This window comes from Papaver somniferum, unplaced genomic scaffold (assembly GCF_003573695.1).
Source record: "Papaver somniferum cultivar HN1 unplaced genomic scaffold, ASM357369v1 unplaced-scaffold_10, whole genome shotgun sequence".
Classification (NCBI taxonomy): Eukaryota; Viridiplantae; Streptophyta; class Magnoliopsida; order Ranunculales; family Papaveraceae; genus Papaver; species Papaver somniferum.
The window spans coordinates 19,121,818-19,193,906 of record NW_020618825.1 but is presented as its reverse complement, the minus strand read 5'-3'; the positions used below and the strand labels follow the sequence as shown (position 1 = coordinate 19,193,906).

Here is a 72,089-nt window from a genome sequence, read left to right as displayed (position 1 = left end):
GAAAAAAAAATTCTACGAGACGCTGTCTCGCACTCTGCTAGGGTCGCTGCCCCCTAGATCCCCGGACCCCCTACCGACATAGTTTTTTGATTGAATACTATGTCGGCTTGAATTTCAAAAATAGGGGATAAGCTCGGTGCCGGCATGGACGTGGTATGAACACCATGCCGGTATGGATGCTTCCGACATAGTATTCATATCACGTCCATGCCGGCACCGAGCTTTTTCAACTGCAAAAATGGTGGATTCAAAGAAAAAAAATAATCAAATTCTCAACCTCTTAGCAGCAATTCTCTCTTCACAATCATCCTCCATTTTCACCAAAAAAAAACAATCCTGTTAAAGGGGCGGCAGTGAATAGGACAAAAAGGGTCATTACATGGTAATTCAAAGTGCCCCTTATAAAAAAAACAACTGAAAATGACTAATTAACCCTTACATAGTTTAGTGTTGATAATCAAATTTCACTTATATTAACTCTAAACCAAATCAAAATCAGATTTTTAGAGTTTAGAAAAACAAATTTAGAGGAGAAGAAAAGAAAAACTTTTGTGATATTTGTGAAACCCTAGATTTTGATTCATTCAACCAAAATGAGTGATTCCAGTGACAAATTTGAGATGGGTGAATCTCTAAGTTAGTTCCCATTAGTTTTTTGTCGCTCAAAATTATCTAAAGTACGTAAAAATATCGAAACTTTTAAAATTTCAGAAGAACTTACGGTTGGAATTTAGCACCCTACTACCACAACTTCTTCCACCACCACATTATCGTCAACACTCCACCCGTCTCACCAATACCCACAACCTTATACCCACCGTCGATCCACCACTACCACCCACCATCAGAACCACCATTAGTGCTTAATTTACCTATCTTATTACCCCTTTTCTCACCCTACTACCACTACTTCTTCCATCGCCACTCCACTAGTCTCACTAATGCTTCTTGATATGGTTAGTATATCAAATAAGTTTATTATGTGTCAACAAAAATATATTCATTTGATTAATTAAAGAAACGTTTATTATGAAATATCAATTGAAAATTTATTATTAAATTTTAATTAAACATGATCATTTATAGCGGTAGATTTATGTTCTGCAAGTATAAATTTGATCATTCTTTATCTAGCCTAACTTGTCCAAACTGTGTTTTATATTCTGGAAATGTAATCAATTTTATTTTAATACTAAAAATCGTGATCTATTCGACCGAGTACTATTAATAGCTGGGATCCAATTTGGGTGATCCAACGGTCATGATCATATTATCTTATATGATTTAGGCCTTCTCAAAATATTTGTGTTTGTACCTACCAGTTGTGCCAAAAAACAACCAATTACATCTATCACAATAAAATGTTGTCCATTTTGTAAAGACACAAAACTATTATTATCTACTATTCACTAACATCCACCACCGTACGTAAAAACCAGACACGCCCATTATTTTCTCCACCACCAGTAATGTTACCACCTCCACCTCTCACAAATACTGTAGTACAGTGGTAAAGTCATTGAGTGATATACCAGTTACCTGAGTTGTGAAACTCGCCAGCATCAAATTATTTACCGATCTATATATATATAGTTTTTAATAATCTTATTTATTAATAAAAATATGTATTTATTAGATTCATTAAATGAACATTTATCATGAAAAATTAATTAATCATTCATCACGAGCAGTTAATAGGACACCTATTCACAAAGTATTTATAATGGTTAGTTGAAAAAAACCAGGGCAGTAGATTTATCCCTCCTAGACAAATCTCAGCCGCTCTTTATCGAACCTAACTTAGCCAAGCTTTGTTTTGTATTCTAGAGATACCTGGTTTACGTAAAGTTTATGCGATCATATAATTTTGGCTTCTCTTAAATGTATCCCATATTTTTATTAACTATAGACCAAAAAGTTTAAGTTCAAACGAAAAATCAAAGTTACCAAACAAGTCATAATATTTTTAACTAATAATCCTACTTCTTCCCCAAAAATTAAAATATGAATCCTAATTATTTATTTTTTTGATCCAAACTAAATTATATTTCAATTTAGTTCTAATCGTTCTCTCATTATTCTTACAAATCACCCTATTATAAACCTTAATTTTTTACTTTTCCTCGGAAAAAAACTAAACCCAACTTTTCACCTATTCTACAAAATGATGTTATTTTTCCAAATCATGATTATCAATTGAGGTAATATATTCTAACTATTCCTTTAAAACTTCTCCACAACAAAATTATTATTCATAAAATAAATTTTCTAAAACTCTATAAGCATTATTATTCTATAAAAATATTCTAAGATGATTTTTTTTTCTCGGTCATGATTACATAAAATTGGGTATTCTAAGATCATCAATTATATATGCCACAGATACTACATAAATCTAATTATGAAAATTACATGATTAACAATATTTTATTATTTTGATTTAGAGATTTGATAATTTATTTTGGGCTTTATAAAAAAACTATGTATAATTTTATAGATTATGTTAATAATCATAAGAAACCGTTTGGAAATAATGATTTATTTTATGTGGGTTATATAGTTAATAAAATTATGAGCTATATTTAAGAGAAGCCATAATTTTTTAATAGACGTTCAGGGTGTAACGACTAGTTAGGTTTAGAAACTCTTTTGTTGCACACTCCTCGCAACGAACTTAGTATATATTAATAGATGTTTCTTGAACAAATTGGCAAAGGTCTTTTATTTTTTAATTTTGCTGGGTCAATCAAATTTTTATTACTGAAGATGGAATTACACCCTCAACCTAGCTATGAAAGAGGCATCACAAACCAGAATTAGAAGCAAGCAACAAAACAAAACATAAGTAAATGCGCAATGAAACTTGTCATGCAGGAACGAACCCAGACATTTTCTCAAATGGGGGTGAATTCATATAGTAAATTTTTGTGCATAATAACGAGTAAGCGGACGAAGGCCGTTCGATTTTTTTTTGATAATTTTATTTACTTTTTAGTTTTGACTAAGTGAAAATGAAGTCACAAAATATTTTTATTACATTAAACATAGAAATTTAGATGAATTTTTATTTTTAAGTCACTGTTAGAATACGGGCATCCAACTCAAAACCAATTGGCAATGAGTGGAGAGGCCCATAGAGTTATAAATCGCAGGATCTTAGATTGCCCATACTATGTGGGACTAATAATCTCAACACGCCCCCTCACGTGTAGCCTCGTTGGGTCTAACACGTGGACAATAAATCGGGTGACGCGGAGTAAAGGCGCGGTCAAACGACTCGTCGCAAATTGCCTGCTCTGATACCATGTTAGAATACGGGCATCCAACTCAAAACCAATTGGCAATAAGTGGAGAGGCCCATAGGATTATAAACCGCAGGATCTTAGATTGCCCAAACAATGTGGGACTAAAAATCTCAACACGCCCCCTCACGTGTAGCTTCTTTGGGTCTTATAATCTCAACACGCCCCCTCACGTGTAGCCTCGTTGGGTCTAACACGTGGACAATAAATCGGGTGATGCGGAGCAAACGCGCGGTCAATGACTCGTCGCAAATAGCCTGCTCTGATACCATGTTAGAATACAGGCATCCAACTCAAAACCAATTGGCAATGAGTGGAGAGGCCCATAGAGTTATAAACCGCAGGATCTTAGATTGCCCATACTATGTGGGACTAATAATCTCAACACGCCCCCTCACGTGTAGCCTCGTTGGGTCTAACACGTGGACAATAAATCGGGTGACGCCGAGTAAAGGCGCGGTCAAACGACTCGTCGCAAATTGCCTGCTCTGATACCATGTTAGAATACGGGCATCCAACTCAAAACCAATTGGCAATAAGTGGAGAGGCCCATAGGATTATAAACCGCATGATCTTAGATTGCCCAAACAATGTGGGACTAAAAATCTCAACAGTCACACATTTGATATAATTTTATTAATTTGATATTAATTTTACAGTATTAATCCCATTAAAAATGAAAATTCAACTCTATTTAGCATATTTGTCTCCGCAAGATCGGTAAATTACAAAAACGGTAAGTTTATAGCAAAGGAATTTCAAAATCAAGTGGGGGCTGGGGAGCCCATTTGTTCCCATTTCCCTCCGTCCCTGTTGTCAGGCGTCCTTTACCAAGATTACAAACTTGAAAGCAGTTGATAGAATTTCCGTCTTGCTAGAGCTAACCTGTGGAACTTTATTCTCTTCATGAAAACCTTGCATAGAATATGAGATAGTAGCTAGCCTGCTGGAAGATGCATATGAATGGTTCTCCCTTCGGTATTGTTAGTTGCTAAATGAAAAGGATGTCAATCAAGTAACGGATAAAGCACCCTACGATGTCCACGTAAATTTCAACATAGAAGAGAACCCCTAGTGCACCTACTCCTATGACGAAGTCGAGCAGGACTGAAGGGTCTGTCCAGCCAGTGATAAGCATAAACGCTTGGAAGTAAGCACAAGCAGTGAAAGTAACTGAATTGATTAAAGCAGTTATAGCAAACACGGTTCTTAAAGGCAATACGAAAAAGAAGTCCTCTTCGTTAAAGGCAGCAGCATGGATGGAGAGAAATAAGCCCAGAGATATAAGAGAAAAGAACAAGGAAAACCCTACATAATAAATAAATGGTCTAAAATCTTGGTTCTTGAGTAAGACTGGGCGACCCGACGTTGAGTTATTTCCCCCAGGTACGGCGAAGGCGGATGCAAACATCACAGTTGCTATTAGAGCTGATATTAACATATAATTATTTGATCCTTCTTTTAACCATTTCTCACATTGTAATCTAAGATCTTTATGAGTTTCAGTGTATACTTGGTGAGCATATTGGTTATTGCAATTCTTCATTATAAGCATATGCGGTGGAAGCATACGTTTTACCCGCTGCATACAACCCAACAATAATGATTATGCATATAGTTGTGTGTGAATATCTATATATGAATCATTAGCATTATATCTTAACATATCTGAAACCAAACACATTCCCACTGCATCCATTGTGCTGCTCCGCGAACGTGCCATGGTTTATGTTTTCCAAGCTTAGCAGCAGCATGCAGTGGGGTGTTACCATCTCTATCAATCCCAGTGACCAAAATTTCCAAGTTCCTCTTTGAAATAGTTGACAATGTCTTCAAGAAATCTATTATGGGCTCATGTCTGTATTCCGCCGCTAAGTGCAACAAATTCCTTCCAGCATCTTCATCACAAAATTCAATTGATTTGGGATATACTTCAATTATTTCTTTGAGCATCTCTACAATACCCAACTTAGTTGCCAAGATAATTGGCCTTTCTCTAACTCTGTAAGTGTTAACCCTTGTTGTTATTGCTGACAACGGATGTCGGTTTTCGAGGTTATTGTACTTGTCATCCCACCCATGGGGAATATCGGCGCCATAACCCGTCGTCCATTGACCACAGTCTTTTTCAAGTAACTTCCTGAGGAGTTGTATTGCATAATTGTGCTTCTGCTTTGCACTGTAAATGAGTTTGAGGACTGGAAAACCTGCATTAGTTCAGGATGTAGTTGATAGTCAATTAGACATTGCTGGAATATGAGTAACACATTATTGTGCTCTCAATTGGTATTGCTGTGAGTTTTTAGCTAATAAAACTTGAAGTAAAGATTCTTTGTTTCATGTAGACTCATGAGAATACGAAGTTTCTAGATATCGTGTTCAAGGATGCAAATATCGACATTCTCGTAAATGAGCATGTTCATGTTATATGAATTTCTAGCTACCTCTACATAGCCGTCTGAAGTAATGCTTGAATTTCTCATTAAATGAAGAATCTGGTTGTACTGTTGTTGTATGAGTAGTTGCATTACGTGTCTCATAATTGTCGATTGGGATATCTGAATTAAAAAGTAAATGAATCAAACAAAGAAGTGGTGAGATGTGAGGCATATATTGGAACCTCTTTATATTTAATGGTAAAAGTCGTCTAAAAGATGTAAGTTGGACTTACATGCGTATGTAATAGCTGCCGCGATCTCGGTGAAAACAAATGGTGTGGCCCCAAAGTAATTGTGAAAGTAGGTTGTTCCACTCTTGAAAGAAGAAGGTGACTGCGCTAAAATATGCATAGCCGTGGCGCCATCACCATTTGTATATGAAGCAGGGTCAGGGTAAATCTCCATGATCTCCATTGCGACATCTGATATTTTGACAAATAAGTAAGTCGTAAAAACATAAATAACCTGGTCATACGAATACATAAAATATGCATCTAATCATTTACTATACAGGCTACTAGCTAGGTAGTAAGAAGTCCTGCTTCATTAATGATGGGTCTGGCAAACGAAACTGCCACTAGTCATGGGTACTACTGATGCTCACCAGGTCAAGCTACAAATCAACACATTGCAGTGCACAAACTTCTTAAATCAGCTCGGAAAAAAATGAACTGTCAATTGTACTATGCGAAACTCGGTATCAACCACAACTTGTAAGTGTTGAAAAAGGGAAAGATAATATAAATAAGCAAGGGCAGCATGAATAACAGTGTGAAAACGGCACAACCTATACGAGTTTATAGTTTTTGTTACCATAAGATTTCACAAGAACAACAGCATGAAGAATTGTTGAGCCATCAGTCCTCATTGTTAACGGGCCAACCATTGATGTGGATATGCTTCTGATTCCACAATTATTAGCAGTTGTATCTAGAAATAACAACATATCTTTGTGCCCATACATTGCTGCCCAGTATATAGGTGTCTCACCATTTAAGTTGGGAACTGATATCAACACTTGATCTCCTCCATTATCTAATTCTTTCTCTAAGATTAACATAGCCATCTCCACGATTCCGGTGCTGGCTGCCTCATGTAATACTGTGTTCCCCTTGTTATTAGTCACCGATAACAACACTTTTGCTGCGGGCATTATTCTCAACAGCTGTTTCAAAACGTCAGTTCGGCGGCATTGTGCACACATGTGAAGAATGGTATCCCCTGTAACATCACTAACTAGAGCGTTGCTGGTGATCTTCCATATTGATAATATTAACGTTCTTTGTTGTCCTTTTCGATATCCATATTATTGCATGATGATTCCACTTGCTGCAAGTTATAAAAGTTTATGATGTCATTCCATTCCCCTCTTAGTGCTGCCCTCATCACATCGAAGTACCCATTAGAGGCTGCAGCATTATCCATCACTAATCACTTGGATGCTCGTTTTGATATGTTTCTCTATTTTTTGTATGCTATTCTGCTGGTGACAAACGCTACCTAAAAGGTCTCTTCAATTGTTGATCAATTTCTTATTACGCATAATTCCGACAATTTCCCGAGAAAAAGAGGCAGATGTGGGGTATTTTATTATTATTTGCGTGCCATATGGGCAAATGCTACCTAAAAGGCATAGGTAGGGTAGTATCAAAAACATCTGATAACCTAGTATAATTAAAACACAAGGAATGAAGGAAACATGCACTCACATGCCAACATAATCCGAATGCTGCTTTTCCTTTATTTTAAAGTATGAAAAGCTTATTCCAAAGCAATTCTGTGCACCAAAGTATTCATTCCTAAACATAGGGTTTACAATTTCTTGCATTCTAGTAGACGGACATTAAAATCGCTTATATGGTGGAAGATATTGAAAGGGTGTTTGAATGCATTCTGACAATTATTTTTTGAATTAATTAATCTGAAAAGTCATCGGTTAATTTGGGAACATAATTTCAGAATGATTTCTAAAATTTTATTTTTTATGAATTGAAAGTATGACAGTTGGGGTTGACTTCTGCTTTCGACTACCGTCAAAAGAGTATGTATGGTAAAGCTTATATTTGAACGAAAAGTAAATGAATATCAAGATTAAAGGGAAAGAAATAAAACGGTAGAAAATTAACCCATTGAGCGTAATAAATAGAATTGGCACATTGTTGTTGTGCAAGATATGGTTCTATGCACCCATGCTTTTTCTATTTACCACCCATTTTAATTCACACCTCTAACCATCTTATTTACCACTTATAGTCCTGTTGACTTTTTATTTACACCCACTATCTAAAACCACCCAACTATACACCTAGATAAATCAAAGTTCTAATTTTTGTTCCAATTCTTCGTTCTTCATCTCCACCTGCCAGCCAGCACCTCCTCTACTCCGTTTCCACCAACCTGCCACCACTTTCAATAATTTCCCTTTTCTTCTTTTTTTTTTTTTTCCTGTATTTCTTGATAAATTTCTTGATCTTGTTGCACAACACATAAAACGATCCCCTTGGATTGTTCTTCATCACCAATAATTTCTTCAATTGAATCAAGTTTCCATGGAAGAAGAAGACATGATAGGGATCGTAATAGTTATAGTCAAATTTAATTTGACTTTTGTAGGTGGTAAATAGAAAAAGTAGAATTGAAAACTAGAACTATTTTAGAAATTGTGAGGCAGGTGGTAAATAGGAAAAGTGTGGTGGTAAATAGGTGAAACCCTTTTCAGTTAACACAGTATGAATGCTAGCGCTTAAATTGAAAGAAGGTGGATGCAACTAGCAAGAAAAAGAAAACAATTATGGTGCCGGTGTCACTGTAGTACAGTGGTAAAATCTTTGGGTGATGATATCAGTGACCCGAGTTCAAAACTCGGCAGCATCAAAATTCTTTACCGATCAAAAAAAAAAACAATGGTCCAAAAGTAGCCATTAATCGAGTAATAAGTGGAATAGGTGCATGTCCACAACTCGCGCATGGAGCGAATTTTGCGATGTTTTCTGAACTAATACGGTTATAATATGAGCCTAGTACGAGAGTGTACTTAATGCTGTGCTTGCCAGACGCAGTATTTGTCTATTGTGTGGACGAGAGTGTACTACATAATGTATTCTGCCGGACCACGTATACAGGGAAACAAAGGAACACAAGAGACTGCTTCATGCGTTATTAGCTATTAGAGCCTCTCCAATGGAATGTGTGTTAAGAACAAAGTTCTAATCCACGTAGGATCCATAACAATATTTATAAAAAATTATCTCCAACCCATTGATGTGAAGATGATGTGGCAAAAAAAAAGTTAGACATCCTCTAGGTGAACCTCTAGTTTTAGACATTCACTTAGAGGATGTCTTCCCATACTAGTCACATTTTTGTTAATAAAAGTCAATGAAAAATAAAAATGGAAAGGATTCTAACCAATTATATGCCTACAAATAAGTAAACACATAATTGAGCATTTTATGGATTGGAGATAAAAATTTATTTTTCTTAATATTTAGGATTTTATACTCAAAGGATGTCTTAGAAGTGATGCACCTATGAAATATTCACATTCACCATTGAAGAAGCTCTTAGAAGCTACTTTGCGCACCTAGATCTTTATTATTCTTAAAAACGTGGTGATTCTCCTTAAAGGTACGTAAGGTTTTCTCATACCATAACACCCAAGTTACAACGGAAGGAATATGATTCCAGATTTCACTAATTCTTAAGACAGTCGACCAGCATTTTGCGAAAGTGTATATGGATTTAGGGAAGCACCAACCCCTATCATAAGTAGTGAGCAAAGACCACACTTTGAAAGCTACTTTACAGTGCAGAAGTAGATGGTCAGCAGATTTATTTGCAACACCACAGAATACAACAATCATCCAACAAGACTCTCTTTCTTCACAACACATCAATTGTATTTAACCTACCATGAGTTAACCATAAGAAAAACGCTACCTTTGGAGGAATACTTGAGTTCAAATAAAAGAGGGAGGGAACTTAGCAACACCTTCTTCTTTAATGAGTTTCGGATATAAAGACTTGACAGAAAATCCACCCGCGCTTCTAATTGATCATCTTCTAGTATCTAGATAGTTGTCTAGCTAGCTAGGCGGGGAGGGGAAGTGTCGATTCTGAAACCTCTATCTCTTAAAATAAACGAAAAATGGGTCATTTGTCCAAATATTTTCAAAACATGGTTCAAATGGACAAGTAAAAATTAATATGGGTGAAATGGACAAAAAAATAGCAAGGATGAAAATGGATTCATCCTGGCTTAAACTTAAAAAATAGCAAGGATGAAACTGGATGCATCCTATGTAAATTAAAAATAAGAAAAAGTACTTGAAAATGGATAGGATGAAACTGTCTACATCCTGGCTATTTTTATATTTTTGTCCATTTAAACAGTATCAAAATCGAAGTGTCCTTTTCATCCAGGAATTATTGGTTTTGGTCTTTTTAACCAATTTTGTGTAAAATAAATCATTTATAGATACCGGTTAAATGATACAGTAATTCCTTTTTTAATTGGTTATAAATTTATGATACGCAAAAACAATTTTCATTATAAAAACCCAATATATAATTTTCTAGCTAGCTAACCTTGTCACTTTGTTATGGGCTTACCATTGCAAATCAACATTTCAAATCGTTTAAAACTCATATTTTGTCGTAATTTTTCTTTGTGTTTCAAGTTACAATATAACATGGCCGTTATGTGGAAAGCTTACTGTATTTTCCAAGTAAAAATGTTGAAATGCCAATACCTTAATCACCGATTAGATTCTAAATTAATTGTTTAAATATATCTTTAAAGTAAATAGACTTTTGAGTGACAAATAAGTTCCATTCTTCACATACCTTTTTGTCGAGAAGTTCCACCGGTTCCTTGAGTAGTTCTTCTATTTGTATGATGAATCGCCATGAAGTCCTTGAGCTCAACTACACTTTATATCCTAGTCCGAGATCTTAGCTATAATAGACTAGAAATCAAGACTTATAGTTTTGATCACTAATATTGACAAACATGCTTGAGATAGCAACGCATGCGAGTTCGACCGAGCAATGCTCTAACACCTGCAAGCTGGGTGTGCCTCGTTTTGTTTCTGATTATGTGTTTAACCACAATTATAGTTAACCGAAGTTAGCCATATGAACACTTTTGTCTTAACCATATTCATCTAACACTTCTAGATCAAACATGATGATTATCAAGAACATTAAGCCACGGTTTGCAAATATTGCATTTCTTAATTCATAAATGTTTTAGTTCATGAGTATGAGAATCATACTTGACCGATTTTAGAACTTAACCACTGTGTTCATGAGTATGAGAATCATCCAATCTGATATTTGGCATCTCAAACCTCACCTGGACGAGAATTGGGTCTGTATATGGTAATCCTGCAACCTAACTTCTATAATATAGGTTGCAGAATCATCCAATCTGATATATTTCAAATCTCAAACCTCACCTACTTACCTGGACGGGAACATTGATTTGGTTTGTATATGGTAATCCTGCAACCTAACTACCATAGTATAGATTGCAGAATCACCCAATTGGATATATATTTGAAATCTCAAACCTCACCTGGACGAGAACATTGGGTTTGTTATGGTAATCTTGCAACCTGATTACCATAATATAGGTTGCAGAATCAACACAAGATCCATCCAATCTGATATTTGACATCTCAACTTCACTTGGAAGAGAACATTGGGTATGTATATGGTAATCTTGCAAACTGAGTATGCCTTGTTTTGTTTCCGATTATGTGTTTGACCATAAATTTGACTAACTTGACAACAAATTTGACCAACTTGTCCACAATTTGACCAACTTGTCCACAATTTTGACCAACTTTACCTCGATACGGACGCCTTTGACTTAGATATTTTGAGAGAAAACCAAATATCTCCTCTATTATTGTACTCTTCTCTCTTGTCCGAAAAAGTAAGGCTTCAATTTGGGTCTGAAATTTCGTTCCCTCTCAAATCCCCACTCTGATACATCTTTTAGATTCCAATTCGCTCTCAAATTTAAAAGACCTTTTCTTATTGCCTCTCAAATTTGATAAACCTTTTCTTATTCCCTCTCAACTTTCAATTCCCCCCTTCTCAAATTTTCAGAATGATTTCAAATCTAATCCTTCTCTATAAACACAGGGAGATGAAGATCTTAATTTCTTTCCCTTCATTCTTACCATACTCCTTTGCAATTCTCACTTTCTTCTTTCATACCTCTTACCCCGCATACATCTCTGTACCTCATTCATTCTCCAGAGGTAATCTATGTAGCTTTTACTTTCGAATATTTATTTCAAATTAGGGTTTCTTTTTTGTTGGTTGGTATCTTCTTTATAGATTTTTTTGTATGTTGTTATTTACTGCTTTGCAATTGTTGGTATTTGGTTGTTATCTCTTTCCATAGATTACAACCAAACTCAGGGATTCTACATGGTTATGAAGTTTTTCTTCATAGGTTGTTGATAGACACATTTTTGTGTCCGATTTGTCTCGATTCTATATATTGTCAGGGCTCATTTTTGTACTTATTATGGTGTTTTATTTATTTGTAGGTATTTTTGGCCAATAAACATTTTTGGAAAAATTGGCTCGAAAAGTTGTCGGAAAGCACTCGGAAGACATTTGCTATTCGGACTCTCACTTTGGATAAGGGGTAACCTAATTACTAAGGGGAATCTCATTTCCAGGCAGTTACTAATCACACCCCTACTCTGGATAAGGGGCAACCATCTTCAACATTTCAAAAACCGGGTTTTTGGCGGGAAATAAGGTCCAGTGAAGAACAGTTTTGGAAATCGTGATTTGGAGGAGTTTGAGGTCGATTAAACCTCTGATTTTCATAGGATAGACTCCCTATGGGTCTAGGAATCTGATATGGGTGTTTGAATCGATTAGACTGGGCTCAATCGACGGATTTTTCTCACAACAGAAAATATGGAAAGTCACGTGTGTGACCTGTTTTAGGGAGTTTTAGAGAGATTAAAGCACTGTAAACCTTCCCAAAGATTTGTATCTATCTAAGGAAGAGTTTAGAATAAAAAGGAAAGCTCAGAAACGCGTAAAAATTCTAAAACAAGAAATTGCCGCAACTTGGCCGTGAAGAGAATGAAAGAGATTTTGAAAGATTTGGGAGAGATTTAATCGGTATTTTTGTTATAAATAGATGTCTTGGGTCATATAGAAGAGGTGTCGAGAGTTTGGGAACCTAAGGAGAGCCAGAGAAGAAAAAAATCAGAGCTTTACCAAACTCTGTTTCTGCTGCTGCTGTTGCTGAAGAGGAAGAACGCAAAAGAACATTGACACACGGGAAACAGTCGCAGAACAGTGTCGTTGTTTAACAGCTGAAGAACATTAAGCTGTGCAGGGCAGTCGTATTCTAGGGTCTTAAAATAAGCGACAAAGCAACAGTTTTTCTGTAACAGTTCCATTGTAACAGCTGTTTTGCAACACCAATACACTGTTGTAAACAGTCTGTGTTATTAGTTTTCACTCTTTTAATCATCTTTTGAGCAAAAAATACATATTTTGAGATCATGATTAATATGAGGAGCTAAACCCCATTGCTGAGGCGATAGAGGAAGCTATTTTTCCAACAAAAAGTGGTATATTCTATTTTATCTTTTTATTTGCAATAATTATATGATTATTTGCCTTGAACTATTATTGAATATGATTTTTATTTGAGTGATTGTGATCTATTTTGATGGAGTATGCTTAGTTTTAAGACTTTTGATGCTTCATACTTGGTATTTACAATTATTACTTTTGAAAATCTACTTGTTGCAATATTTTAGAATCAAATTAAACAAGAAAATTGCATAAATATAAGTATTGGTTTAATCACTTTGAACTTGGAAAATAGTGGAATCTTAGCCTCAGTGTTTCTTTTAGTATTGATATCATATTTGATTGAGTTTGCTATAATTTTTAGTGAGTTTTCTATTTTATTATTAGAATTTAAGTCTAATTAATATCCTTCGCAAGTCTGAGAATCGAACCACTTTTACCACTATCTACAAATCACATCAATTTTTTGCGCCGCCGACGCGGACTTGTTTTTACGGTTTTAGATTTATTTATTTTTATTTATTTATTTATTTATTATTATTTTTGTCCTTTTTTATGTTTTTGGGTATTTATCGTGTGTCTACAGGTTCTGGATCATAAAGAAAATTGAGCCAAGGAGTTTGGTGATTTCATAAAGACTTGGAGCTAAAGATTAAAGCAAAAAGAACAAAAAAGAAGACAATTTTATTTTAAACAAAACTGTATTAGGGTTTATTATTTGTAATTTTTCTTTATTTTTTTGGACTTTTGGACCTTGGGACATTATTTTTTTCATTACTCTACGGAAGGGTACTTTAAATATAAATTGTTTGCAGAGAAGGAGGAAAATTACGATATTGTCTCTGCACCTTGGGTTCGTACACTAGACATCGGAGTCAGTGGCCCGAGTCGACTACAACTGATTCATCCCCCGTCTGGAACGGGAGGTAAGATTCTAAACACTCGTGAATCCCCTGTCAGCGAGTTACTGGACTCCTTCGTATGCATATATGTTGAGGACTGAATACGGACATTTATTTTTCTAGTAAAGGGCAAGGCCTGGCCATACAAGATAAGGGTTCGGATTTCATCATCGTTCTCTTCTTGCCCGCTTTAGGAACACGTAACCTTCGCGAACCTAAGCCTAAAATTTTGACTAGAACGAGACCGATAGGGTAACGATCTTAACAGAAAAGTCATTCGAAAAATATTGGTTACTCTTTTAAGCATACTTCGAAGTTCTTGACGGTTTCTGTAAGTTGAATGCGTGACTGCGTCGCCTTGTAATACCGGTGAGGCCTTGGGTATCAAAGCTCCACCGAGATTCCCTCGCCTCTATTCAACTTACGTTAACTCAGATTGATTCGAGAGGGGTTTGCTTAAATTGTAACGAATTCCCGTTTGAAGGATTAGAAGCTGGTCTAGAAACAATCTAAGTGGAGCCATCATGCTTTTTGTTTGCTAGAAATCAATAGGTTTGATTTGAATGAGTCAGCCTTGATCTGTGTTTGCTTACCCTTCCAATTTAGAAAATTTTGTTGTATGCCTGAACGTAAAAGAGACGCACTAGGTAGATTTGTTAAAGAGAAACCTAGTAGTTCGAAGCGTCTCGATTACCTTAATCTAGAAAGTCTGTCTTTTGAAGATTCTGTTTTTGAACGTTCTTTGACTGAGGAGAGAATACCTGTTGCTCTGATAGCGCCAGAAATGACAACTTTGAAAGCTTTGTTGAATCCAACTCGGACTACCCGTCCTTCGTGTATTAAGTTAGCTGAAACGGAGGCACCCTATGAACTGAAACCTGGGACCTTACAGATGCTCCCAATCTTTTTAGGGAAAGAAAATGAAAACCCTTATTACCATGTTAGGGATTTTGAGGAAATTTGTAGTACTCTAAGAATTAAAGGCTTAGATGATGATGCTTTGAAACTTAGGTTATTCCCATTTTCCCTGAAAGATAAGGCCAAGTCGTGGCTGTATAGTTTGGACTCCGAGTCAATTGAAACATATGAAAAACTTACATCTGCCTTTTTCAATAAGTTTTTCCCTGGGCACAAAACATCGTCTATTAGGACGCAAATATGCACATTTTCACAAAAAGAGGGAGAATCTTTATATAGGTATTTGGAAAGGTTCAATGATTTATTATCCCAGTGTCCTCATCATGGTTTTGAAAAGGTTAGGCTAGGTCAGATCCTTTATGTGGGTTTAGATTATTCTACAACGATCATGATTGAGTCTCTATGAAATCGCCGAAAAAACCCAGCAATGGGAAAATAGTAGGGCACCCAGAAAACTATTCTTTTAAGTAGAAGAAACGTTAATAGGTTAGAAGAAGGCTATCAATCAGATGCCAAAACTGCTGCTATAGCAAAAAGGATAGAAGTCTTAGAAGTGGGCCAGACTAGTGGTAGAGTGGAGCCTTTTTGGGAAGACCAGAATATTGAAGAGCAGGCCAATGCTCTTTATAATAACACTAGATTTGATAACCGTCAAAAGATTGACCCATATTCAGAAACCTATAATCCTAGTTGGATAAACCATCCGAACTTTTCGTGGTCTAAGGGCCAAAGTCAAGGTCAGTTTAGTAATTTTAATGCTCCCCCAGGTTTTGGCTATACTAAGAATCCTTCAGGACTAGATCAGTTTCAGAATCAGTCAGATAAGAAAATCCTAAGTTCAGAGGAATCTCTCGCCTTGTTAACTCAGCAAACTGCAAAATTCCAGTTATCCGTAGAACAGAGTCTACAAGCTAGTAACAGGATAGGACAAGAAAATAGTCAGGCAAGTTAAAAACCCAGGTTGGTCTGATAAGTGATTCTTTGAGAGAAAAAGGTAAGTTTCCTAGTCAAACACAACCCAACCCTAGAGGAGTTCATGAATTAGTTGCAAAACCATCGGATCAATTGAATGTTGTTAGAACCCTTAGAAGTAGTAGGGTTGTAGACAATAAGGTAACCATGCCATATAGTGAACATACTGTAGTTCACCTCTCAGGATCTCACCTCTCAGAACCAGTAGCTGAAGAGACTGATAAAGTTTCTGATGATGTGACTTCGGTTCCTGAAAGGTATTATTTTAGGCATAGATCCCTATTTCCTCAGCTATTAGTACCAACAAAGAAGGAATCGAACTTTAATGACATAGTGGAGGTTTTTAAGCAAGTTACCATAAACCTTCCGTTATTAGATGCAATTAGGAAAATTCATGCTTATGCCAAGTTCCTTAAGGATATGTGTACGCGAAAGCGAAAACTTAACGTCCATAAGAAAGCCTTTTTAGCTAGTCATGTAAGTTCAATCATTCAGAACACCACAACTCCAAAGTACAAGGACCCGCGTTCTCCTACCATTGCTTGCACAATAAGTAACTTCCGGGTAGAAACAGCTTTACTTGACTTAGGAGCCAGTGTGAACTTACTGCCATTCCATGTATACTTACAGCTAGGAATTGGTGAAATGAAACCTACTCATATGACACTGCAGTTAGATGATAGGTCTGTTAAAATCCCTCGAGGTGTTATCGAGGATGTTCTTATTGAGTTCGACAAGTTTATTTATCCAGTGGATTTCGTGGTCCTAGATACCCAACCTGTCCCTGACCCAGAGAACCAGATACCTGTGATTTTAGGTCGCCCATTTTTAGGTACGTCTAATGCGATCATTAACTGTCGAAATGGTGTGATGAGTTTATCTTTTGGTAATATGACTATGGAGATGAACATTTTTAATGTCAGTAAGCAACCTCATGAGCTAGATGACACATGTGTTGAGGAGGTGAACATGATAGAATCCTTAGTTCAGGAGTCATTACCAAACATCTTGTCTGAAGACCCATTAGAAAGTTGTCTGATTTTGACGATGATAGCACTATTGAACAGGTGAATGTTCTATTAGATTATACCCCTGTGTTAGACACTGATAGATGGAAAGCTAGGTTCGAACCGTTACCAGTTTCTGAGACTACCCTAATTCCATCTTTATAAGAGCCCCCAAAGTTGGACTTTAAACCACTACCCGATACTCTAAAGTATGTGTTTTTAGGCCCATCTGAGACTTTACCTGTGATTGTAGCTTCCAATTTGGATAGTGATCAGGAAAGTAGGCTAATAATGTACTTCAAGACGCTAAGGAAGCTATAGGGTGGACTATAACGGACATTAAGGGTATAAGTCCTACTGTGTGTATGCATCAGATTCATTTGGAGGAAGACTCCAAACCTTCTAGGGAGATGCAACGTCGACTGAACCCTAACATGAAAGAGGTAGTTCGAAAAGAGGTGCTGAAGTTGTTAGATACGGGTATTATTTACCCAATTTCAGACAGTAAGTGGGTCAGTCCTGTTCAGGTTGTCCCCAAGAAATCAGGTATCACTGTAGTCCAGAATGATAATAATGAATTAATCCCAACCCGAGTGACCGCGAGATGGCGTGTGTGTATTGACTATAGGAAATTGAACAAGGTCACAAGGAAGGATCACTTTCCCCTTCCTTTTATCGACCAAATGCTAGAGCGATTAGCTGGACATAGTCACTATTGCTTCTTAGATGGCTTCTCCGGTTATAATCAGATCGTTATTGCCCCAGAAGACCAAGAGAAAACCACTTTTACATGTCCCTTTGGTACCTTTGCGTATAGACGCATGCCTTTCGGGCTATGTAATGCCCCTGCAATTTTTCAGCGTTGTATGATGAGCATATTTTCTGATATGGTAGAACGGTTCTTAGAGGTCTTTATGGATGATTGTTCAGTGTTTGGTTCATCTTTCGATGAGTGCTTGCATCATTTGACATTAGTGTTGACTATGTGTAAGGAAAAAAATTTAGTGCTTAATTGGGAAAAATGCCATTTCATGGTTAAATCAGGAATTGTATTAGGGCACATCGTCTCTTCAAAGGGTATAGAGGTAGACAAAGCCAAAGTTGACCTTATTAAGACTTTACAGGTCCCAAAAACCGTAAAATATATTAGGTCATTCCTAGGGCATGCAGGTTTTACCGTCGATTCATTAAGGATTTTAGCTTGATTTCTAGACCTCTTTGCAATTTGCTTGCAAAAGATGTTAAGTTTGTCTTTGATGATGCTTGTTTAGGCTTTTGAGAAGCTTAAAACTTTATTCACTACTGCCCCGATAGTCCAGGCACCTAACTGGAACCCACCCTTTGAGATTATGTGTGATTCTTCACTTTATGCTATAGGCATCGTTTTAGGACAACGAGAAAACAAATTACTTCATGTGATTTATTATGCTAGCAAAACTCTGAATGATGCCCAACTGAACTACACAACTATCGAGAAGGAACTTTTAGCCATCGTGTTTGCCTTGGATAAGTTTAGGTCTTACCTATTAGGTTCTAAGATCATAATCTATACAGATCATGCTGCTTTGAAATACCTTTTATCTAAGAAGGATACCAAACCTAGATTGATTAGATGGATCCTATTGTTACAGGAATTTTCCCCAGACATTAGAGACAAAAAGGGTGCAGAAAATGTAGTAGTGGACCACTTGTCTAGGCTAGTTGTTAGTTCCCCTAGTGATTCCCTTCCTATAAGGGATAGCTTTCCTGATGAACAATTGTTCTCTATTTTCCAATCACCTTGGTATGCAAATATAGTGAATTATCTTGTTACTGGTCGAACCCCTCAACATTGGGGTAAGAAAGATCTTTCTAGGTTTTTACCGAGGTTAAGTATTTCTTTTGGGACGATCCTTATCTGTTTAAGTATTGTCCGGACCAGATTATTAGGAGATGTGTATCTGAGAGCGACCAGTCTAGTATTATCTCCTTTTGTCATGAACATGCATGTGGGGGTCATTTTAGTACTAAGAAGACTGCTGCTAAGATTTTGCAGTGTAGATTTTACTGGCCTTTGTTGTTTAAAGATTCCCATAGTCATTGTGTTTATTGTGAGCGTTGCCAGAAGTTAGGAACCATTTCCCATAGAAATATGATGCCTTTGAATCCTATTTTAGTGATTGAGGTCCTTGATGTGTGGGGCATTGATTTTATGGGTCCATTTCCTATTTCGTTTGGTTATCTTTACATACTTGTCGCTGTAGACTATGTGTCTAAGTGGGTTGAGGCGGTTCCGTGTAAAACGAATGACCACAGGGTCGTAGTCCATTTTTTGAAAGAGAATATACTTACACGTTTTAATACGCCGCGAGCTATAATTAGTGATGGAGGTTCACATTTTTGTAATAGACCGTTTGCTCTTTTAATGAAACAATACGGTATTACCCATAAAGTAGCAACCCCATATCACCCTCAGACTAGTGGTCAGGTAGAGGTTTCCAATAGGGAAATTAAACATATTCTAGAGAAAACAGTTAATCCAAATAGGAAAGACTGGTCGTCGAGGCTTACTGATGCGTTATGGGCTTACCGTACTGCGTTTAAGAAATCCATTGGAATGTCACCTTATCGTTTAGTGTTTTGCAAGGCATGTCACCTGCCTGTTGAGTTATAGCATCGAGCCTATTGGGCTATTAAGAAATTAAAATTTTCACTTGACAAGGCAGGATCTCAAAGAAAGCTCCAGCTCAAGGAGTGTAAGAACAAAATGAAACTTGTGCATGATAGGAATATTTTACGAAAGTCATTTTCTCCAGGTCAAAAAGTTTTTCTGTATGACACTCATTTGCATCTATTCCCCGGGAAGTTGCGCTCTCGGTGGACCGGTCCTTTTGTGGTCCTTGCTGTTTTTCCTCATGGCGCTGTTGAGATTGAGACACCAGATGGTAGTAGTTCTTCGAAGGTTAACGGTCAGCGATTGAATCCCTTTTTTAGAGTCTTTTCCTACAGGTGATGTTGAGGAGGTCCCTCTGAAGGACCCTGTTTACCTTGATTAACCATCGAGGCGATTTTGTATGTTGTATAATATTTTTGTAGGTTTTTGGTTACACTTCACCCAGGTACTATCTTTACGACTTCTCTCTTTACTATTTCCTCATGTTACTTATATTTTTGGTACTGTTGTTTGATTAGAAACATTGAGGACAATGTTAGATTTAAGTTTGGGGGTGGGGTAGAACTTTTTGTTACCTTTTCGTTGCAATAAATAAACTCCAGAGCCTAGAAATTTATCCCTATTAAGGATGTCACTAACCAATCTAAGTGGATGAAAGCATTTTGGTTGTAGGAGTTGAGGAACCAATCTGACTAGATGACAACATCTAAAGAGTCTATTCATAAAAGCACAGAGCTCAGGTGTTAGAAATAACATGATAGTTTCACCATATCTCGTTGAGTCCTTTTCACTTCTGTTTTTATTTTGTTTTGTTTTTAAACTATGTTTCTCTAAGTGATTAGGTGGGGCTCACGATTCAAGTTGTTACCAATGCTAGGGTGAATTAGAGTGAGTTAGGATTTTATTTGTATTTTATTTTTGCTCGAGGACTAGCAAATAATAGGTTTGGGGGTATTTGATAGACACATTTTAGTGTCCGATTTGTATCGATTCTATATATTTTTAGGGCTCATTTTTGTACTTATTATGGTGTTTTATTTATTTGTATGTATTTTTGGCCAATAAATATTTTTGGAAAAAATTGGCTCGAAAAGTTGTCGGAAAGCACCCGGAGGACATTTGTTATTCGGACTCTCACTTTAGATAAGGGGAAACCTAATAACTAAGGGACATCCCATTTCCAGGCAGTTGCTAATCACACCCCTACTCTGGATAAGGGGCAACCATCTTTAACTTTTCAAAAACCAGGTTTTTGGCGGGAAAATAGGTGCAGTGAAGAACAGTTTTGGCAATCGTGATTTGGAGGAGTTTGAGGTCGATTAAACCTTTGATTTTCATAGGATAGACTCCTTATGGGTCTAGGAATCTGATATGGGTGTTTAAATCGATTAGACTGGGCTCAATCGACGGATTTTTCAGAAAATATGGAAAGTCACGTGTGTGACCTGTTTTAGGGAATTTTAGAGAGATTAAAGCACTGTAAACCTTCCCAAAGATTTGTATATATCTAAGGAAGAGTTTAGAATAAAAATCAAAGATCAGAAACGCGTAGAAATTATAAAACAAGAAATTTCCGCAACTTGGCCGTGAAGAGAAGGAAAGAGATTTTGGAAGATTTTGGAGAGATTTAATCGATATTTTTGATATAAATAGATGTCTTGGGTCATATAGAAGAGGTGTCGAGAGTTTGGGAACCTAAGGAGATCCAGAGAAGAAGAAATCAGAGCTTTACCAAACTCTGTTTCTGCTGCTGCTTCTGCTGAAGAGGAAGAACGCGTAGAACATTGACGCACAGGAAACAGTCGCAGAACAGTGTCGTTGTTTAACAGCTGAAGAACATTAAGTTGTGCAGGGCAGTCGTATTCTAGGGTCTTAAAATAAGCGACAAAGCAACATTTTTTCTGTAACAGTTCCAATGTAACAGCTGTTTTGCAACACCAATACACTGTTGCAAACAGTCTGTGTTATTACTTTTCGCTCTTTTAATCATCTTTTGAGCAACAAACACATATTTTGAGATCATGATTAATATGAGGAGCTAAACCCCATTGCTGAGGCGATAGAGGAAGCTATTTTTCCAACAAAAAGTGGTATATTCTATTTTATCTTTTTATTTGCAATAATTATATGATTATTTGCCTTGAACTATTCTTGAATATGATTTTTATTTGAGTGATTGTGATCTATTTTGATGGAGTATGCTTAGTTTTAAGACTTTTGATGCTTCATACTTGGTATTTACAATTATTACTTTTGAAAATCTACTTGTTGCAATATTTTAAAATCAAATTAAACAAGAAAATTGCATAAATATAAGTATTGGTTTAATAACTTTGAACTTGGAAAATAGTGGAATCTTAGCCTCATTGTTTCTTTTAGTATTGATATCATCTTTGAATGAGTTTGCTATAATTTTTAGTGAGTTTTCTATTTTATTATTAGAATTTAAGTCTAATTAATATCCTTCGCAAGTCTGAGAATCGAACCACTTTTACCACTATCTACAAATCACATCAATTTTTGGTGCCGCCGACGCGGACTTGTTTTTACGGTTTTTGATTTTTTTTTATTATTATTTTTGACCTTTTTTATGTTTTTGGGTATTTATCGTGTGTCTACAGGTTCTGGATCATAAAGAAAATTGAGCCAAGGAGTTTGGTGATTTCATAAAGACTTGGAGCTAAAGATTAAAGCAAAAAGAACAAAAAAGAAGACAATTTTATTTTAAACAAAACTGTATTAGAGTTTATTATTTTTGTAATTTTTCTTTATTTTTTTGGACTTTTGGACTTTTGTACTTTGGGACATTATTTTTTTTATTACCCTACGGAAGGGTACTTTAAATATAAACTGTTTGCGGAGAAGGAGGACAATTACGATATTGTCTCTGCACCTTGGGTTCGTACACTAAACATCGGAGTCAGTGGCCCGAGTCGACTACAACCGATTCATCCCCCGTCTGGAACGGGAGGTAAGATTCTAAACACTCGCGAATCCCCTGTCAGCGAGTTACTGGACTCCTTCGTATGCATATATGTTGAGGACTGAATACGGACATTTATTTTTCTAGTAAAGGGCAAGGCCTGGCCATACAAGATAAGGGTTCGGATTTCATCACCGTTCTATTCTTGCCCGCTTTAGGAACACGTAACCTACGCGAACCTAAGCCTAAAATTTTGACTAGAACGAGACCGATAGGGTAACGAGCTTAACAGGAAAGTCATTCGAAAAATATTGGTTACTCTTTTAAGCATAATTCGAAGTTCTTGACGGTTTTTGTAAGTTGAATGTGTGAATGCGCCGCCTTGTAATACCGGTGAGGCCTTGGTATCAAAGCTCCACCGAGCTTCCCTCGCCTCTATTCAACTTACGTTAACTCGGATTGATTCCAGAGGGGTTTGCTTAAATTGTAACGAATTCCCGTTCGAAGTATTAAAAGATGGTCTAGAAACAATCTAAGTGGAACCATCATGCTTTTTGTTTGCTAGAAATCAATAGGTTTGATTTGGTTGAGTCGGCCTTGATCTGTTTTTGCTTACCCTTCCAATTTAGAAAATTCTATTATATGCCTGAACGTAAAAGAGACGCACTAGGTAGATTTGTTAAAGAGAAACCTAGTAGTTCGAAGCGTCTCGATTACCTTAATCTAGAAAGTCCGTCTTTTGAAGAGTCTGTTTTTGAACGATCTTTGACTGAGGAGAGAATCCCTGTTGCTCTGATAACGCCATAAATGACAACTTTGAAAGCTTTGTTGAATCCAACTCGGACTACCCGTCCTTCGTGTATTAAGTTAGCTGAAACGGAGGCACCCTATGAACTGAAACCTGAGACCTTACAGATACTCCCAATCTTTTTAGTGAAAGAAAATGAAAACCCTTATTACCATGTTAGGGATTTTGAGGAAATTTGTAGTACTCTAAGAATTAGAGGCTTAGATGATGATGCTTTGAAACTTAGGTTATTCCCATTTTCCCTGAAAGATAAGTCCAAGTCGTGGCTGTATAGTTTAGACTCCGAGTCAATTGAGACATATGAACAACTTACATCTGCCTTTTTCAATAAGTTTTTCCCTAGGCACAAAACATCGTCTATTAGGACGCATATATGCACATTTTCACAACAAGAGGGAGAATCTTTATATAGGTATTTGGAAAGGTTCAATGATTTATTATCCCAGTGTCCTCATCATGGTTTAGAAAAGGTTAGGCTAGGTCAGATCCTTTATGAGGGTTTAGATTATTCCACAACGACCATGGTTGAGTCTCTATGCATTGGTGGATTTGAAAACCAAACTGTTGATGCGGCGATGGAATTTTTTAATGAAATCGCCGAAAAAAAAAGCAATGGAAAAATAGTAGGGCACCCCAGAAAACAATTCTTTTAAGTAGAGGAAACGTTAATAGGTTAGAAGGAGGCTATGAATCAGATGCCAAAATTGGTGCTATAGCAAAAAGGTTAGAAGTCTTAGAAGTAGGCCAGACTAGTGGTAGAGTGGAGCCTTTTTGGGAAGACCAGAATATTGAAGAGCAGGCCAATGCTCTTTATAATAACACTAGATTTCATAACCGTCAAAAGATTGACCCATATTCAGAAACCTATAATCCTGGTTGGAGAAACCATCCGAACTTTTCGTGGTCTAAGGGCCAAAGTCAAGGTCAGTTTAGTAATTCTAATGCTCCCCCAGGTTTTGGCTATACTAAGAATCCTTCAGGACTAGCTCAGTTTCAGAATCAGTCAGATAAGAAAATCCTAAGTTTAGAGGAATCTCTCGCATTGTTAACTCAACAAACTACATAATTCCAGTTATCCGTAGAACAGAGTCTACAAGCTAGTAACATGATAGGACAAGAAAATAGTCAGGCTATTTCCAAGTTAAAAACCCAGGTTGGTCTGATAAGTGATTCTTTGAGAGAAAAAGGTAAGTTTCCTAGTCAAACACAACCCAACCCTAGAGGAGTTTATGAATTAGGTTTAAAACCATCGAATCAATTGAATGCTGTTAGAACCCTTAGAAGTGGTAGGGTTATACACAATAAGGTAACAATGCCCGATAGTGAACATAGTGTAGTTCACCCCTAAAGATCTCACCTCTCAGAACCAGTAGATGAAGAGACTGATAAAGTTTCTGATGATGTGAATTCGGTTCCTGAAAGGTCTTATTTTAGGCCTGGAGCCCTATTTCCTCAGCTATTAGTACCAACAAAGAAGGAATCGAACTTTAATGACATAGTGGAGGTTTTTAAGCAAGTTACCATAAACCTTCCCTTATTAGATGCAATTAGGAAAATTCCTGCTTATGCCAAGTTCCTTAAGGATATGTGTACGCGAAAGCGAAAACTTAGCGTCCATAAGAAAGCCTTTTTAGCTAGTCACGTAAGTTCAATCATTCAGAACACCACAACTCCAAAGTACAAAGACCCAGGTTCTCCTACCATTGCTTGCACAATAGGTAACTTCCGGGTAGAAAAAGCTTTACTTGACTTAGGAGCCAGTGTGAACTTACTGCCATTCCATGTATACTTACAACTAGGATTTGGTGAAATGAAACCTACTCTGATGACACTGCAGTTAGCTGATAGGTCTGTTAAAATCCCTCGAGGTATTATCGAGGATGTTCTTATTGAGGTCGACAAGTTTATTTATCCAGTGGATTTCGTGGTCCTAGACACCCAACATGTCCCTGACCCAGAGAACCAGATACCTTTGATTTTAGGTCGCCCATTTTTAGTTACGTCTAATGCGATCATTAACTGTCGAAATGGTGTGATGAGTTTATCTTTTGGTAATATGACTATGGAGATGAACATTTTTAATGTCAGTAAGCAACCTCATGAGCTAGATGACACATGTGTTTAGGAGGTGAACATGATAGAAGCCTTAGTTCAGGAGTCATTACCAAACATCTTGTCTGAAGACCCATTAGAAAGTTTTCTATCCCATTTTGGTTTAGATTTTGAGGACGATAAAACAAGTGAATGCTCTATTAGATTCTACCCCTGTGTTAGACACTGATAGATAGAAAGCTAGGTTCGAACCGTTACCAGTTTCTGAGACTACCCTAATTCCATCTTTATAAGAGCCCCCAAAGTTGGACCTTAAACCACTACCCGATACTCTAAAGTATGTGTTTTTAGGCCCATCTGAGACTTTACCTGTGATTGTAGCTTCCAATTTGGATAGTGATCAGGAAAGTAGGCTAGTAAATGTACTTCAAGACACTAAGGAAGCTTTAGGGTGGACTATAGCATACATTAAGGGTATAAGTCCTACTATGTGTATGCATCAGATTCATTTGGAGGAAGACTCCAAACCTTCTAGGGAGATGCAACGTCGACTGAACCCTAACATGAAAGAGGTAGTTCGAAAAGAGGTGCTGAAGTTGTTAGATGCGGGTATTATTTACCCAATTTCAGACAGTAAGTGGGTCAGTCCTGTTCAGGTTGTCCCCAAGAAATCAGGTATCACTGTAGTCCAGAATGATAATAATGAATTAATCCCAACCCGAGTGACCGCGAGATGGCGTGTGTGTATTGACTATAGGAAATTGAACAAGGTCACAAGGAAGGATCACTTTCCCCTTCCTTTTATCGACCAAATGCTAGAGCGATTTGCTGGACATAGTCACTATTGCTTCTTAGATGGCTTCTCCGGTTATAATCAGATCGTTATTGCCCCAGAAGACCAAGAGAAAACCACTTTTACCTGTCCCTTTGGTACCTTTGCGTATAGACGCATGCCTTTCGGGTTATGTAATGCCCCTGCAACTTTTCAGCGTTGTATGATGAGCATATTTTATGATATGGTAGAACGGTTCTTAGAGGTCTTTACGGATGATTGTTCAGTGTTTGGTTCATCTTTCGATGAGTGCTTGCATCATTTGACATTAGTGTTGACTATGTGTAAGGAAAAAAATTTAGTGCTTAATTGGGAAAAATGCCATTTCATGGTTAAATCAGGAATTGTATTAGGGCACATCGTCTCTTCAAAGGGTATAGAGGTAGACAAAGCCAAAGTTGACCTTATTAAGACTTTACAGGTCCCAAAAACCGTAAAATATATTAGGTCATTCCTAGGGCATGCAGGTTTTTACCGTCGATTCATTAAGGATTTTAGCTTGATTTCTAGACCTCTTTGAAATTTGCTTGCAAAAGATGTTAAGTTTGTCTTTGATGATGCTTGTTTAGGCTTTTGAGAAGCTTAAAACTTTACTCACTACTGCCCCGATAGTCCAGGCACCTAACTGGAACCCACCCTTTGAGATTATGTGTGATTCTTCAGATTATGCTATAGGCGTCGTTTTAGGACAACGAGAAAACAAATTACTTCATGTGATTTATTATGCTAGCAAAACTCTGAATGATGCCCAACTGAACTACACAACTACCGAGAAGGAACTTTTAGCCATCGTGTTTGCCTTGGATAAGTTTAGGTCTTACCTATTAGGTTCTAAGATCATAATCTATACAGATCATCCTGCTTTGAAATACCTTTTATCAAAGAAGGATACCAAACCTAGATTGATTAGATGGATCCTATTGTTACAGGAATTTTCCCCAGACATTAGAGACAAAAAGGGTGCAGAAAATGTAGTAGCGGACCACTTATCTAGGCTAGTTGTTAGTTCCCCTAGTGATTCCCTTCCTATAAGGGATAGGTTTCCTGATGAACAATTGTTCTCTATTTTCCAATCACCTTGGTATGCAAATATAGTGAATTATCTTGTTACTGGTCGAACCCCTCAACATTGGGGTAAGCAAGATCTTTCTAGGTTTTTACCGAGGTTAAGCATTTCTTTTGGGACGATCCTTATCTGTTTAAGTATTGTCCGGACCAGATTATTAGGAGATGTGTATCTGAGAGTGACCAGTCTAGTATTATCTCCTTTTGTCATGAACATGCATGTGGGGGTCATTTTAGTGCTAAGAAGACTGCTGCTAAGATTTTGCAGTGTAGATTTTACTGGCCTTCGTTGTTTAAAGATTCCCATAGTCATTGTGTTTATTGTGAGCGTCGCCAGAAGTTAGGAACCATTTCCCGTAGAAATATGATGCCTTTGAATCCTATTTTAGTGATTGAGGTCCTTGATGTGTGGGGCATTGATTTTATGGGTCCATTTCTTATTTCGTTTGGTTATCTTTACATACTTTTCGCTGTAGACTATGTGTCTAAGTGGGTTGAGGCGGTTCCGTGTACAACGAATGACCACAGGGTCGTAGTCCAGTTTTTGAAAGAGAATATACTTACACGTTTTAATACGCCGCGAGCTATAATTAGTGATGGAGGTTCACATTTTTGTAATAGACCGTTTGCTCTTTTAATGAAACAATACGGTATTACCCATAAAGTAGCAACCCCATATCACCCTCAGACTAGTGGTCAGGTAGAGGTTTCCAATAGGGAAATTAAACATATTCTAGAGAAAACAGTTAATCCAAATAGGAAAGACTGGTCGTCGAGGCTTACTGATGCGTTATGGGCTTACCGTACTGCGTTTAAGAAATCCATTGGAATGTCACCTTATCGTTTAGTGTTTTGCAAGGCATGTCACCTGCCTGTTGAGTTATATCATCGAGCCTATTGGGCTATTAAGAACTTAAAATTTTCACTTGACAAGGCAGGAGCTCAAAGAAAGCTCCAGCTCAAGGAGTGTAAGAACAAAATGAAACTTGTGCATGATAGGAATATTTTACGAAAGTAATTTTCTCCAGGTCAAAAAGTTTTTCTGTATGACACTCATTTGCATCTATTCCCCGGGAAGTTGCGCTCTCGGTGGACCGGTCCTTTTGTGGTCCTTGCTGTTTTTCCTCATGGCGCTGTTGAGATTGACACACCAGATGGTAGTAGTTCTTCGAAGGTTAACGGTCAGCGATTGAAGCCCTTTTTAGAGCCTTTTCCTACAGGTGATGTTGAGGAGGTCCCTCTGAAGGACCCTGTTTACCTTGATTGACCATCGAGGCGATTTTGTATGTTGTATAATATTTTTGTATGTTCTTGGTTACACTTCACCCAGGTACTATCTTTACGACTTCTCTCTTTACTATTTCCTCATGTTACTTATATTTTTGGTACTGTTGTCTGATTAGAAACATTGAGGACAATGTTAGATTTAAGTTTGGGGGTGGGGTAGAACTTTTTGTTACCTTTTCGTTGCAATAAATAAACTCCAGAGCCTAGAAATTTATCCCTATTAAGGATGGCACTAACCAATCTAAGTGGATGAAAGCATTTTGGTTGTAGGAGTTGAGGAACCAATCTGACTAGATGACAACTTCTAAAGAGTCTATTCATAAAAGCACAGAGCTCAGGTGTTAGAAATAACATGATAGTTTCACCATATCTCGTTGAGTCCTTTTCACTTCTGTTTTTATTTTGTTTTGTTTTTAAACTATGTTTCTCTAAGTGATTAGGTGGGGCTCACGATTCAAGTTGTTACCAATGCTAGGGTGAATTAGAGTGAGTTAGGATTTTATTTCTATTTTATTTTTGCTCGAGGACTAGCAAATAATAGGTTTGGGGGTATTTGATAGACACATTTTAGTGTCCGATTTGTATCGATTCTATATATTTTTAGGGCTCATTTTTGTACTTATTATGGTGTTTTATTTATTTGTAGGTATTTTTGGCCAATAAATATTTTTGGAAAAAATTGGCTCGAAAAGTTGTCGGAAAGCACCCGGAGGACATTTGCTATTCGGACTCTCACTTTAGATAAGGGGTAACCTAATTACTAAGGGACATCCCATTTCCAGGCAGTTGCTAATCACACCCCTACTCTGGATAAGGGGCAACCATCTTCAACATTTCAAAAACCAGGTTTTTGGCGGGAAAATAGGTGCAGTGAAGAACAGTTTTGGCAATCGTGATTTGGAGGAGTTTGAGGTCGATTAAACCTCTGATTTTCATAGGATAGACTCCTTATGGGTCTAGGAATCTGATATGGGTGTTTAAATCGATTAGACTGGGCTCAATCGACGGATTTTTCTCACAACAGAAAATATGGAAAGTCGCGTGTGTGACCTGTTTAAGGGAATTTTAGAATAGATTAAAGCGATTTAAACCTTCCCAAAGATTTGTATCTATCTAAGGAAGAGTTTAGAATAAAAAGGAAAGCTCAGAAACGCGTAGAAATTCTAAAACAAGAAATTGCTGCAACTTGTCCGTGAAGAGAAGGAAAGAGATTTTGGAAGATTTGGGAGAGATTTAATCGGTATTTTTGATATAAATAGATGTATTGGGTCATATAGAAGAGGTGTCGAGAGTTTGGGAACCTAAGGAGAGCCAGAGAAGAAGAAATCAGAGCTTTACCAAACTCTGTTTCTGCTGCTGCTGCTGAAGAGGAAGACCGCGAAGAACATTGACGCACGGGAAACAGTCGCAGAACAGTGTCGTTGTTTAACAGTTTAAGAACATTAAGCTGTGCAGGGCAGTCGTATTCTAGAGTCTTAAAATCAGCGACAAAGCAACAACTTTTTTGTAGCAGTTCCATTGTAACAGCTGTTTTGCAACACCAATACACTGTTGCAAACAGTCTGTGTTATTACTTTTCACTCTTTTAATCATCTTTTGAGCAACAAACACATATTTTGAGATCATGATTAATATGAGGAGCTAAACCCCATTGCTGAGGCGATAGAGGAAGCTATTTTTCCAACAAAAAGTGGTATATTCTATTTTATCTTTTTATTTGCAATAATTATATGATTATTTTCCTTGAACTATTATTGAATATGATTTTTATTTGAGTGATTGTGATCTATTTTGATGGAGTATGCTTATTTTTAAGACTTTTGATGCTTCATACTTGGTATTTACAATTATTACTTTTGAAAATCTACTTGTTGCAATATTTTAGAATCAAATTAAACAAGAAAATTGCATAAATATAAGTATTGGTTTAATCACTTTGAACTTGGAAAATAGTGGAATCTTAGCCTCAGTGTTTCTTTTAGTATTGATATCATTTTTGATTGAGTTTGCTATAATTTTTAGTGAGTTTTCTATTTTATTATTAGAATTTAAGTCTAATTAATATCCTTCACAAGTCTGAGAATCGAACCACTTTTACCACTATCTACAAATCACATCAGTTGTTCTTATTACTTTAAACTTATACCTTTGTTGGTTGTTATATCCTTCCATAGATTTCAACCAGAATTTGGGGTTTTGTATTTCAGTATTCACTGCTACGTCTGGTCTCATTTTAGTTCAAATTCCTAATATGTTGTTTGGTTTGTTTGGTATGAAAATGTTGTCAAGTCAGGATTCTGACTTTTCAGATCATGTAGTGTCTCCTTCTACCAATGAAACTGGTTCTGCATCTGATGTTCGTAGTACTGAATCTAATGGTGGTTTTGAAAATGGTTCTCTATCTCATGATGAAACTCAATCTGATTCCGACTTAGAGGATACATAACTTCCACTCAGACTCTTGGTGGAAATAGATGAATGTGGAAGACCATTTGGTGATCATGCAGCAAAGTTTGCAACTCGTGCAGGGGAACTCATTTGAGTTCACTGTCCAATTGAATACAAAGACTGGATACTCATTCTTGCATCCTTCAAGGACCAAGTCTGGAACCTTCTCATGGTAACTTGTTATCTCCTATGCATTTTCTTCTATGGTTTGCTCATGGCTGGTGTCCTACATACATATCAGTATTTATATACCAACTATAACTAGTTATTGTTTATGGCTGACAAAAATACTTCATCTTTTCAGGACAAATTTTGTTTTGCATATGATGAGTCTCTTGTCAAGCCATTTGTCCAATAAAAAAATTGCACAAAAGTTTTGTTCTTTCAATTGGGAGTTACGCCTTCACATTATGAAAAAGCTTGAGACCCGAGAAGAGATGGATGCAGCATGCCCTTATGGTGTTAATGATGATGTTTGGAAACGATTTGTGCATAATGAGTACCAGCCTGGCATGCAGGAAAAGTATGCCAGATATCCTGAGAACTAGCGGAAGAGAAGGATTCAACATTGTTTAGGTTAACTATCCCATGCCAACAAATCCTACGTAGTTGTAAGTACTTTCTAACCTATTGTTCTTAACATTAAATTCTCAAACTATTTTATTTGGAAAACTCTTACTAACCATATTGATTGTACAGGCCAAAAAAGAAGGTAGGGTTATTGAGTGCCGTGGTGAGAGCTGGATGCTGGCTCATGTAGGGAAAAATAGAGATGTACATCCAAGTGCAGTTGAAACATATGTCATTATTGGACCATCATATGTTATTTAGTGTTCAAATAAATTTAATTGTTTACAGTTTGGTTCTTTTGGACTTCAGGAAAAAATGAAAGTTGTTGTAGAAAAGAGAAAGGCTCAATCTGAAGCTGGTATTGAGGATGTTGTAGATATTACCAATGTTCCAATTAATGAAGTTTTTGGTGATGAATCTAATCGAAGTTATTGCCGAGGCTTTTCATCCACTGTTACCAAGAAGCAAGCAATACAAGGAAAATTTGGTTCTTCAATAGCCGCCAGTACAAAAGTTAATTCATTTACTCCAGCTGGTAATGAAGGCAGGATGGACAAGATCCAAGAGGAGTTGAGTGTTGTCTCAAAGGTGAGCTTCAATCTGTAATTCATTTACGTCCTTCATTTTTATAGTTGGATATTTTAATTTTTTTAATCAACTATTGAATGGGTTGGTTATGGTTATAGGCTGTTTTCAGTTTCATGGAAAGCCAACAGAACAAAGCCAATTATCAAAGAAGAGCACAAGTCCCTGATATCCATTTTTCGGTCATTCAACCTGGTGATGCTGCTAATACTATATCAGCTAAAGGAGAGCCTCAAGTTCGTCTTGTTAACAGAAAAAGGGAGATAGTCGCAATAGGTTATGTGGTTACCAGCTTGGATGGAGAAATATGTCACGGGGTGAGTGTTGATCATGACGAGATGAAGGTATGCATTGAGGGTGTTCTTGATGTGCACTATCGTGTACCTGATGCTCCTCAAGGCCCGGAAAAATGTTTCACATTGGCTGATTATGTTTTAGGTGGATTTTTAATCTGGCCTGCAAACCGGTAGATTAAGCAGTTTGGAACTTATCTTTTGGTGCAGCTTTCCTTACTTTTTATACATATGCTTCTGCTTATATTTTGTTGTGTTCTTTTGATTCAGCCACTCTTTATTTAGAGTTCGTAGTTACTGTGTAACTATGAAAGCTTCTTAGTCTTTCCTACAAACCGGTTGGTTACCCAAGATCTAGACTAAGCAGTTTCAAACATAGTTTTTTGTGAAGCTTTCCTTAGACTAAGATATACATATTACTTCTTATATTTTGTGGAGTCTTTTTTCACACTCTAACTAGAGTGTACCTCAGAAATGTTCCTTTCAGTTTTCTGTCACTTTAAACATTTCTTAAAAATACAATTATGCGAGTGTATCGGGTTGTACTCCTTTGTATATAATCTATATATGTATGTATTTTATTTAATTGCTTTTATTTGTCTCCCCCCCCCACCCCTCTTTTTTTAACTCCTCCATTTTAAATGTCGGTCCCTAGCCCGGGTAAAGGAGGAGGAAAGAGGGGCAACCTTGTATCCTCTTCTGATATTTCATAACGTTTTTTTGTCTGTTTTCAGGAACTTTGGTGTACAAGATTTAGAACACAAAATTTTATCCGCAGGTCGCCTTTTTATTCTCAGTTTTGTTACCCATACCTATTATGATCTCTTCAAATATGTCATTTTCTTATTCAGCTGTCATGTATCTAGCAAGTATTTTAATCTCAGGTTTGTTTCATTACCTATCATGATCTCTTCAAATTGTTTTGTGTACTTATTAAACTGACAATATTTGGTTCACTGATATGCGTTTCACGTGATTCCTGCCAAAAGGTACAACTTACCACTGTAATTCCAGTTGGTGGGTAAACACTTGACATATTAGAGTTTCTAGCATTACTTACTGAAAATTGGGTTGACTGATGATAACATTATCTTTGTTTTTCGAGAATTCATTGATGCGAACACCTGAAGCGGATCAGTCCCACTGTGTGGGGGTTAATCATGAAGCTGGATAAACAAGTGAGACAACGTTGGCCTTGAAAAGCTGTACCAAGTGAGGGAAAGAACTTGTACCAAGCGAGACATTCTTTTCTTTACTTTTATTAATTGGTGAGTAAAGTCTTGCTATATCAGGGCATTGTTTGTTGTCATCTTAATTTAACATAAGAAACCATGTATATAAATTCCCAGTGACAACTCTGTCAAATATAAACTTTTGATGCTTAGATTGCCATGTTCATATAAAAACAGTGAGAATGTATGCATTAGAAACTTGTTTATATTAGAAACTGCTGAAACACACAACCTTGTCATTTTCTTATAACATAGGGAACTCATGTATGTTTTTTTTTCCACAAGAAGTTGTTTCACACTCACATATACTTAGGTATCTGAATGAATGATGAGACAAATCTTTTTTCAATTGGTTGGTCTATAATGAGTGTATGTATTGCAGAATGACAATGAACATGTAAATGAATTGCCGAAATTACTGAATGAATCTTTCTCTCCTATGAGAGTTGTTTCTAATTTGAGTTTATGTTTCACATTTGTTGTTTTGTCAGGATCAAGGTAGTCAATATCGGTTGTACAGGCCGATATTATCGGTTTTATTGGATATCCGAGAAAACCTTTACGATACTGAAAATATCGGCGATACGAAGGAGAAACGATAAAAACAAGTGTATCGTCATGTACGGACCGATATATCGGTTTCACTTGTACACTGATAATATAGGTTTCACTTGTACAATGATATATCACTAATGTATTTTGTCTTTGATTATGACTTCTTGAACTTTTAGTTCAAGAAAGTAATTCCACTAATTTTGCTAACTTCATATATCGTTATGGTGGATGTAATTACTGTAAATTTGATGTTGATAGGCTAACAGACATTCAATGCTTGGTTTCCTTGTTGATAGTATAAGGCTCTAATCAACCACCTCTTATTTTGTAAGGTTGAAGTATGTTTACTACAATTATTATTTTCTATTATGGTTATATCAATACATTTTTTTATATAAATAATAAATATTAAAAAAAATCCTAATGATGTATCACCTATAAAAACAGATATTATCATTTGTATAGGTGTATAAGACCCGACCGATACGATACCGATACATGATATTAACTACCTTGGTCAGGATACTGGAATAAATGGAAATAGCTGATTCCATGAGCTGGTTAAGGATACTCCGATGTCAAAGGACGACTTCTTTTGGCTGATGAACAACTTATTTTCAGCCAAGGTATAATGCAGTATAGCACATTTATATTTAGAAACTACTGAAAAACATAACAATATAGGGAACCATGTATTTTTTTAGGCTTAAGCAGTTCTTTCAATGTAAGAATGATACTTATATATACTTGCATATGTGAAAGAATGAGGAGACAAACTTTGGTTCAATTGGTTGTTGTATGGATTCTAGAATTAGTGAATGCATGTACTGTGGAATGAGATTGAATTGTGGGTTTCAGATTCAGTATTGCAGGTTCATAAATGAATTCCAATGCAGCTTCAGAAAGTAACTGTATTGAAGCTTCAGAAATGGATTGCATTGCAGGGTCCAATTATGGGAACTTATTTATAATAGTTGGAAAACGTTTTTATTTTTTTGAAAGCTATATTTTTTTTATCAACGTCGAATCAACGTTATAAAATATGTTAGTAATTAGCACTGGAAATGTCATTACCGTTACAATGAATCGTCAACGTCTAAAGTCGTTAGACTACATGTTACACAAGATAGACACGTGGTAAACGTCAATCGTTACATTCAGATGTTACGAATCGAATCGTTACAGCAAGTTTTTATATCCGAAATGTTACAATCAATCATCAATGCTTGAAGACGTTACATTACACGTTACAGCTAATTGACACGTGTCGTACGGTAGTCGTTACACTGATCTGTCACGGTAGTGAATCGTTACAATACCTGTTAAATATTATCTGTTACAATCAACTAAAAAAACGATTAAAATCGTTGTTGTGGCTGTTACAAGAAAAGGATAAGTGGCAATAAGCCAACCGTTACACACAAAATCTCCGTTACAATATCTGTTACACCGAACTGTTACAGTCTAACCGTTATGACATACAAAATAACGGCTATCCGTTACAACAAAATGACATCAGATAAATCTTGTGCTGACAAGATAACCGTTGGTGTATTTACTCTAACAAATGAAACCGTTATTTAATAAAATTTTATTGTAACGAAATGAACCGTTGAAAAATTATTGTAACACTAATAATAACGGAACATTTCCAACTTTATTTTGACGTTACAATATATATATGCTAACGTTTTTTCAACTTTACAAAATCCTTGATTTCGTGTGGTGTAACTCAGTTTCACAATATACTCTACAATCGAACAGATAGAAATCCGTGAGCCCGATTATTATGAGAAAGAACTTGAACGGTACCAAAGACCAATCTTCAAGTGTCAATCAATTTTAATCAACAACCAAAGGTTGGATTTACCAATTGATTGAACTACGCACAACCTGTGATATTTAAATTATATAAAAAAATATAATGCAGAAAAGAAATAACACAGACACTAGAAGTTTTGTCAACGTAGAAACCGCAAATTCAAAAAAACCCCGGGGCCTAGTCCAGATTTGAACACTACACTGTATTAAGCCACTACGGAATCTGGCCTACTACAAGATAACTTTGGACTGAAATGTAGTTGAGACCTAACCAATCTCACAGTGATTAAGGTACAGTCGCGTTCCTTACGCCTTTGAATCCTAGTAGGACTCTACGCACTTGATTCCCTTAGCTGATCTCACCCACAACTAAGAGTTGTTACAACCCAAAGCCGAAGACTTGCTAAACAAATCTGTCTCCCACAGAAATATCTACAAAGTTTTTTGTTCCGTCTTTTGATAAATCAAGGTAAACAGGAACCAAATGATAATCCGCACTTATATTCCCGAAGAACAGCCTATAAATATCAATCATTTAAAAATAACTTAACTATATGGCAGTGGAACAAGTTATTGTAGAATCGTAGAGAATGAGACAACGAGATTTGTGATTACTTTTTATATCTTACCTATCGGAGATAGATCTCGAGAAAATCTTAGAGAAGATACTACGCAACACGATAGAACAAGTAAGATCAGAAAATCCAACTACAGAGAAAATAGTTGGGTCTGGATTCAGAATCCCAATAAAGTCTTCAAGTCGTTAACCTATAATGGTTTTAGGAAAAACCTATGTTTAAGGAGAATCGACTCTAGTCACAACTAGTATCACACAGAAGGTGTGGGGATTAGGTTCCCCAGTTGCTAGAGTTCTCCCTTATATAGTCTTCAAATCAGGGTTTGATAAATTTGGAACAAAGAAATCAATATTCACCGTTAGATGAAAACTTGATTTAAGATTCAAGCTAATATATCTTCATCGTAATATAGTCTTAGCTTGTTACACACAAATGAAATATACTTTCATTTAGATATGGGTAACCGTACCTAAACTTGTATATTGAGTTGGATCAATAACAGTTAACCGAAGTTAGCCATACAAACACTTTTGTCTTAACCATATTCATCTTAACACTTCTACATAAAATCATAATCAAATGAATCTAATTGTGTTACTCATAGAGTTGTTCAATTGTTAATATTCTCATAGAAGTATACAAGACACAATTGAAACAAAATTGGATTGATTCAAAAGAATCAGATCATGAACACTTTAGCCACGGTTTGCAAATATTGCATTCCTTAATATATGAATGTAAATTTTCATGAGTATAAATTCATACTTTAACGATTTTAATTAGAACTTAATCACATAGTTTGCAAACGCGTATGCAAACTTAAGTCCGTACTTTGTCTTTTCCGACAGTTCGCAAACGGATATGCATACTATCGTTCTAGACTGAATTCATGTGAAACAGTTTGCAAAAAGGTAAGAAAACTTAGTTCACGGACTTCCACAGTTAAAACCGTTCGCATACATGTATGCGTACTTGGTTCCCAGATCTGAATCATTCTTACAACAGTTTGCATATGGGTATGCATACTGTGCTATATCCAGACAATGATTAATTGTTCTAAACTCCCATTTCAATCATTGAAACATTCTTAGAAGATGAAAATAGCTGTCTCACACAAATTATTAGCTTATAAGCAATTTTCAAGTGATCTAATGATTAATACGAAACATTCTGAGTCTACATCAAATGACTGTCTCATACAAATCAAGTAAGATGTTACAAGACGATTTTCACATGATCATCTTTTTACTTTCGTCAAGAATAATGATGAACGTAGTTAAAGCAAAAATCTTTCCAACACATATTTCGAGAAAGATATAAGCGAGTTAAACTCAACTCTAAATATCAAATGTGTATAATGTAAAGTCAATATAGCTATACGATTTAGTCTCAATAGGAGATAAAATAGAATAGACTTCTGAGTGATAGATGAGTTCAAGTATCCACATACCTTTTGTTGATGAAGTTCCTCCAAGCTCCCCTTAGTAGATCTTCGTCTTCAATCGATGAACGCCGTGAAGTTTAAAGCTCAACTACACATTCTATCCTAATTCGAGACATAGCTGTAATTAGACTAGATCTCAAGACTTATAGTTTTGACAACTAAACTTGACAAACAAGCTTGAGATAGCAAAGCTTGCGAGTTCGACCGAGCAGTTCTCTAACATTAAGGTTTGTGTAAAGGATATTTTAATATTTTAACATATTTTAGACACCCGATATCCTCTTTGATATATTGGTTAAAGAAAATTTTAGGCATGAAATAAAGGATATAGTCCTCAAACTAGGGAGGTAAAAAAAGTTCGTAAACTTGGAAGGTTATCCGACTACTGCATATGTGACCTCTTGCGTATAAAATATGTCATGCCCATATGCCCTTCCCTCCCATCATCACTAGAGGTGTAAATTGGGGCGTGCCTTCACGAGCACATTCCATCCCAGCATGTTAAAATTTGAGCACGACACAGCATAACACGTGACTTAGCCCATCATAGCCCGACATGTTAGGTTCATGGGCTGTGGTGGGTTAGCCTAATCAGTGGTACAACATAGTACGTGGCATGGATAAACACGTAGCGCAGCACAACACGTTAAGAAAGCACGTCATAATATGCATAAAACACTACAAAATACATCACAGTTTGTGTATATTTCATAGAGTTTTTATTCTTGACAATTTTTGATATTCAGTCATCGTTATATTGACTTGTTTTTATAACAAATCATAGAATACCTAAATATTTAAAAAATATATATATTTATTGTGAAAAACACGAAATAAAGTGTCCGACACTGCACTTCACGACACAATACATTTATTTTTCCGGCAGAGCACATCAAAACACATCATCTAACACATCATATCACGGCACACCTTATCCCCAGCCTAGCATAACACATCACACAACGCGCTAAGTATGTGACTTCGTGGATTCGATTATGCTGGGCCAGCATATTTTACACCTCCAACCACCATTACCAGATTCTCAAATAATATTCAAGCAATAATTTAGCTCTAGAGATCTGGTGCAATGAATTCATGCATGTGGTGCAATGAATTCATGCATATGCTTTATTTCATCCTATGTAAAATAAGTACAAACATAAACACACCAAACAATGTAATCTTTTGTTGCTTCAAAAAAAAATAATGTAATCTTTCGAGATTTTTCCAACTATCAAAGTAATTATATCTAGCATTTAGATAAACAAAAATGTAGCTACTAATGCTTCCCGATGAAACTAATTAAAGTTTACATGATGCTTAAATTGTACGTTTATGATTCGCAAGGAGATTAATTTTTGAAATTTTCTATGTATATACGTTAATTATTTAATAAATTAATAATCCTTAAAATCTAAATTGGATAGACATTTCGAGTCCACCGTTGGGCATCGACATTTCATTGGCCAGATCGATGTCGCATCTAGTTTTTTTCTCTTTAGTGCTCGTTGAAGGATTTTTATTCATGTGAATTACTTGCGGGTGCGGCTATGATGTGGTCGGATTACATACTTCGGGTATGTAGTCTTTTTTAATTTTGTGACATCTATTATAAAGAAAAAAATAAAGTCCCAAAACGGTTAATTATTTAAAAGTCTAACTCGTCATCTTCCTTCTTGTCTCCTTCCTCTCTCCTAAAAGAATAAGAAAAACCTTAGAACTTCCTCCTCATTCTTGTTCAGATTTAGTCCTTTTGGGTTATATCTGAGCAAGGATTTATAGATTTTATGAATAAAAATAATCTAATTTGTGTTCTTAGGTTTTGCTTTTGTTATTTTTTGTGTCTATGGACACATTTCTTCGTTATTTGGGCGATCTTTTCTTCGTCTTTTGGACGATTTTCCGTTCAGTTTAATAGCGATTCTTTCAAATTTCCGTGGTGTTTCTTGGATTGCTATTCTCGATTTATCAAGAACATCAACGATTCTGCTCGGCGTCGCTTTGGATTCATCTTCAACAACAAGGATTTAGGGCATCCGAATTCGTTTGGATCTACAAGATGTTGGGAAAAATAATCCATTTCATTTGGAGCATCTCTTATTAAAGAAGATAATCATTTTAAATGGTCGGAGTTGATTTCGGTTAACACAATCATTCATCACTAATACATCTACAAAAATTGGATGTCTTTGCGGTTCATGGCTCTTTCTCTTCGTGATGTACTTGCAATTGGTGTCGTCATTTGTATTTCGGTTTTGATTATCTTGTATTTTGGTGTTTTTGATAATCTTGTAAACAATCATGTAATCATCATTTTGGTTTGAATTAATTGAAATGTGATTTTACAAAAAAAAATAATCTAAAAGTGTAACTAATTTTTTTAACTCCTTACTTTTTTCATAAAATGAAATCTTGACAGGGATCTAGAGGGGGTAGGATTTTAGTTATAATAGGTGTCACAAAAATAAGAGGAACTACATACTTCAAGTATGTGGCACAATCATTTTATAATCGTGGTTTTTTTTTTGAAGGAAAAAGGCAGTGCCTGATAATTTCATTGATATGAAATTTTGGTTACATGATTAATTACATCAGATACAAATGGAAAGAAACAACTAGTATAAACATTACAGATTTCAAAACTTAACAATAAAACCCAGTATTGTACTATACTCCAATCCATCGACGAAATTGATATCTTTCTAATGGTTATGATTTTAAACCATTTTGATTTTTGATCTTCAGAACCTTGATCTACAGATTCTTGATCATCAACATCATATATGTTATATGCTTCCATAATGAAGAAGCAATAAGCCCAAATCGACATCATCACAATCAACATCGGTATTAACTTCCGAAGTAGATCGTCGTCTTTCATACCGTACTTGATAACGACGCAGCAACACCACTAGAAAAAGCCATTATGGCTATCATATAAGAATTCTGAATGGAATTGAGACAACATCAGATCTATAAAAACAGAGAGAATCCCTAAAAAATTTGAAACAACAATTATTTTTATTGGATATTTACATAAAATTAAGAGAAATACCCTTGATTTGCCCGGAAGATTTGAAAAATCAAATCAAATCCGAGAAAATCAAGGAGATTGAATGATGAAATATGTAGTTTATTTTTTTTTCTTCCTGCGAGTTTTGGAAGAGAAGAGAGAAAAAGAAAGATCAATAGGTTTTAGATATATAAACTATAATCGTGGTTATTACTTAATGGTCACACATGAATAAGTTCATGTAAATTATGTTATTGTTCTTCTTATTAGAAGCAGTTTTATAGTATGGGTAGAGGAATAACACATGTCAACTCAGTATAGTCCATCCCATGAAATTACGAGCCTAAAGCGCATGCACGAATAACATTATATTAGATTTATTCCCGTGCTACGCACCAGGAATTTTTTTCTTTTAACTTGCTTGGTGAGCGCGGGGTGAAGCCCCTCCCTGTGGTTATATGTTTTTGATTTGGTGTGCGTGGGGCCCTCCCCGTGGTTATATTTTTTTTGGTATGCCCGGGGCTTCGTCCCCCGTGGTGATATATTTTTGATTTTGTGTGGCGGGAAAAATACATTAAGTAGGTAGAGAAAATGTGCAAAACTTATTTATTGTCTCCTTTAATTTTCGCAGAAAATATGCGTAAAAAATGTGGATTTTTTCCCAAGTCCCTACCAAAATGTGGATTTTTTCCCAAGTCCTAGATATGGTAGGTACTTGAAATTCCAAACACATTAAGTTAGGTTTTCCTTTTGAGTCTGTAATTTTTAAACCAAGGATACATTACCAAGTGTCCTCATCGAAATATTGTCAGGTCAAGAATTTCAAATTGAATTTGGTTTCCTTTTTTTTATCTTTTTCCTATTCTTTGTAAACCAATCATACAGTGTCAAGTGTCCTCACCAAAACACTCGTTTCACCAAAACTTAAAAAAAATCTATTTTGACCAATAGGAAACGAAGGTTTCCTCACCGTTCAACGTGGGTGCTTTATTTGTTTAGGCTTTTAAGTCTTTAGATTTTCCCATAACAGGTATAACGGGTTATTTAAGAACGAGTATCAATGACCGTCACAGACAAGCTACATAGACGAACGTGAACGTTGTAGTGATGTGCTATGCTATGCGATCATGTTTTCCAAATAAGTTATTTTTAGAGTTTATGATGTGTCATAAACTTGTTCACATGGCCAGTTACGCCTCCAGGTAATGGTGCTGGTATGGCAGGCCCTAGGAATTCTCTATAAGGGTGCCCTAATAAGTAGATCATAATTTCCTTGTATTGTTATATCCTAGGAATGATTCTCAATATTTCCTTGTATTGTAATATCCTAGGAATGATTATCAATACAAATAAATCCCACAAGTCTCGTTAAACATGTGAGTTCTCTTTATTATTAGATGTACGAACTATTATTTTATTTACGAACTATCAGAAAGAAAGAAGATGACCACAATATGAGCTACGCTACTGTGGCTATAAATAGGGCTTAGATCAGATCAGCTCATATGCCATCAGCCAAAACCAAAAGAAATATTGTGGCAACTCAAGTTATGTTAATTATGGCAACCAAGATTCATACTGGGTTCTTCACCGTTCTTTTCTTCTTTGCAGTTGTTAACATGTCACCTAAGTTTAATCATTACTAGTTACCTTTTTGGTTTTGGTTTTATTTTTGTTTCTTCACTTCGGTGGGTTTACTATGCCGGGACTAAAAATTTATCAACTCATATTATTGCTAATTTATAGTTTTATTACTTTGAGAATATTGCAGAGACTGCATCGGCGAAATGGGACATAACCGAAATCTTATCACTGAGTGGAATTACTGGAGCAGAAATATGTAAAACCGGTGAAATATACAATGTCGTTTTATGTGGTCCGACACATAATTGCCAATGTTGTACAAACTGGTGTAACGGTAAATGCCGTGGAATGGGTAGCTCAATGCTTAATCAGAAGTGCACACCGTTTACAAACTCTCAAGGTTCTCCTACTTTAACATGCGAGTGTTGCTGCAAAAATATGTCGCCTCCTCCCCCATCACCACCACCTCCATCACCATCACCACCACCTCCATCACCACCACCTCCATCGCCACCTCCACCATCTCCATCACCACCACCACCTCCATCACCACCACCACCTCCATCGCCACCACCACCATCAGAAGTATGCAAACCCGGTGACATACACAATGTCATTTTATGTGGTCCAACAACTGTTTGCGATTGTTGTACAAATTGGTGCGAAAATAAATGTAAGGACATGGGTAGTTCAGTGGATAATCAAAAATGCACAAAGTTTATAAACTCGGAAGGTTCTCCTACTACAACCTGCGACTGTTGCTGCAAAAATATGTCACCTCCTCCCCCGTCACCACCACCCATTTGTGATTGTCCAAAAGAGATGGAAATGAAAGTATCACCAGATCAAGCACCATGCAAGTACACACTGTCTCCATCGATCACTACCTACACCAAGAAATACTAGTTCACTACTCTTTCCAATAATCATTACCAACACCAACAAAATACTACTCCACTACTATTTCCAGTAATGTAGTATTGCAGCTCGTTTCGTTTCTTTAGTCTGGCTGCTTGTTTTAGCTTTATTTTACTGTTCTTGTATGGTCCGTATCTTGATAGAATCTGTCACAATGGACTTTCTTTGCGTTTCATTTAATACATTTCTCTGTTTTTCGTTTTTTTTTTTTGTTCGGTAAAGAATTTGATGCTTGCGAGTTTCGAACTCAGGTCACTGGTATCATCGTACAATGGTAAATGCACCTGCTGTTTTTCGTTTTTATCTTGAGATTTTTCGTTTGGGTAGTTTTTTTCTTTTTCTCTCTCACTATGGACCACAAATCCAATCCCATCACATATACTGCTATGGATCACCCAAAAGTAAAAACTGAACTTTTTTTTTTCCTTCAAGATTTCGCAAAAATATGTCACGTACTTGCAGAAATATTGCAATGTATAGAGAATTTCAATGAGGATGCAGGTGAGCAGGTCTATCTAGGTTTTCAACCCTAAATGATGTGTAATGCAAACCATGTGCTGCTTCAATCTCGATCATTTGCAACTGGCAACTAGATTGCTTATATTAACATATGAGTTTCATAATTTCGTTGACTGGTTAACTTGGTTATGGAATCCGTGGCTAGTAGATAATCGCGAGACTGATTTGAGTTAGACTGGAATAGTTCTCATGAGACTGAGTTGTTAGTTATGCTCATAAGGCTAAGACCCGAATATTGCCCAAGTGACCGAGACTTGAGTCTTACTCATAAGACCAACTACCCCTACATACTCTCTCCGTTCCATTTTAGTTGATGTTTTAGTGTTTTTTTAGTGTTCCAAAATAGATGATAGTTTTAGTATTTTTTCCGTATTTTCACTAATTTTCCCTTACTTTGAAATCACAATATATCATTAATTTTTATTGTAGTCAATACTCTAATTTTTAAATCTACTCTAATATTTTGTTTTGTTCCAAAATGATGGAGAATTTGGTAGCACATCCCAAGTAAATTATTAAGGGATTGATAACTTTCCCTAGAATATAAAAATTAAAAACTAGGTTATTTAAATTTTTAAGAAGAATTAATATGGATAAAATTGGAAGGATTTTACTCTCTCTGATATTTCTTAATCTCCGTGAAAAACTCTACAACGTCAAGTAAATCGGAACGGAGGGAGTATCAGTTAAAGTCAGACACCACTGAATCGTAATATTGATTCTGTACTTTAACATTGTATTTGTCTAAGATCTAGAATATCAAATTTCCAGTATTACCCAAACATATAAAATTCAAAGAAGCTAATACGGGTACCAAATTGCCAATCCAATCGGTTGGGATGATTTGATCTTATAAGTATTATTGGGGAAATTACCATTGTCCTTTTTAGATGGTCCCAAGTTTGTTTGGTCCAGCGGAAAAATGCGTTTTCTTCTGTTAAGTCCATAATTATTTGAAAATATTAAATGGACCAAATACCCTTCCGTGTCAATTTCCGTAATTATTTAAGTTCATCCTCTCTGATGAACTTTGAACTTCCTAATTTTTTCTTGTAGGAGTTCAATCTGTTTGATGAACTATCAGGTGTTTGGTAGTGATTTTTGTAGGTTTGAGTTTATTCTGTTTGATGAAAAACTTTGCACTTCATTATATTCAGCGAAATCTTAAGTTTATATTACATACCTGCATAACAACTTTCTAATTAAAAAATGAAGTTTCACATAAAGAAATGAACTACGATATCATCTCTAAATCTGCATCGGAGTTCATTCCTACAAATGGAACACACCACAAAAAATTCATTATTCTTAAAAATCAAATCTGAAAACATAGTTTATGTTTTCAAATGAACACCTTATCAAAAGTTCATTCTTATGAAAACAAAAAAGAGGGTTCATTTTTTCAAATGAGCACCCAATCAAACTTCATTATTATGAACAAAAGTTAGAGTTCATTCTTTCAAATGAACACCTAATGAAAGTTCATTATTATGAATAACAAACAGAGTTCATTCTTTCAAATTAACACCCAATCAAAACTTCGTTAGTATGAACAAAATTCAAAGTTCATTCTTTCAAGTGAACACCTACTTAAAAGTTCATTATTATGAACAAAAAACAGAGTTCATTCTTTAAATGAACATCTAATAAAAAACAAACTAATTGAAGATCTAAAACAAAGTTCATTCTTTAAAATGAACACACAACAAAAATCTAGAAGAAAATGAAAGTTCATTTGAATTCGAAGAACAAATATCAGATCGAAAAACAAAAACATGTTTTACAGAGATTAATGAAACAAATCTTTGTAATCCGTTCTGAATCATCAAATCAACAAAACGCAGCATATCTACTTTTATCAAATCTTCATCTTCTTTACAGCAACAGAGAAACGTTATCAATCTTCATCATCTTTACATCATCAAAGAATAAACCTCACAAAATCTTCGTCATCTTCAATAATAGGAGAGAAGAAAAAACACAAAATCTTCGTCACAAGCAATAGCAGAGAAAGAAAATCGAGAGGAGAAAAAGTAGATCTGAAAACCAAAAATGAGAGAGCAAGTAAATCTGAAAATGATTTATTCTCTAGTGATATATATATATAGAAACAGAAGGGTATTATATGCATCAAATTTGGAAGGTAATATAAACCCTAAGACCAGGCAGTAATAAAAAAAAAAAAAAGACCAACCAGACAGTTGAAAAGATCAATTGGACTAAACTCACTCATTTATATTAATTTTAGGACTCTATATTAGTTTCTAAATTTGTATTTTGTTACAACCCCTTAGTGTATTGGTGTCCCCCATTAGCACCTATGATTAAATATAAGAGTTTATTTATCTTTTCTGTCCCTTTGTTTTCTCATCAAGCTGGCAGTCAAAGAAGAAAAAAAAAAGACTACCAATCAAACAGGTGGCCAGTAATTATCGGACAAATACATTATTCAAGTTGCAAAATTCAACTCTTGTGTTCTTCATTTCACAGCTGAAAACTCACTATCTATCTCTCAACTCCACAGACAGATTGTATTTTGATCAGATTCGAAAGATAATCATGTTCAATCACGAAACAGTCAGGTATGTCTCTACCACTGCAATTCCACCATGTATTCAGGCAGAACCAACTAAGGTCGACATAATCGACTTAAATCCATGGGATCTTAAAATGCTTCCATTTCCTTATATGCAAAGGGGATTTCTGTTCACAGATGATACGCAGCACCACCAACAAGAAAAACCTGCAGATGTCATAAATCACCTCAAAAATTCTTTCACAAAGACACTTGAATACTTTTATCCTCTTGCCGGTCGACTTACAATTAGAAATCATGAAGATGATGATGAAGAAACCAGTATCTCTATGTACATAGATTGCAAAAACACTACAGGTGCAGAATTCGTATCTTCTATTGCAGATATAACAGTATCCGATGTACTTGACTCATCTTTTGCAGATCCTTGTGTAGTTCATGAATGTTTCTTTCCACTAAACGGTGCGTTAAGCCATGAAGGTCAATCTCTTCCATTACTTTCGGTGCAGGTAACTAAATTGATTGATGGCATATTTATAGGATGCAGTATGAACCATACTGTCTGTGATGGAACATCTTTTTGGCATTTCATAGCTACATGGGCAGAAATTTCTAGAGGTGCTACTAATTTAGATCGTCCTGTTCTTGAACGATGTTTTTTCAACACTGATCCCCCAATTCGAATCCCAATCTCCACTTTCCCACTTCTACCGCAGAGATTTCCTAGAATGACTAGTCCACTTGAAGAAAGGATCTTTCATTTTGAGAAAGAAAGTATTGCAAGACTGAAAGCAAAGGCTAATCGAAAAATCAGCATCAATGACAGAAGCAGTACTACTACTGTCTCGTCTTTATAAGCTCTGTTTGCTCATATTTGGTTAGCCACAACTCGCGCCAGGCAAGTAGATCCAAATGAAGAGACGAGTTTTTGGTTATCGATTGGTAACAGATCTAGGATGAATCTGCCTTTGCCTGAAGCATACTTCGGAAACTCGCTGCAGCATGGTGTAGCAACTGCTAAGGCAGGTGAATTGCTCGAGAAAGGACTTGGATGGGCAGCTTTGTTATTGAACCAAGTGATTATGTCTTACGACAACGAAAAAGTTCTAAGTATTTGGAAATCATGGGTGGTGAAACCAAGTTTTATGTTCACTGGTAATCCTCCTCCCCCAAAGAACATTTTGGTGTCAGGGGGATCTACAAGGTTCAATGTGTGTGACAATGATTTTGGTTGGGGCAAACCTGTTACTGTGCGGACTGGGCGCTCTAGCCACTACGACGGTAGGGTTATTCCGAACAGGAAATGGGGTATATAGCCAAAAACACAAGTTTTCTGGGCCATATGGACTGGTAGAAGTTTCATCTGGGTCAAATGGACAGTTCAACTTTTTAATTGAAACTGACCCAATTACCCTTTTGTAACTGCACGTTCTCCGTCTCCTCAACAAAACCACGTTCTCCTTCTCTCTTCAGATGAAAACCGCCAACATCCTTCGTCTTCATCTTCTCACAAACTAGAAGAGGAACAAATTCGTCCACTGTTTCCCTACACCAAAAACCATCAGAAATCGATTTCCTCCACCGTCTCCTAACCATCAACAGTAGCAGATTCATCAGAAACCATCCAAAAATAACTGCATGACCTGTTACGCATTGTTTAGAGTATCTGCATAATTTGTTATGCATATAAGAAGTGTTATTGTTTTTGTTAAGCATTCCCTGCGTCACTTATTGTTTTAATGCATAACATCTTATGCAGATCCAACATTGACAGCATGACAAGTTATGCATTGTTTAGGTTATCTGCATAAGTAGTTATACATATAAAAGGGTTTTTACGCCTTCCCTGCTTCACTTATTGTTTTAATGCATAACATCTAAAAAAACATTATGAAGCCAAAATAAATAATGCATGAAACATTATGCACATATATAAAAATTAACTGCATGATTTGTTATGCATTGTTTAGAGTATATATGCATAACTTGTTATGCATAACTGGTTATGCAGTAAAAAAAGCTATGCATAACGTTATGCATAACTGCTTATGCAGTAAGAGCAGCTATGCATAACTGCGTAACTTGTTATGCATAACTGGTTATGCAGTAAAAGCAACTATGCATAACTGCTTATGCTTATTATGCATAACTGCTTATACAGTAAAAGCAACTATGCTGAACTGCATAGCTTATTATGCATAACTGGTTATGCAGTAAAAGCAAACATGGTGAACTGCATAACTTATTATGCATAACTGCTTATGCAGTTAAAATACAAACATTGTTTAACTGCATAACATCTTATGCAGATCCAAAAATAACTGCATGACCTTTTATGCATTATTTAGAGTATCTGCATAACTTGTTATGCATATAAAAAGCCTTATTATATTGGTTAAGCGTACCCTGCATCACACATTGTTTAACTGCATAACATCTTATGCAGATCCAACATTGACTGCATGACAAGTTATGCATAACGTTATGCATAACTGCGTAACTTGTTATGCATAACTGGTTATGCAGTAAAAGCAACTATGCATAACTGCGTAGCTTATTATGCATAACTGCTTATGCAGTAAAAGCAACTATGCTGAACTGCGTAGCTTATTATGCATAACTGGTTATGCAGTAAAAGCAAACATGGTGAACTGCATAACTTATTATGCATAACTGCTTATGCAGTTAAAATACAAACATTGTTTAACTGCATAACATCTTATGCAGATCCAAAAATAACTGCATGACCTTTTATGCATTATTTAGAGTATCTGCATAACTTGTTATGCATATAAAAAACCTTATTATATTGGTTAAGCATACCCTGCATCACACATTGTTTAACTGCATAACATCTTATGCAGATCCAACATTGACTGCATGACAAGTTATGCATTGTTTAGAGTATCTGCATAACCTGTTATGCATATAAAGTTATGCCTTCCCTGATGAGTGTTATTAAATCATGTTGCAGTTTTAGGAGAACTTTAGTGATGAGTAAAATGCAATGGAGTTGGAACTCTGTGAAATCGAAAGTAAAAGATTGAATCGAAAAGATCTGCATTGATCGTAAATTATTTCAATTGAATTTTACCGTTCGACGCTATTAGATGAAACTTCGATTCAACAGTTGAAACTCCAATTGAAACTTCGATTCAACAAACTATTCAACAATCATTAATCACCATGATTGATCAACCAGATCTGAAAAAGACACGAGCTCTGAAACTTTGATCGAATTCTGCAGGTGAGGAATAAACGAGCTCTGCCGGGACGGGGAGGTTTTGAAAAGAGAAATAAATTCTCTTTGAAAAGAAGAGTTTAGAAGGTTAGGGATATTTTAGGTAAGACATATTTTTTTATTTTAATTTTCCTGGGCCAAATATCCAAATTGGCTATATAAACAGTATATTTCTGATGTTTGGCTATATAAACAGTATCAAAAGCTAAGAATCTATTTCACCCAGGAATTTTGTGTTTTGGTCTTTTTGACCAATTTTGTGTATTCCGAATCGTGGACTGGTTGAAGGGAGTATAGACTTTGAAGTTTGTTTGTCTCGGGAGATTATGAAAGCTATAAAGGATGACAAAGAATTCATGGATCCTGTCGCCATTTTTTCTCCTCCAAGTGTTTAACGGCTTATCCCTCATTCACCTGGCTTTATAATATTTGGTGATAGCAAAAATAAAAAGAAAGATGACATTATCATTGCATTTATAATCCTTGTTCAACAAACAATTTGAATCACATTAAATTCGTGTAGTGATATGTGATATTCACAATCTGAGATCGAAATTCATCTATCCCATGATCTATCAATAAAAAGAAAATCACAGCAGTTCTGTCAAAGGTTAATGACATGAGAGAAGCCAAAACACGCTTTAGTTAAAAAAAAAATACTAACAAATACACGACCGGTACAATTACTAATTACCTCCCTCTGAGTCCTGGTAATAGGAGGGAAAGAACGGGTTTGGGGAGGGAAAGATTAAAGGGAGAGAATTGAAATTTTAGAAGAGGGATTGACTCTTCTAATAAGTACTGAAATGTCTATAATATCCTTCCTTTTTTACAAAGAAAGACCAAACTAATCTAAAATCAATTACACCCTCCCGTTTTCGTATGAACCCTAAATTCCTAATTACCTTTGCGAAATCCACATCCACATCAGAATCATACATGAGTGTTTTTTTTGTACTGGCAGTAAATCTTGTTACAATTGACTTAAAATCATGATACCCTCTTGCATTTCCTCGTGAACTAATATAACAAACTGAAAGAAGAGAGGGAATATAAATAGCTAAAGAAGAAAGGAAGCAGTCGGATTTCTTGACTGAAAATGGTACATCGGCTGATGTTACTAACGAAAACAAGTTAATCCAGTGGCGCGTTAATTGAATGAGTACATTGAGGCTGAGAACGAACGAAACGAAAGCTTGTCATCAAGCGGGGTTCCTCTTATTCTCCAAAGTAATAATTTATACACACTAAAAAGATCAATCAATGAAAAGTTTGAATCATATTCAAACTAATTAACTTTGATGTTAGTTTCTTTCGATTTTTTTTCTCTTTTTTGTCGCTAGGTTCTCAGGTTTCTTTGGATGCGGGTAAGAAACTAAAGATGGTATTAAGGCTAGATTTGGCATTTAAGATGAAATGAAATATTTTCGACATGGACCGGACATTGACCGAAATTTTTGAGATTTCTTTACCTCCTCAAATCCATTTTTTCCCTCCTATTAACATGACACCCTCTAATACATCCACCAATAATTCCACCAGCAGCTTTTCCTGCCTCCACCACTAAAGCGAGAAAAATAACAATAGCAAGAAAAAGGGTAGCAGTAGCTAAGAACCTGGTTTTAACCATAATACGAAGCCAAGAGTAAAAATGAACTTTTTTCTTTTATTCAGGAGTTCACAAAAATGTTTCTCAGACGGAGAGAAATATTCCAATTTATAGAGAGGTCCAATGATCAACCTTTAAATTATGTGAAATGCGAACAATGTTCAGATTCGATCTAGATCATATATGCTTCATATCTAGCTGGTTTGCTTACATATGAATTTTATATATTGCGTGGACTTATTATCTAAGTATTGCTGGACCTGCTGGTCATGTTCCATAACTTAATGAAATTTGATTTGTAATATCCTTTTGATTACTCTTTTAATTGCATAATTTAGGCTGTCTAAATTTTGATAGATCAACTTGTTGTTTATGAATGATAAGTGAGTAGATCTCAACTCTCAGTAAATTGTTGATTATTCCAAAAGTAAAAATGAACTTTTTTCTTACTTTCTTCAAGAGTTCACAAAAATGTGTCGCTGGCGGTAAGAAATATTGCAATTTATAGAGAGGTTCAATGGGGATGTAGGTCCTATCCTGGTTGTCAATTCTATATTATGTGCAATGCAAACCACGTTCAGATTCAATCTCGATCATATAGAGCTGGAATGCTTATATATTGCGTGGACTTGTTAACGAAGGAGTGCTGACCATGTGAGGTAACATAGGGGGGACTTGCTAACAAGTTGAAGTTGAACGGCGGAAAAAATGGTGACCGGATCCATGAATTCTGAACAAGTGAATGAGATCAATTTTAAATTCAAACAAGAACCAATATGCAGTAGACAAAAAACACACACACACAAAAAATTGGTCAAAAAGACCAAAAGCAAGAATTTCTGGGTAAAATAGATTTCTAGGTTTAGATAGTGTTTATATAACCAAAAATCAGAAATATATTGTTTAAATAACCAATTTGGTTATTTCACCCAGAATATTTTTTATGAATTAATTGGAACAGACCAATATGTCCCTATCTTCTTCAAATGTTTACTGGGTTGGAGAAGGACAGAGTAATTTGCAAAAAAAAAACAGAGTACAGAAAGAAAAAAAAAACAGAATTAATTGCTCTGTTTTACGAATTAATTGCAAGCAAAACAGAGTACGTAAAACAGAGCAAAAAACAGAGTACGTAAAACATAGCTTGTACAGCAAAACAGAGCTTGTACAACAAAAAACAGAGTACGTAAAACAGAGCTTGTACAACATTCAACCACTGTAACTGTAAAATCCTTCCAGCTTCCCTGTAAGCAGTTACAAGACCACCTGCAGTTCACTACCTTCTTTTCCAGGCCAAGTGCTATAGCAACAACTCCACTGCCATAGTTTAATAACTTCAATCCATTGCAGATCCTTCATCTCTACCTCATGCCAACCACAACTTCCATCACCTGCACATATGTAATGTCATCTCCTGCGTTCATTCCATTGCAATACCAACCAGTCCACTTGACATCACAGTAATCTCATTTCAGCATCACCCCTGCAACTACTTCATAACCAGCTGCAGCTCATTCATAACTTCAACACAATCCCACGCCAAGGCATAGCCTGTAATTCCACTGGTTGCATACATCTCATCACTTTATTTCAAATCCTGCAATAGCTGCTTCTAACTAAAATTCATCATAATCCTCACGGAAACAACACACATATCAACAATTACATTAGATGAAACCAGTTTCATCCTAGTTTAAACATGGGCGAAACCAAATTCCACCAAACATGAAACTGGATGAAACCAGTTTCATCTGAGTTTAAAAATGAGTGAAACTAAACTCAACCCGATCTAACACACAATGAAACCAGTTTCACCCTATATTAGACATAGGTGAAGCTAAATTCAAGCCAACGTAATATTAAATGAAACTATTATCATCCTAGTTTAAACATGGGTGAAACCAAATTCAATCCACTGTTGAATTAGGTGAAACTGGTTTCATCCTAGTTCAAACATGGATGAAAACAAAATTCTATTCAATCTAAGAAATGATGAAATTGGTTTCCTCCTATTTTAAGCTTGTAGGGAGACAAATTTCAATTTAAATCAATTTAAAATGGCATGAAGCCAGTTTCATCCTAATGTAAATGTGGATGGAACCAAATTCAGTTTCATCCTAATCATTAGAATGAAACCCAGTTTAGTATAGGATGAAACCCATCCTTGTTTACAATGAGTGATATCTAATTCAAAAATCATAGATTCATCCTACCTATAGATGAAACCGGTTTCATCCTAGTTTAAAATGGGTGAAAGCAAATTCAACCCAATTTTAGTATAGGATGAAACCAGTTGCATGGTTGTTTAAAATGGGTGAAACCAAATTCAACAATTTCAACTCCATCCAAAACAGGATGAAACCAATTTCATCCAAACCAAATTCAATCAATTTCAGACTAGACTTTACATAAGCTTAACCTAGATGAAACTAGTTACATACAAACAAAATTCAATGAATTTCAAACTGGATTTTACAAAACTTAAACCAAGATGAAACTAGTTTAATCCAAACCATTTTCAATCATGTTTTAAGCTAGATTTAAACAAGAAGAAAAAAACATAATGAAATTTCACTCATAAAAATGATTCATTTCAAAAAATTAAGGTAGTTAACATCAATTCGTGTGAAATTGATGAGTTCTGATAATAAAATCATGAAAAAGAATTAGGATCTAGAAACTCACAAGTGAAATTGATGGAAGAGAAAACACTAATTTTGGTTTGAATGAATTTGAGAACTCTCCATTTAATTAGGGTTGCCGGTGTTTTGTGGTGGTGGTGATATCAATGTTGACGATGATATTGATGTTTGCGGTGGTGGAGGAAGGTGTTGGTTGTAGTTGTTGTAGATGCTGATGGTGGTGGTTGTAGTATTGTTGATGGTTGCGGTGGTGGAGGAAGGTGGTGGTGTTGGTTGTAGTTGTTGTAGATGATGGTGATAGTGGTTGTAGTTATTGTCGATGGTGGTGCTGATAGATCTGCTTATAGTTGATGATGGTGGTGGTTGAGAAAGAGAAGATCGAGAGCAGAGAGCAGAAGAAGAAAGTAATGGAAACGGTGGAGAATTGAGAGATAGAGATCGATATTATCTAGTGAGGAAGAAGAAAGGTAAGGGTAATTAGGTTAGTTTCAATTAAAAAGTTTCACTGTTCATTTGACCCAGACGAAATCTCTACCCGTCTATTTGGCCCAGGAAACACACCTTTTTGGATATATAGCCCATTTTTTGAAGAAAAAAAAATTGTTGAGGTCATCGTCCGGCAGGAACTTTTCAGAGTTAAATGCAAAATCAACTCCACTGTCACTTGGGAGGATGTTTTGCATTTGGGTCGCAATTTATGTAGTAACCACAGATGCCGGACTTTGTGAGGGATAAAATCTCGTTTCCCATGAACCGGCAAAACATATTGAAATTGATGGCCATTTCATCAGTTCGTGAGATAATTCGTCCAAATTAATATGGTCGCATTACATTTCTTTCTAAAGACAAACTTGCTGACATTTCAAAGAAATCCTTAGGAGCTGAAGCACTACGAAATTTTGGCAAGTCGGGGGCGTGGTTAACATATCCTCCGGACGCTCCAACTTGAGGGAGTATTAGAATTCACGTTGCATGTGAGGAATATTTTCTCATATCTTGTGCCGCATGCATGAGATATATTCGTATCAATTATTTTTCCTTGTAAAGGAAATGAAGAAGTATAGCTAGCTTGTGACTGAAGATCCTTAATTAAAACATTATTCTCCTAATTAAATTGAATTCCTCCTAAATATCTAAACGTAAGAGTTATAAGTATATACTAATTTCTTTTCCCTCTTCTTTCATCACCGAAGACACAAATCCCTTTTCCATTAACAATTCTGCTGTTAGATTATGTTCACTCACGAAACAGTCCGGTATATCTCAACCAATTCAATTCAACCATGTATTCATCCTAGCAGTCAGCCAGCAGAAGGAACAACCGGAGTCGATGTAATTGACTTAAATCCATGGGATCTTAACATGCTTCTGTTTCAGTATATGCAAAGAGGATTTCTGTTCACTGATATACAGCACCAAGAGGAAAAACCAGTAGGTGTGTTCAATCACCTGAAAAATTCTTTATCAGAGACACTGGAATACTTCTATCCTCTTGCCGGTCCCTTGCAATTAGAAAACATGAAGATGATGATGATGAAACCATCTCTATGTACATAGATTGCAAGAACTCTACAGGTGCAGAATTCATATGTGCCACTACCGACATAACAGCATCTGACCTCCTCGACTCATCTTGTGAAGATCTCCAGATAGTGCACAAATCGTTCTTTCCTCTTAACGGGGTGTTAAACCATGAAGGTCAGTCTCATCCATTGCTTTCGGTGCAGGTAACTCAATTGATTGACGGCATATTCATTGGATGCAGCATGAACCACACTGTCTGTGATGGAACATCTTTTTGGCATTTCATAGCTTCATGGGCTGAAATTTCTAGAGGAGGTGGGTTTGGTCTTCTCTCATGCCAACCTATCCTTGAACGCTGTTTTTTCGACACTGATTCCCCAATTCGCATCCCTATCTCCACATTCCAACTCCTTCCACAGAGATATTCTCATAATATTAGTCCACTTGAAGAGAGAATTTTTAATTTTAAGCAAGAAAGCATCGCCAGATTGAAAACAAAGGCTAATTTAGAGATCAGTGATAGTAGTATTACTACTACTGTCTCGTCTTTACAAGCTTTGTTTGCTCATGTTTGGTTAGCCACGACTCGTGCTAGAAAATTAGATCCAAATGAAGAGACCAGTTTTTGGTTATCGATAGGTAACAGATCTAGGATGAATCCACCTATGCCCGAAGCATACTTCGGAAACTCGCTCCAGCATGGTGTGGCAAATGCTAAGGCTGGTGAGTTACTTGAAAAAGGACTTGGATGGGCAGCTTTGTTATTAAACCAAGTGATCGTGTCTTATGATAACGACAACGTTCTAAGTATTTGGAAATCATGGACGGTGAAACCCAGTTTCATGTTCACTGGTAATTCTTCACCCCCAAAGAACATTTTGGTGTCAGGAGGATCTCCAAGGTTCAATGTGTATGACAATGATTTTGGTTGGGGCAAGCCTGTTGCAGTGCGGACTGGGTGTTCTAGCCACTACGATGGTAGGGTTATACCGAGTCGTGGAGTGGTTGAAGGAAGTATAGACCTTGAAGTTTGTTTGTCTCGTGAGATTATGCAGGCTATATAGGAAGATAAAGAATTCATGGATCATGTCACCATTTTATCTACTCCAAGTGTTTAAGCTTATCCTTCAATGCATCTACCTCACCTTTGCGGATTTTGCATTGTTGTCTGGTTATCTCAGTATAAGTTAATGAAAATTAACATAGCAGCCCTTTTTTATAAACTTTGATAAACATTCAACAAACAATTTAAAGTCGTTTGGTGGTACGTGATACTAACCATCCACGATCTTCATTAAAACCACACTTTATGTATTACAAAAAAAAAAAAATCTGTGCTTACAAAAGCAAATGGATGGATGGCTGGGTAAATAAAATCATGGAGTTTGTAGCCACAGCTAATGAAAGAATACAACTCAATTAAGCACGCCTTAATTAGTTACCAACAAATACACGACTGGTACAACCGCTAAGTACCGAACTCAATATGTTCCCCATATCCAGTAACACCTATATCAATGGCTCCCCTATATAATCCTTCATCTCCAATAGTTCCATAATAGGATACTTCATCTCCAACACTGAGGGATACTTGAACACCTTCAACATCTCCCAAAACCATCCTTTCGGCAACTATCCGGCTTTCAACCACAAAAGCGAGAAAATTAATAGCTAAAACAAGGGTAACAATACCTAAGAACATGATGGTTTTAGCTGTCTCTATGATTCAATATGAAGCCAAAAGTAAAAATGAACTCTTTTATTCCTACTTTTCAAGAGTCCACGAAAAATTGCAACTTATAGACGGGTTTTGCGAAGATGTGGCATGTGGGTCCCTTTCCTGGTTGGCTATACGCGTAAATAAATATGCATGCTAACCATGTTGTTTTCATCGTAGTCATGACCAGCTAATTATAAGTACCAAGACTTGTTAACCATGTAGTTGTAGGAAATCCCACAACTAACACCCATTAATAATTTCTAAATCTATTCATCTTTATCGCCTAATTATTAATATAAATGTCAGAAATATAAATAGACACAAGGATTTTTTACATGGTTCGATCAATGTGATCTACATCCATGGTTCTTCACTAGTGATTGTTGTAATTACATGAATATTACATTTAGAATCTCCATTAATAAGTATTTGGAGCTCTTTAAATCTAGTTTTTGGCGAAGAAGATTATAAAGAAAATAAAGTCTCTCTCTATAAAATGTGTCCTCGGAAAATATGTCTCTCTCTTTTTGATAATCCTTTCTCTCTCCTGCCTTTCTCTTTATATATGTGTTTACATAGTGGATGTTAGCTAACATATAGTGGGGTACAACTAATAAAACCCTTATTTTCGGATCTAACGTGTGATGTTCTCGCACGCTCACATTGATATTTCTCGCACGTACTCTTCATTGCCGCACGACTCTTCATGCTTTTAGTGTGACTTTGTGATGTCATCTTTGATATCCTTTGTGCGACCGGCTTCACTTGGTAATGAAGTGACAACTTCGCATACAAATAAGAGGTGTGATACTTTGCCCCTACAAACTAAGTAGTGCTAGTCATGTTCAGCAACTTTAGGGACTTGTTTATTCTCCGTTTACGATTAAGAGAATGTAGTAGAAATGTGAGACAGTTTTACTGGACGCAAGTTCACATTAAGCAGAAAACGCAGTGCAGCAGTTTCTTTCAATTTATTGCATCAAGGTCAGCACTATTATAGGAGTTCTAGAATGATAAAGCGGAATTCAGTTCGGACTGCTTCAATTCGACTAAATATAAAACTTTGAACTGGAAATGAAAATTATAATTTCCTTCAAATAAAATCAAGAATTACAAAAATGGAAATAAAATTTCTCTAAACTAGTAATATGAGGTCAACTTACATTCAAACAAGAAGTACAAAAAAGTTTTTCTGTTTGTCAGACACAAGCTTTCTAGAGTTCGAATGCAGATTCAGCAGCATTCATTTGGAAGGCTGATTTTTCCTCCATCTCATCGCAGTTTATAAGCCTAATTGTAGAATGTCTAAAGGCCACCTTCCTTACTCTTTGTTTTTGTGATGACTAACTTTACTTTTTGTTTCTTCTCCTTTACGGCCAGAAAGTACCATTGACATGATTATCAAGAAACCCATTACTAAAAATGCCCATAGAACTACCATTCGAAAAGTGAAAGAACTAATTATGGGATTGGGACCTGTTACAATAGGATGAGTTGATTCTTGATCCTTTGCTGGGGCATCATCGCTTACCTCGTCATGTGTTTCGTCTATTTTGCGTGAAAATGTAACTTCCTTTATGATCTCTCGGTTTGTTGGAGGGGCTTTCATTGCAGGGTCCAAACAGTTCCTTCTTATGTGATGCAAACGAAGAGCTACGTTCAGGGTCCTGCCACATTCGATGCTCAGCTGATCACGGCTAAGAGTGTCTACATTGGTAGAATCCAGTGTCGATGGATTAGGTGGTTCAGGAAACTTGGCCCAGCATTGGTTCACCATGTCAACATCCCTCCATTTTGCTTTGTCAAAACTCCAACTTCCAACAGAAAATTTCAATCCATAATGGAACACCCTATACTTGACATTCGGTTGAGGAGCATACCCCGGATATATCATAATCTCTTTGTTTATCACGTGCCTCAAGTTCAACTGCGTCAGGAAAAACAGGTGCAGAGTTCAGGGTTCAAGGTTCGGGTTTCACTTTCAATATACAGTATAACATTTATTTCCATTTTCGGGAGATCAAAAGGTCAAGTGATACCCAACATACCTCTGCTGCAGCAAATGAGTACCCGTACATCTCGCTAATCCACCCACCTTCATAAGTATCCCCAGTGAAAACTTTCGAATAGTGAGCTTTGTCAGCTCGTACCTCCTCTGTTTTGTGCACCCATAAAAGAGCAAATTTACGTAGATCTTCTATGTGCATGATAATTACACCACCAACCTTCTCACAAGATTCCGGATGGCTAGTATGAAGCCTCGCTAGCTCATTGTGGCATCCGATAAGGTAACTAATTACATGCAGAAGAGAGTGAGATTACAACAAATTCATAGAAACACTTATATATAATATTAGAGTCATGGATCATTTCTTACTCATAAGGCGTTGAAACTGGGTGTCCGCGTGCAGCGTTGAACTCCCATGGTGTAACTGGTCCTCTTAATAGCATGTCTGTATCCAGAATAACTATGTATTCGGCATCGATATTTGCATGATTAAGCCAATGAAGAACAGCTGCTGGTTTATTGATTGCAGGATACCTGAAATCTCATATATTGAAAGAAAGAATGCTTTAGTACGTTATTCTCCTAACAGGCTAAGCTTATTGTTCGATCACAAGTAAAATCAGGCCTAAACTACAAAGAACGAAGTATTACCAATCGCCTGTCAAAGGATGTTTGCTCATTGATGGCACATAATGAGTAGGAGCTAGGTCATGACCAACAAATTTCTTCAAATCTTCATCTGTACAACTGAGAAGCCGTGTAACATTTCCCGGCTGCCCACTCAAACGAAAGCTGTGCATGAATCCAACAGTTTGCCAGTCGAAATATGTGGTACACTCGGTGGAGAAAACTGTATGGATCTTTGGAAGTGGTTTTGCAGGTTTGTCGAATATATTCTGTTGTACCACAGGTTTCCCGTTTTTTGCACTTCCGTGAGTTAAATATCTTGGCCGGCTGAGAAAAGCAAAAGCTTTGCTCTCCAAAAAGCTCAAATATTTTGAACTGTTTGGCTTAGAGCACCCGCGCGACGCGTGGTGTAATACAAGAGCCTCATTTATGGTGTTCATGCACTCTATGCTCAGAAACAGGCCACGCCTTTTGTTCGGGTCAGATTCCATTGATACAATCTACAGTTGGAGAAAATAAACTATATAAAATGACAAGTTTCCTAACTTTAATGCATTTGCAATAGTTTTTGTTAGGACTATACCTCTCTAGGATATGGTGGCTCAGAGCAACCACAGTCATGAGACGAACCAAATACCAAAAGCCAGACTAAAAGCCAAAAAAATTTGGTATTCTGTGTGTTCAAGCGTAGTGGGAGAAGACCAAAATTTGGTGAAGCGTAACTTATACCCACGCTTGATGCGGGACGGAACTTATACCCACGTTTCCTGATGGAGCGTGTTTATAATATGCGTCTTAATGAAACGGAGGTATAACGCGCGCTTGATTGAGGCGTAGGTATAATTCACGCCGGACACGGGACGGAGATGGAAAGTGCGTTTGGTGGGACGGAGATAGAAATTGCGTCTGGGTGGAACGAAAATATAAAGTGCGTCTGGGTGGGACGGAAATACAAAGTGTGCCTGGTGAGCTGTGTTTAATTATTGGGTTTGATTAGTAATTGCTAAAGTGTTATTAGGTATAATCATGTAATGCCCCACAATTAAACATCAAAAAGACGTGTGGTCTTGTTGGTGGATAAAACAGTGTATGGACCATGCACTGTACTTAATTGGTACTTAATTGCTAAAGTGTTATTAAAACAGGCGCACATTAAAACAGGTTAAACATCAAGTACTTAATTAGTACTTAATTGGTACTTAATTGGCTTAATTGGTACTTAATTAGTACTTAATTGGTACTTAATTGCACTGTACTTAATTAGACACTACAAGTTAAACATCAAATAACCAGGCGCACATTAAAACAGCGCCCCAACCAGGCGCACATTAAAACAGCGCCCCATTGGGACGTATAAGACAATTACGCTTGGTCTGGGGCGTATGTATTACATCCGTTTGGTCCGGCGGTGTTTATAAATGCGCCTCACTCATACGCTAGTTTTACCTCCGCCCCAATATCATACGTTGATTATATAAACGCCCGGTGTGATGCGCTCACTATACTCTCGCCTGGATTCATACGCTCACAATACCTCCGCCCCACTATAACGTGATTTAGTCTGGGTTGGCGACCAGATTTGGTCCCAAACCCTAATTATCTCGACTAAATATGGTTTTAGTCCGTTCCATTACGGCTGGTTTTGAGACCAAATTTGAGTATAGTCCTCAAATTTGGTCGTGACTGTGGATGCTCTCAGGGAAAAGCCGGTTGCAGTCATGAACAATCGCATCCTGATGGTGCTCAAATTTAGTAAAAGACCAGTTTCCGACTGAAAATGGCAAGCCATAGTGGAAAAGAATAGGTTCAACTCCAGGAAGTGGTACATAACCTGGATAGATCATTAGATCGGCATATATCTTGTGTCGAAGTCCCACCTGAAAATGACAGACGAAATTATACCCAAAACATGATTTTTACAAATGTGAATATAAATCATTCAAAGGAAGGATTAAAGAAATTTAAAGGCACCAACTTCTGCTGCACCGAAGGAATATCCATACATCTCGCTGATCCAACCCAACCCGTAAACATCACCGGTGTAGTTGGTTGGTCAGTGAACACGATCCTCTCGTACTTCCTCCGTCTTCGAGAGCCAGAAAGGAGCCAATGCTTTAATGTCATCAATGTGCATAGCTAAGAGCCCGCCGACCTTGTCACACAGTTCGGGATGTTTTGTGTGTAACTTGGCAAGAATATTATCACATCCAACCAAATACCGGAACAAACAGAAAGTCTTTTGTGAAAACACAGATATCAGTAATCATACTCAGAGAGTTCAGGTAAAGAAGAAGATTTGTCAATGGTACCCGTATAAATCGGCAACAGGCTTGCCCTTCTCTGCGCCAAGTTCCCAAGGAATGATTGGACCTCGTATAATTTGGTCTGCATCCAAAATTACAACCCAATCCACATTCTTTGCATCTTCACTATGCTTAAGCCAGTGCAGGACTCCTGCTGGCTTATTGATAGCAGGATACCTATACAAAAACGTTCCTAAATTTACCTTTTAGCAAGAAAATTGAAGTTTTACTTTCAAAATATATCCAGTTTAGAGTATACGAAAGAAAAAAAAAAGTTTAAGTTGTCCTTTGGGCAAGGCGAGCATAGGCTACGGCCGGAATTGCCCCTCCTCCTCCGATGGCTAGGCCCCAAATGCTATTTTGCTCCCTATGACTACTATCCTGGCTCCCCTACTAGTTATCCTGTAAAGATCACCAAGCATTTGGATCCCAAAAATGACTAGCTTTGAGTTTCTGTCTACGCCCAGCGGTTAACTTATATTGAATTTTTTCTCTCCTCCCATTGCTGCCAGGACCCTAATGCTACTTTTGTGCTCCTTGAAGCCTAGTATTTCTGAAAATTGTTTTGTTACCAGTCCCATAAATGACTTGGCATTTGGATCCTAAAATTACTAGTTTTGATTTGGGTCTAAGATTAACAGTTGACAGACGTTGACTAGGAAGATGGTCCAAAAACCGGTCATAAAGCTGACCCTTTGAGTGTCTAAGACTAACGGTGGACTAACATTAACTAAGTTCTACATCCAACGGTTAACACTTAATCTAAACACAGATGTACATTTACTCAAAAAAAGTCAAAACCAAAGAACGACATGGAAGGAAGATCAATCAAATGCAAATAGTTAATGATGATCAGGGAAAGAAACATACCAATCACCAGTTTTGGGGTGTCTACTCATTGATGGAACTTCAAATGTAGGTGCCAAATCCATTCCTTTATAACTTTTCTTCTCTTCATCTGTACAACTAAGTAATCTAGTAAGTTTTCCTGGTTGTTTAGATTTCTTGAAACTATGAACAAGACCCACTGTTTGCCAATCAAAATAATCTCCACATTCTACTGAAAACAATGTATGCATTCTCCATGGAGCTTCTGATGATATCTGATCTTCACATAACCCATTACTTATTATGCAAAACAGAACTAAGAAAATCAGAAATTTCTCCATTTAGAACAATTTTTAGAGAGAATTAGACATGGGTTTTGGGTCCAAAGATCTGAGTTTACGTTTTTGAAGGTTTGATTTTTTGATTTTTTTAATACGAATGTGTTGAATAATGGACTTTTTTAATATATATATATGTTTTGTTCTTGTTTGATCAAGTTAAAATTTTGTTCTGTTCTTGTGTTGGATTGGGACTCTTTTTTCTAGAAATTTTGTTTTGATGAATCTCTGTTATGCTTTCAAGAAAAGGTATCTTTGTGAAGATGGTTGTATGGAAATTTCAGTATATACGAGATCACCGTTGGATAGACAGGGTTTTGTAATTGAAGAATGTGTTTTTGTGAAAACTTTTTTAAAAGGGAATCGTATGAAATGGTCCTACTATTAGCACATCCGATTTACAGTATGGTCCCGATTTACGATGTGGTCATACAGCTAGAATCCATTTACAAAGGGGATTGTATCAAATGGTCCTGCTTTTAGCACTGGATCTGTAAAATGGTCATATAGCTATAATCCAATTGCAAAATGGTCATTCGGGCATTATCATCGGGGTTAAGTCAGATCGGTCACACCACTCTGAGTTAAATAATGTCTGTCAATTTAATAGTTAGAGTACTTCCAATGGACTCAACAAACTTGAAGTTTGTTGATTTTGATCTTATTATGGTCTCAACAAACATGAAAAATGGATGTATAAACCAACGCTGGCGGAACATGACAGATTAACTTGAAATTTGTTAATTTGTTGGTTTGTTGAGTGTGATGGAACATGTAGCGCGCGTAAAGGAAAGCCGGACGGGCTTGGAACCAACGCTGGCGCTTGTGGCAAAACCGCCCATTAGTATTTCACGCGCCAGAGTCTTTATAAATCTCCAGCGTTTGACACAAAAGCTCCAACGGCTACATCTAGAGGGCTGTAAATCCTTGTCATCCAACGGTTAGAATTTTAAGTTCTATAAATACTCTCCATTCAACTCCAAATTCACATTCACATATCTAGTCTTCTTTATTCTTCTTCTATGAGCTTAGAATATTTGGTAAGACCTGATTATTTTGTTTCATTTTTCGAAGGTTTTTGAAGTTTAGAATACTTTAATTAGAAATTTAAGAATAGTTGAATGATGTAGTTTTTTTAACATTTTTTTTTTTATTTTTCCGGTTTTTGAAGTTCAAAATATTTTAATTAGAATAACTGAACGATGGAGTTTTTTTAACATTTTATTTTATTTTGTTTTTTGTTTGATGAAGTTAAAATTTTGTTATGTTCTTATGTTAAAAATAAAAGGCACAATTTGGGGATACCTCCATAAACTGGGGATACTTTGAAAAAAATAATTATGAAGTAATTGAAGTACCCCTTATCCAAGTGTGTTGGGGGATACTTCAAATAATATATTTTTATTAGATGAAAAAGAAGAAGGATTTTGAAAGATTTGTGTGATATGAGAAGGTGTTTAAATTCATTTTAATGACTCCTAATTGTAACCTTTTTCAGATAATCAAATTCCAATTCGAGCACTAATTCAATCAAATTTTGCATTTTCGGAGCCACTGTTGGTATTGTATTCATCCGACAAAACAATACCGAAAGTACTTTCGGGTATTGTATTCATCCAACAAGACAATACCGAATATTAACATGTTATTGAAATTCAAATTCGATTTTTTTTATTTAAATACAATTTCGACTTTTTTTGATAACATAGATGGTTTTGATTCAAATCATTTTGATTATCATAATTTTCATCGCTACTCAAAATGATTTTTTCATCATGATTTGTGTGATTTTTTTGATGGAGAAGAAAAGTGAAGGGGGATACTAAAGTAGCTTTTTAGTTTTTCTTTTTAATTTTTATTAAGGTAAGGATAATATGGTTATTTCACACCTAAAAAGAATGACTCCTTAACCAAAATACAATGTGGAAACTACTACCACACCCATTTTATAGATTTTGGTCACTGTGAAACCCACCGTCCGAAAAATTCTGGGGCACACTCATTTATTTATAAAAAATTATTAGGAGACCCGTTTTTTTTAGAATTAAAAAAAGATATGGAGATATATAAAAAAGTAGAAAGATTGGTCAAGAAGCGAAATCGAAACAAAGCTGCACCAACAAATTAATTCAAAAAGGAAGAATCCTCTTCGTACTTCTCTAATTTTACTCTTTATGTTATCAGATCTGGTGATTTTAAGCGAGACTTAAGAAGAAATTTTTATAAAAACCATAGCTTGTTCGTAACAGGGATTTGAATTTCATTAAAAAACCTTGGTTGAAAACGAGTTTTTATTGTAGATTTTCTTTCGAAGAATAATACTTTACAGACCCATTCCAATGGATTTCAAAAATAAAGAGTATCGTTTGGGTTTTGAGAATGATTATCTCTGATGATTTGAAGAAGGGGTTGAACAGATTTCTGAACATTTGAAGAATATTTGAGTATGGATTGAATCCGCGACAGATGGGTTCAACTCATATTGTGGGGTTGTTGGTTATTACGAAGAATCCGAAATTAGGGTTTCTACTGTCATAAGTAGTTGAATCTCGTAATTCTGGGAGGGAAGAAAACTAGGGTCTATATGGCGGTGGTGTTTGAGTATGATTTCGGTGTTACTGAGAAGTTTGAAGTCTGATGTTGAAGCTATTGTACTTGCAGGTATGGAAGGATGGAATGCCTCGAGTTTATGTTTGCAATTGGTGGTATGGGATTTGAGTTTAGCAGCAAGGGTTTGAATATAGGTTGATGCAGCTTCTGGTGATGGTTAAAATGGACTGAATGATTGTGTTTGTCTGAGATGAATGGTTGTAGATTGCAGGGACTTTGCAATGTAGAAGACTAAGGTGTTGTTTGAGAATGTTGATACAGATGTTGCAGAGCAGGAAATGGAATTTTCATGCATTGCAGGATTGCATGAAGATGTAGTTGGTGCTTGTTGAGCATGTGCAGATGAAAGAGGCAGTGAAGCTGGAGTTGCACCTGCAGTTGGAGACTCAGACGTAGTTGGTGGTATTAAATGGTAGTGCTCATTCTAGAGTCAGCTGTAGCTATGACTGAGTTGTGAATACTTGGTTGTAGTGTAGCTTGTGTTATGTGAAAGAAGAAAAGTATGATGATGTGTTGGTGGTGGTTTCAGAGTCCAGAATGGAGGTTTGTTGCTGCTATAGTTAGTCAGTGGTGTTGTTTGTGCAGTGGTGCAGTTGAAGTTGAACTGAGATTATGGACATGAGCTGCAAGATGTAATATTTTATGTGTGAAACTGGTGATACTGTTGAGTTGGTGGTGCTGTATAGATGTGCTTCTATGTTGGCTAAGTTTGAATAGAGGAAGCTGGGTTGCACTTGAAGCATGGTGAGAAACTGCAGGCAATGGTGTAATTTCTAGTGATAGAAGTAAATAGGTGTGGTTGAATAATCATTTATGCAACAATGAAATTTGTTGCATAACCTGTTATGCATCTATAAAAATTGTTGCACAACTTCTTATGCAGCCCAGAAAATGGTTGCATAAAACATTATGCATCAACTTATTTGTTAGTATCGAAATCAACAATAAAAAAATATTGCATAACCTGTTATGCATCTACAAAAGTTGTTGCATAACTTGTTATGCAGTGCAGAAAATATGGTTGCATAATGCATTATGCATTAACTTTATCTGTACGCACTAAAATCAACCAAAACAATGGCTACATAACCTATTATGGATGCATAACTTGATATGCAATCGAGAAAATGGTTGCATAATTCGTTATGCATCTGCTTTTTCTGTTGGATTCAGGCATATACAGCGTTTTAGTGGTTGCATAACCAAAATAATTGATGCATGAACAAATATATGGTTTCATAACGTGTTATGCATCTTTTGTGGTGTATGCATATTGTGTTATGCAACTTTTTTAGAGGCTGCATAACAAATATGTAGTTAGTTTTCGAAATTTTTCCCTAAAATGATGATCACCTCCGATTTTTTCGTGAAAAATAAAATTTTAATATTGTTGTTTGTAATCGTAGTGTAGTTCTCTTTAAAAGATTTCCAACGATATAAAATTTGTAAAATTCCAAGGCGCGGTTTTATAGATATGTTATATCCAAGTTGCGTTTCCAAGTATACCCTTGAAAAATTAGGATGCATAACGCGTTATGCAGTAATTGTTCAAAATTTCATATAATTATGGGTGTTACAGAAACTAAAAATAATCTAGGGCCTCACAACGAGAATATTATTTATTTTTCGGACCTGCGCCTAATTTTCCTAAATACAATCCTAGTTAACTTTGAGTATCCCCCAATTTGTGGAGGTATCCCCCAATTGCGCCTTCTAAAAAAATGTATCACAATTAATTTTGAAATAAAATTTTGAAATCATGACAGAGATTCCAGTTTTTTTTTTCTTAAGGGGTCACAATTAATTTGGAACGCGCAAATTGGGGATATGAATTAATATTCCTATCCAATGAGTTCCTGCTAAGGGGTGTTTTTTAGGGAAGAAATACCAAACTACCCTTTATAACAAATAAAAACTAAATCAAATCTAAATATTCCCTACTCCCTTTCAAATTCTTCTTTGTCGGCTCCTTACTTTGCAAAAGATTTTTTTTTTACATCGTTGGTATTGTATTAGTGATGAAGACCATGCCGGAAGTTGTTTTTTTTACATCTCCAGCATTGTATTAGAGATGAAGACCATGCCGGAAGTGATGAAGATCATACCGAAAGTGATGAAGACCATACCGGGTGTTATATGACGACTGATATCAAACTTGTACCCTTCTACCGAAACAATAATAAGAATTTGACACACTAAAAATTGTCATCTTTATTTCAACAAACATACATTCCAAAACTTGTATCTCAACCACAATGCTCTTGCTTTATCAAAACGTGATTTTCGAAGCAAATACACCCAAACGAAAACAACTTTGTCTTCCAAAATAGTCCACAAGAGCCTCATACGAACCGAAGTAAAAAACACAATCAACTAACCAAAATATGGTTACAAAAATACTTACTTGGATCTATGCGGAATGCATAGGGTTATATGCTTCAAGAAGTAACATCAAATTCTTCGATGTAGAGCACCATCAAAAACGAATGTGGAATATCAAAGTATTTCATTCTTCCGAAACACTTTAACTTGCTTCATACCCAAAATTTGATAGCATCAAACCCTTCAAACTCGAATGCTTGATAACATCAATCTATGCATCTTCGAATATTTGATAACTCGAAATCCTTCATACTTGAAAACATCAAATCCTTCAAAACCAAAAAATTCTGTTATTTGCAGAAAACGGAACATCCCCACTTCTAACTTCGATCCTCTCCACGCTCACCTTACCACTTGTTGTGGGAGATAACCAAACTAACCACACCACTTGTTGGGAAAATCCAACAAGAACTAACCCACAAGAAACTAGATCTTTGGATCGACGTAGAATGAAAGATTAACGATGCAAACACACATTAGAAGCAATAAGAAAAGCACACAAGACTTAACGTCGTTCGGAAATATGCCTACATCCGCCAAAACAGTTACGACTTCATCATTATTATGGAACCACTAAATAGAGAATTAAACACTTAATATTGACGAATCAATCAACAAACTATGATCCAACATTGTGTTGATCATAAACCTTAAAATAACTCTGTTGGAAAAAACGCTCCAATATTACCGAATAATGTCTAACCAAACAAGATAACACTTATCTCATACAACCGAGATGATCTCCTTCTAAACGATGTCTCTTCCAACACCAACGATGATCTTCCATCATCAACGAACAAGGCGATCTTCTCTTCACTAAACGATGTCTTCCACGTCTCCCCAAAACCATAACGATGTACTCTTTAAACACCAACGGTGTATCTTACAACACCCAAGAATGGTCCCTATCTTTCCCTAAAACTCCACCCCAAGAGGTGGGACGGAATCCCTAGAAACCTTAGAGAACTACATTGTGTATTCTCTAATTCTCTAGAAAAGTTCTAAAATTCCATTGAGAATTCCATGTCCAAACACATAGTCTAGACATGATTATGTAGGAGTCACAAACTTGCAAGTATTAGTCCCATTGGAAAAGAAAACCGTAACCAACTAGGAAACCTAATGTTTTTTAGATAACCTATCTAAATATGGAAATCAACCTAAACTAGAAAACCTTGTCTTTCTCTACACCGAGGATTTTTAGTATGTTCCGGAATTTTCCGGAACCTTCCAAAACAACAACAATTATCTAACAATCTCCACCTCGATAAAGATTCCACTAATCTAATCCGACCTTCAAATCATGACAATCTCCTCAGCATCCAAAAGGATCTCAACGACGAGCAAACTAGATCAAGTACCAACTTAACCCCCAAATGACCGAAGTCAAAAAATCTCGTACAAAATTCTGCACAAGTATCTTCTTAGCAGAAAAAAATTCCTTCATCTCGAAACTCCAAACTCAATTGCTTCTTAAAGCAATAAAACTGAACTTGCTCTTTGTCATGAGCATATCCCTAAAAATGAGTAAAGAGATACGAAGAAACCAAACATGTCAAGATTCACAAAATCACTAACTCGGTGAACAAACAAACCAGAGGATCCAACAGCTGACATACCAAACTTCCAAACTAAACTAGCAACATTAAACTAAACGGGTTGTGACAAATTAATGTCCTCCACCAAATCTCTAGGAAAGAATGCAGTTTCGACTCGTCGACTAAGTCAAACCACCACACTAAAACTAACAAGACTCGGATAGAAATGTGATTAATCACAGAGGAAAAACTTCATAACAATCATACTTTGTCTTGTGCATATCCGTTAGTCAAACTTACCCCAAAAATGTGTACCAGTACGTAAATGTTCCAAACAAGTTCTGGTAATCATCCTTCAAAAAATGTAAAGATCCAAACACACCCAATTGTCTTTTTAACCTTAGGAAACTCCACCATCTCCCAAGCAACTATCCAAAACGTTGTTGTACTCACCCATTGTCTTCTTACTCTTAAGCAACCGCAATAAGTTCTTAAGTAACTATCCAAGACAATAGTGCTGACTTCTCACGCTAAAATGAGAAGCAAAGGATGATAAAACTAAATTGTTGTTGAATAGACTTCTCAAGAGTAATCTCTGATCTCGTCTTCTAGTGCTTCTGTTAGAGCACTGCTCGGTTGAACCCACCAGTGTTGGTATGTCAAGTTAGTTTTCAATTTTAGTTTCCAAAATGCATTCTTGATTTAGCATACTAAAGATAGTTTCGTACTAGATTAGGTCTAAGAAATTGAATCGAAGCTATCCTTAAAGGATGAAGATCGAAGATTGAAGACTACAAGAAGACATCAAAAAGTACTTCATCAACAAATGTATGTGATTGATTCATTTGTATTCTTGTTCAATTCTACCTTTCTAATCTATCAAGATATATGCTCACTCTATGGAACAATTCCGATGATGGTAAATGTACATTTATGTATATACTTGAGGTTATTTGATTCATGACCTTGGAGACAATAACCTTTATTCTTGTAAAGAATCTCATGTTATAGTGAATGAGCTTATGAATCCAACGATTCAAGAATCACTCAATTCTGAGTTATAACGATGAAGTTATGAGTGATTTATTAAAGTTCGTTAGTAGGAAACAATCCATGGGCTGTTTGTAGTAGTTCATGGACTTGGGCCCAGTTACGTGACTAAAAGCTATTTTTGGTCAAGTTGGTGATGTTTCCTTGTCTAGGCAGATGGCAATTAATCCAAACATATTTGATTACCATATTAAAGTGTTTGTGATAACTTTTAATTCCTGCCTAAGTTAAAATGTGATTTATTCACATAAATAAATGTTTGCGAATTAATTATTTATTTAATTATTTATGCATAATATTTATAACTTAGGAAAGACTCCATAATTAGGAGAGTCTTGAAAAAGAAAAATAGCTTTTCTTAGCTTCCAAGCTATTGTTCACTATAAATAAAGGGTTCGTGAGTTTACACGTTTTTCATCCCTTTTGGAAAATAGGCGTAAGTTTTGCAGGTTGTTTCCATGTCTTTTGTTCTTCGTGAACAAGAGTGAGATAAAGTCTTTATATTGGGGATCACAAAGCCAAGATTAATTAAATCTTCGTGATTAATTATACAACTTGTAATCTGGGTTTTTCACCTATTGTCTATTCTAAGGTTTTCTCTTCTGATATAAAACCATTCAAGAGTTGTTGATCATAAACCCTAGGGTTTGATAGATTTTAGTGTCCGATCGTATACCAACAATTGTTAGTCGAAATCGGAGACTAGAAAGAAAAACTTCTATTGAGACATCTCGTAAAAATCCTTGAGAAGTTTTAAACAAGATATCTCTAGATTTATTCTAGTTGTTCTTGTTGTAGAGTTATTAGGTTTCTCTTCCTTTATTGAAGAGTAT

The 72,089-nt window shown here is 36.1% G+C and overlaps 3 protein-coding genes and 3 pseudogenes across 3 annotated transcripts; 2 read left to right on the top strand and 4 right to left on the bottom strand.

The window, feature by feature from the left end:
- Positions 1–4,810: 4,810 nt before the first annotated feature.
- On the bottom strand, positions 4,811–7,192 carry LOC113326022. Its single transcript, XM_026573835.1, has 4 exons — positions 6,554–7,192; positions 5,974–6,162; positions 5,747–5,860; positions 4,811–5,509 (listed from the first exon to the last, which is right to left on the bottom strand). The coding sequence occupies exons 1-4, from the start codon at positions 6,942–6,944 to the stop codon at positions 4,962–4,964; spliced, it is 1,242 nt and encodes a 413-aa protein (XP_026429620.1). The 5' UTR covers positions 6,945–7,192; the 3' UTR covers positions 4,811–4,961.
- An 8,179-nt stretch (positions 7,193–15,371) lies between these two features.
- Positions 15,372–15,471, bottom strand: LOC113327442 (annotated as a pseudogene).
- Positions 15,472–23,867: 8,396 nt separating this feature from the next.
- LOC113327457 lies at positions 23,868–23,967 on the bottom strand (annotated as a pseudogene).
- Positions 23,968–46,793: 22,826 nt separating this feature from the next.
- On the top strand, positions 46,794–48,498 carry LOC113326001 (uncharacterized acetyltransferase At3g50280-like). The gene has a single exon (XM_026573819.1). It carries the CDS (start codon positions 46,860–46,862, stop codon positions 47,691–47,693), a length of 834 nt encoding a protein of 277 aa, XP_026429604.1. The 5' UTR covers positions 46,794–46,859; the 3' UTR covers positions 47,694–48,498.
- Positions 48,499–55,875: 7,377 nt separating this feature from the next.
- Positions 55,876–56,916, top strand: LOC113326502 (uncharacterized acetyltransferase At3g50280-like). Its single transcript, XM_026574220.1, has one exon. It carries the CDS (start codon positions 55,876–55,878, stop codon positions 56,914–56,916), a length of 1,041 nt encoding a protein of 346 aa, XP_026430005.1.
- Positions 56,917–58,852: 1,936 nt separating this feature from the next.
- Positions 58,853–63,872, bottom strand: LOC113327028 (annotated as a pseudogene).
- Between the last annotated feature and the right edge of the window lie 8,217 nt (positions 63,873–72,089).

Coding starts and splice junctions, on each gene's coding strand:
- LOC113326022 (XM_026573835.1), bottom strand. CDS start 6,944: ATGTGTGCACAATGCCGCCGAACTGACGTTTTGAAACAGCTGTTGAGA. Junction 6,163..6,553: donor TGTTCTTGTGAAATCTTATG/GTAACAAAAACT, acceptor TCAAAATATCAG/ATGTCGCAATGGAGATCATG. Junction 5,861..5,973: donor GGCAGCTATTACATACGCAT/GTAAGTCCAACT, acceptor TTTTTAATTCAG/ATATCCCAATCGACAATTAT.
- LOC113326001 (XM_026573819.1), top strand. CDS start 46,860: ATGTTCAATCACGAAACAGTCAGGTATGTCTCTACCACTGCAATTCCA.
- LOC113326502 (XM_026574220.1), top strand. CDS start 55,876: ATGTACATAGATTGCAAGAACTCTACAGGTGCAGAATTCATATGTGCC.